General features: G+C 32.4%; 3 protein-coding genes across 4 annotated transcripts in view; 1 reads left to right on the top strand and 2 right to left on the bottom strand.

Annotated features, from left to right (window-relative positions):
- Positions 1–293: 293 nt before the first annotated feature.
- Positions 294–39,964, bottom strand: LOC143050638 (dual specificity testis-specific protein kinase 2-like). Its single transcript, XM_076223837.1, has 10 exons — positions 39,414–39,964; positions 31,096–31,217; positions 21,289–21,337; positions 17,551–17,700; positions 15,264–15,346; positions 14,087–14,171; positions 12,489–12,572; positions 8,705–8,791; positions 4,331–4,442; positions 294–1,966 (listed from the first exon to the last, which is right to left on the bottom strand). Exons 1-10 carry the CDS (start codon positions 39,681–39,683, stop codon positions 1,002–1,004), a joined length of 2,007 nt encoding a protein of 668 aa, XP_076079952.1. The 5' UTR covers positions 39,684–39,964; the 3' UTR covers positions 294–1,001.
- Positions 39,965–51,582: 11,618 nt separating this feature from the next.
- LOC143050654 (uncharacterized) lies at positions 51,583–55,884 on the bottom strand. 2 transcript variants are annotated; one of them, XM_076223839.1, is made up of 3 exons: positions 55,863–55,884; positions 53,734–53,859; positions 51,583–53,106 (listed from the first exon to the last, which is right to left on the bottom strand). In XM_076223839.1, the coding sequence occupies exons 2-3, from the start codon at positions 53,845–53,847 to the stop codon at positions 51,745–51,747; spliced, it is 1,476 nt and encodes a 491-aa protein (XP_076079954.1). In that variant the 5' UTR covers positions 53,848–53,859; positions 55,863–55,884; the 3' UTR covers positions 51,583–51,744. The 2 variants fall into 2 exon arrangements, with proteins under 2 accessions (XP_076079954.1, XP_076079953.1); XM_076223838.1 differs by lacking the exon at positions 55,863–55,884 and adding an exon at positions 55,497–55,584.
- Positions 55,885–57,249: 1,365 nt separating this feature from the next.
- LOC143050680 (uncharacterized) overlaps positions 57,250–58,092 on the top strand; it is a 31,893-nt gene continuing 31,050 nt past the window's right edge. The window contains exon 1 of the mRNA XM_076223841.1: positions 57,250–57,449. Coding sequence (XP_076079956.1) covers positions 57,258–57,449 — 192 coding nt within the window. The 5' untranslated portion in view covers positions 57,250–57,257. The remainder of the gene's footprint in view (positions 57,450–58,092) is intronic.

The raw sequence follows: 58,092 nt of genomic DNA on the forward strand, positions 1-58,092 counted from the left end.
GTATACAAGAAAATGTTATTTCAGCATGATACAGATTCAAATGTGTTGTTGCTTTGTTTTGGTGACACTAAAACTGAATTCAAACATTCTTCTTTCTTCTTAAAACGGAGGTATAATGTGTTACAACTTACAAGTTTCAAGTTTGAATAAAACTGCTACATTGTTGTTCTCATTCTAACATTTGATCAAACCCAGATATATATTTATTTTCTCCTAGCCTAATATTAAGAAGTTCGCCATTTCACGATAGTATCACAAAATTATTATTTGCTGCAAAGATATCTTATAGTTATCATTAATATTATACATCCGTAAATAACATAATCTATAAAAACTGTAAACCTTGAGTAACAGATATAATTAAGTACCATTCTATACAAACTCTTGAGTAACAACAAATATATACATATATGTAATTCTATTCGATGGTTTATACATTATCACAGTGGTTGATATATCAGGTGGAACTATTGTCATGGAAACAGAGGTTGAGACTTTTAAGTTAGTATTTGAAACAAGAGGAGCCATAGTTAATGCTCAATTAAGCCCATATTAAATTATCATGTTAGGAAAAACTGTTTAAACCTCTCTTTAGATAGTAGAATTGGAAAACTCATCCAACAGTCTTCTTTTTATAATTTTTTTTTCTTTTTAAAAGATGATATTGCTGTGGAAATACATGATTCTTCCATTTGTACAAAGTATAAAATTCTGTTTCTTGTAAACTTTTTCAGCAATTGTCTTTTTTCAACAAATTAGTCGATCTGATCAATTGGAATGTTATAAATATTGCACTTTACTTAAACTTTCAAATATATATGTATTATTTATACCCAATCCTTTTCCTAAAAATATGATTTGATATTTACTTTCACTATGAAATAAATAGAAATATTTTACTGAATCTGAACTATTACATGTGTATTACACTAAAAATTTCTGCTATATTTTCTTATAACATTTTAGACTACAGATCCTAAACAAACAGGCATGCTACAATGTTATACTCTAGTTTCCATTATTGTTCTGTTCAATTTGACGACTGTTTCCTTTTTCTTTCCATTTTTCTGTGAATCAGATTTATCTTTACTACTTTGATCTGACTTTTGATTTCCATTAACATCTTTGCCTGATTTAGTTTTCGTACCTGTCATTTTGTCATCAACACATGATGAAACAGATTCCTGATATGAGACATTTAACTTTTTGGCAAATTCTTCCTCTTGAGATGTTCCTTGATTATTCAGGTAACTTGTTTGGGAAGTTCCTAAATCGAAATTAAAACGATTTTCATCTACACAATTATCAGCAGTACTGATAACACTTGTCTGTGAATCTTCACTTAACTGTCTGCACACATATAACTTTCGACAAGTTTTGCGATTATTCCTCCGAGAAGATTTCACATCCCATGTTTTACTATACTTTGACCAATCCTCCTCAGTCAATGCATTGTTTGAATTTTCATCAATTTCATTCTGTAGTCTATGAGCTACTTCCTCGGGGAATATAGTGGACTTTGATCGAGGACATAATGATACTTTCGTATTTGAGTTTTTCCTTGACCCTGATCCATGCAGTGATTCTTGATGGAAACGTTCTGCTGCTTTTCTTAAAAGCATTGGAGACGAAGGTAAAGACTGACTTCGTCTTTCTTGTGTATTTTGTCTTTTACCAAAAATGTCAGGGGTTCTGGGCGTACATGGTGGAGTTAATGCATCTGATGGAGACGGAAGATCAAAACCCATAGAGTCTCTATTACGAGGAGTACCTAATATTTTCCCACCATATCGTTGAAAGGCAACAAAAGGATTTACATCAGCAGGAACATAGAATGGATCATCTTTACTCATTGCTTCTCCTACAACCTGAGGGGTCAAGGGTTCACTATAATCCTCTACCACATCTGTCAGATTTAATATATTGTCCTCAGATTTAGATCTTTTGTGACCAGTTAAAGCATTTCCTGAAAAGAATTGACATATATGTTTGATTAATATCAAGTGAAATCTATATATTTGAATTCAACTTTTTTATGCCCCATTTATTATGCCCCATTTATGGGCATTATGTTTTCTGGTCTGTGCGTCCGTCTGTTTGTTTGTTCGTTCGTTCATTCCTCCCTCCGTCCATCAGTTTGTCCCGCTTCAGGTTAAATTTTTTGGTCAAGGTAGGTTAAAGTTTTTGGTCGAGGTAAAAACTCTAATTTGGCATTAAAATTAAAAAGATCATATCAAAGGGAACATGTGTACTAAGTTTGAAGTCGATTGGACTTAAACTTCATCAAAAACTACCTTGACCAAAAACTTTAACCTGAAGCGGGACAGACGGACGAACGAACTGACACACAGACCAGAAAATATAATGCCCCTCTACTTTCGTAGGTGGGGCATAAAAATAGCAATGTAAGAGTATATATTTGCAGACAGAACTTATTTTAGTAATTTTGCATGATTGTTTCTGAATTACTGTGGAATCATTAATATTTGTTAATCAAAGAGCAGAATGCTCTGAGGGATACGATTGCCATAGTTTTCATTGACACATGTATAGCAGTTCCGCCAACTTTTCATTAAGCAAATCCGTGAGATTTGGCCAACATTGAAAAGATCAAAGAGGAAAAAAATAGATCAAAGGATACTGCCGCAAAAAAAGCATGAACATGCGTGAGTCTCACACATTTTTAGAAGCCCTAGGTGGTACAGCAGGATAGTATTATTTTCAAAACTAATTCAACTGCACATGCAAAATGTAATAATCTGAATAGTCATTCAACTTTGAAAATAGCCAATCCCGGATACAAGTGTATGAGCAATGTACTTATTGTGTTTTATTTTTGTACTATCAATTCCAAGTTTACTTTCCACAGCAGTCACTGAGAGTGAGAGAATGTATTTCACTTCGTATCTTATCACCGTTAATTCTAGAAGGAACCCATCTCTAACTCTTTAAATATTAATTTCCTTTGGGTCAGTGGGCATGACTCCTTTCCGTACACACTCCTCTGTTTAAATCGAGATTGTTCTTAATATATTACGACGTTTATCGACATCTAACGAGTTAATTTTTCTTGACGAGTCGTATTGTATTTCGATTTTGACGGAAAATACTTCCGGAAGGGAGACAACTCGAAACGATAATATGGAAGACTCCATTTCGGCTGAAGGGGTTTTATAGGTATTATTACGATGTGGACTACATTTATTTTAATTAAAATGATGCATATGATTTAAAATTATGCAACAACAATAATCCTCAATAGCAGACAGGCATAGAAAGACTCCCACGAGTTTCAAATTAATCAATGAAGCGGGGAATCCAGAGCAACCACTCAATCTGATACCCCTTGAAATCAAGAAAACTTTACGCATGCGCATTAATATATAAACAAACCTGCGACTTGCGATTTGGAACAAGAACGTTTATTAAATGATATGATGAATGGTTCTCCATTTCTTTATGAGACTACAGTATCAAATATCAGTTTCATAACGGTAAAATATGGAAAAACTCCACTTTAGTTCTTATATGACAGAATTAGAATTATCGGAATTCAGAGAACTCTCGCATTTATCAAAACTGGGGACTTCCCTCTGACGTGTTTCTAAATTTATAAAAACACTAAATATAAATACTGCTTAATTCTGATTTTACTGATGTTAAAAACACGATGTTAAAAACACGCATATAGGTCAAGGGAAATATCAAACATGAAGATTATGAGAAGAACATTACAGGAAAGTTGTTTATGTTCAATCCTTTTTCTTGTTTTTACCTTTTAAAGCAAGACAGTCATAAGAATCTGAGATGTTGCTGAATGTTTAGAATAAAACGGTTGACGTGAGGGAATGCAGCCCCGAGTCAACGGTAAAAGTCTACAGATTGCTTGAAAGCAATCGTATCCCAAAAACCAATTTCCAACAGATGACAATTGATGACAGAACCTAACATGATCAACTAAGATGGACTGACTATCAGTTTCCTAACACCCAGAAGCAAATATTGCTAGAATGAGTTTAAAATGTAAATGTAAAATAAAGATGTCTTACTTGTGCTATATATTCTGACCATTGAGTAAGAGTTTTAATATGCTAGCTTGATAGGTAACTGAAGACGTATTACTATTGATGAACCTCAAGACCTTTTATCCTTAATGCTACATGCTTGGTAGAAAAGAAATGAATACCAAATATAAAGTCTTTGGAATGACCCTTAGCATACTATTAAAACTCATCTAGGTGGTTTGGAAACTGAGGTCAGAAGAAGAATATTAACTAAAAAGAAGTGTTTTTCCAGTTGTTTGCTCACAAAATTATGCTTCTATCTTTACCTTTGATATGTTGTTTTTCTGGAGTATTCAGATTATCATCTAATAATCTCTGTTGAATCTGAATTAATGAGTGAGCTATCTCTGTAAAACTTGGCCTCTTCTTTGGATCAATCTGTAATAATGGAAGAGGTGTTTATCTACACTTTGTACTGACAATATTGCTTTTATGTAAATTTTGAAATGTGACTTACTTCTGTATAAACCCAGTACGCATATTCACTTAAACCAAATGTAGATTATAATGTCAAGTCAGGGACACTCTAATGTTGTACAATAAAGTGAGGATAAAAAGCAACCAATCATGACACTAAATGACTTCATATTTTAAAACCTGATAGCCAGATCTATTTCTTACTTTAGAGTGTTTACCCACAGTTGTACTTAATGGTTCTCTTGTTATCATATCTATTTTGCTTCAAATTAAATTCTATATTATTCAATGTATTATTTTCTAGTTTTGGTTTGGTATTCATGTACCTTTATTAGCAATATGATACTAAATCAGATTTAAATGACAGAGATATTTGAGTTACTCCAGGAAAAAGGTACATAACAATCAAACAGCACAAAATTCTAAAATGTATACAAACATAAAAGGATTACACTAGTAAATACAGTAAAACCTGTATAAACCGGCTGGCTATGGGACTAGGAAAAAGGGCCGGTTTGGACAGTGAGCCAGTTTATTCAGGTTTCCGTTTTGACTGGAAGAAAATGACTTGTGACGTCCGATATATTGTATGTAAAAATTCTGTCTGATTGTAAATTATTAACTGATAAATTACAATACAGAAGGCAACAACGAAATAACGTATGATCTTTGTTTTGAATCTTCATATTCATTGGCTATACTGATTGTTCCTTGAATAAAAATAAAAATCACCGTGTTTTACAAATTGTTGTATATCAAATATACCTCGGTAGCATCAGTCTCCAACTTGTCAATTTCACTTTCACTTGGTTTTTCATTGTTTCATTTGCATGATAATACTCGCGTTATTTGGATTGTGAGACCAGAGTTTCAATTTACTTAAATGATCGTTAATTTGAAACATTGATATGGCCGATTAAAAAGCCAAAATTTCATCATTGTCGAAGAATTGTCGTACGATGTTTAATACATATAGTTTGTTGTTATCCGGATGTTCCATGTTATCAGGGTCATTAGTTAAGGGGTTCACAACAGGGAACCAAGGATTTCGAAAACATGATGTAAATATCTTATTCCACTTAAGTTTGATCCGAGATATAATTGGCGTGCCTTTTCGTTTAATTGACACGTTTATAATGTTTTAATAAATAATACAGTTCACTACTGTACAATTGAAAGTTCACAGATTAAAACCTGGGTAATTGATTACCTTGAAATGCTATATTGTATAAACAAACATGTTTTGATTGCATATCAATCATTTGAAATTATTTAGACAAACCGGTTTTCACAGGTAATAATTGATTTAATTAAGAGTATTGGGACTATATCATAAGACCGGTTTACAAAGGGTATTTTAACAAAGACTTTGAAGGAAAAAAAATGGGACTTTAATTTTCGCCAGAATGAACAGGAATGCGGTTTATTTAGGGTCCGGTTTACTCAGGTTTGACTGTATGACCTCTTTTTTTCACCCGTTTTCTTCAATATTAAGGATTAGTTAGAGTTCATGCTATTGTAGGAGCCTTTTTTCTCTTAACAAGAGGCTCTCAAGAGCCTGAATCGCTCACCTTAATTCTTTTGGTTAAATCTCTCATCAATGATTATTTTGGCTTTTCAATTTATTTAAATGTTTTTTGGATCGTCCTATTTTCTTCAAAAGCCAAAAAAAATAATCATTTTCTCCTATGGTCTATTTTAGCCATAGGAGCTATGTTTCTTGACATACAAGGAAATAAAATATAAAATTTATACTAGATACTCTGAAACTCATTTAGCCTAAGTTTGGCTGAAATTGATACAGCAGTTTCAAAGGAGAAGATTTTTTAAAGTAAGTCAACATGATGAACAAATTGTGAAAAAAGTCTTTAAAGGGCAATAACTCCTTAAGGGGTCAATTGACAATTTTGGTCAAATTGACTTAATTGAAGATCTTACTTTGCTGAACATTATTGCTGTTTACAGTTTATTTCTATCTATAATTATATTCAAGATAATAAACAAAAACAGCAAAATTTCCTTAAAATTATCAATTCAGGGGCAGCAACCCAACAACAGGTTGTCTGATTCATCTGAAAATTTCAGGGCAGATAGATCTTGACCTGATAAACAATATTACCCAACGTCAGATTTGCTCTAAATGCTTTGGTTTTTGAGTTATAAGCCAAAAACTGCATTTGACCCCTATGTTCTATTTTTAGCAATGGCGACCATGTTTGTTGATAGATCATAACTTCCGATACAATTTACAAACTAGATACCCTAAGGAACATTCAGTTATAGTTTGGAAGTATTTGGCCCAGTAGTTTCAGAGGAGAAGATTTTTGTAAAAGATTACTAAGATTTACGAAAAATGGTTAAAAATTGACTATAAAGGGCTAACTCCTAAAGGGGTCAACTGACCATTTCCGTCATGTTGACTTATTTGTAAATCTTACTTTGCTGAACATTATTGCTGTTTACAGTTTATCTCTATCTATAATAATATTCAAGATAATAACCAAAAACAGCAAAATTTCTTTAAAATTACCAATTCAGGGGCAGTAACCCAACAACAGGTTGTCTGATTCATCTGAAAATTTCAGGGCAGATAGATCTTGACCTGATAAACAATATTACCCAACGTCAGATTTGCTCTAAATGCTTTGGTTTTTGAGTTATAAGCCAAAAACTGCATTTGACCCCTATGTTCTATTTTTAGCAATGGCGACCATGTTTGTTGATAGATCACAACTTCTGATACAATTTACAAACTAGATACCCTAAGGAACATTCAGTTAAAGTTTGGAAGTATTTGGCCCAGTAGTTTCAGAGGAGAAGATTTTTGTAAAAGATTACTAAGATTTACGAAAAATGGTTAAAAATTGACTATAAAGGGCAATAACTCCTAAAGGGGTCAACTGACCATTTCCGTCATGTTGACTTATTTGTAAATCTTACTTTGCTGAACATTATTCCTGTTTACAGTTTATCTCTATCTATAATAATATTCAAGATAATAACCAAAAACAGCAAAATTTCCTTAAAATTACCAATTCAGGGGCAGCAACCCAACAACAGGTTGTCTGATTCATCTGAAAATTTCAGGGCAGATAGATCTTGACCTGATAAACAATATTACACAACGTCAGATTTGCTCTAAATGCTTTGGTTTTTGAGTTATAAGCCAAAAACTGCATTTGACCCCTATGTTCTATTTTTAGCAATGGCGACCATGTTTGTTGATAGATCATAACTTCGGATACAATTTACAAACTAGATACCCTAAGGAACATTCAATTAAAGTTTGGAAGTATTTGGCCCAGTAGTTTCAGAGGAGAAGATTTTTGTAAAAGATTACTAAGATTTACGAAAAATGGTTAAAAATTGACTATAAAGGGCAATAACTCCTAAAGGGGTCAACTGACCATTTCCGTCATGTTGACTTATTTGTAAATCTTACTTTGCTGAACATTATTCCTGTTTACAGTTTATCTCTATCTATAATAATATTCAAGATAATAACCAAAAACAGCAAAATTTCCTTAAAATTACCAATTCAGGGGCAGCAACCCAACAACGGGTTGTCTGATTCATCTGAAAATTTCAGGGCAGATAGATCTTGACCTGATAAACAATATTGCCCCTGTCAGATTTGCTCTAAATGCTTTGGTTTTTGAGTTATAAGCCAAAAACTGCATTTGACCCCTATGTTCTATTTTTAGCAATGGCGACCATGTTTGTTGATAGATCAAAACTTCGGATACAATTTATAAATAAGATACCCTAAGGAACATTCAGTTAAAGTTTGAAAGTATTTGGCCCAGTAGTTTCAGAGGAGAAGATTCTTGAAATAGTTTACGACGACGACGGACGACAGACGACGGACAACGACGGACGCCAAGTGATGGCATAAGCTCACTTGTCCCTTCGGGACAGGTGAGCTAAAAAAGCCTGTTAAAGAAAGGTGTGAGTTAAAAGTCTTAATCAGGACAGAAGAATTGTGATATGAATGAAATATTTAAATTTCAAATTCTGTTGTAAGTATAAACACAGTCTTAGATAACAATTCAAAATAAGTCTACTTTCAAATAAAGACAACAATCAAACGAAAAAACCTTTACACAATGTTATTTTTGTACCTTTTCTCACATCAACACACATTACCTGTGATTCACTCAAACAATGTGATGTTTATCTTTCTTTTAAGGAAATACTTTTGTAAAGTTTCCTCACATTCTTACCTGACAACATCTGAAGGTTAACCTGAGATAATCCAAAGGACAGAATGATACCATCTCACAAAACTTGACATAATCTAATCCAAATCTCTGTGAAAAGACAATACATATAATATAATACAAGAGGATAATCAAATTGGATAACATTAAAATATTTCATGTTCTTTTTATGTAACAAACTCAATTTTAACCAGATGCTCCGCAGGGCGTAGCTTTATACGACCGCAGAGGTTGAACCCTGAACGGTTGGGGCAAGTATGGACACAACATTCCAGCTGGATTCAGCTCTAAATTTGGATTGTGATTAAATAGTTGACACAGCATAGGTTTCTGACACAGAATGAATGTGTTCTAATGAACTTAAAATTTTTGTTTTCTCTTAGAGCAATTCACTATGCTGTTGAATATTAATCCTCTCAAAACAAGAATGTGTCCTCAGTACACGAATGCCCCACTCGCACTATCATTTTCTATGTTCAGTGGACCGTGAAATTGGGGTAAAAACTCTAATTTGGCATTAAAATTAGAAAGATCATATCATAGGGGACATGTGTACTAAGTTTGAAGTCGATTGGACTTAAACTTCATCAAAAACTACCTTGACCAAAAACTTTAACCTGAAGCGGGACAGACGGACGGACGAACGGACGGACGAACGAACGGACAGACGGACGGACGGACTGACCAGAAAACATAATGCCCCTCTACTATCGTAGGTGGGGCATAAAAATGTTTGAAGAAATTTTCTTTTTTATTTATGAAATTTCAAATGAGAAAAATTGAACCCAATTTTTTTAATCACATCCCCCTTTCCCTTATTCCAAAACTAATCTCAATTAAAATTTCTAATGGAGTTTGCAACAATAACTACTCATTTAAATACATCATAAAATATTAAGATGTAAAAAAAAAAACTGCTTGTTATCACTGAATGTTATTTATTATAATTTATCAGTTGGTAGTAAAAAGTGAATATACATTGTATATTGTATATAACAAAGATTTAAGTTGATTCTGGACAAAGAAAGATAACTCCAATTAAAAAAAAATCTTGCTATTGCACAATATTTTGCAATTAGATATTTCTTGCTTACTATTCTGGACAAAGAAAGATAACTCTAATTAAAAAAAAATTTGCTATTTCACAATATTGTGCAATTAGATATTTCTTGCCATTGCGCAATACTGTGCAATTGAAAAGACTTGCTATTGCACAACACTTAATATAATAATTTTAGATCCTGATTTGGACCAACTTGAAAACTGGGCCCATAATAAAAAATCTTAAGTACATTTTTGGATTCAGCATATCAAAGAACCCCAAGATTTCAATTTTTGTTGAAATCAGACTAAGTTTAATTTTGGACCCTTTGGACTTTAGTGTAGACCAATTTGAAAACAGGACCAAAAATGAAGAATCTACATACACAGTTAGATTTGGTATATCAAAGAACCCCATTTATTCAATTTTTGATGAAATCAAACAAAGTTTAATTTTGGACCCCGATTTGGACCAACTTGAAAAATGGGCCAATAATCAAGAATCTAAGTACATTTTTAGATTCAGCATATCAAAGAACCTAACTGATTCATTTTTTGTCAAAATCAAACTAAGTTTAATTTTGGACCCTTTGGACCTTAATGTAGACCAATTTGAAAACGGGACCAAAAGTTAAGAATCTACATACACAGTCATGACAGTTAGATTCGGCATATCAAAGAACCCCAATTATTCAATTTTGATGAAATCAAACAAAGTTTAATTTTGGACCCTTTGGGCCCCTTATTCTGTTGGGACCAAAACTCCCAAAATCAATACCAACCTTCCTTTTATGGTCATAAACCTTGTGTTTAAATTTCATAGATTTCTATTTACTTATACTAACGTTATGGTGCGAAAACCAAGAAAAATGCTTATTTGGGTCCCTTTTTGGCCCCTAATTCCTAAACTGTTGGGACCTAAACTCCCAAAATCAATACCAACCTTCCTTTTGTAGTCATTAACATTGTGTTTAAATTTCATTGATTTCTATTTACTTAAACTAAAGTTATTGTGCGAAAACCAAGAATAATGCTTATTTGGGCCCTTTTTTGGCCCCTAATTCCTAAACTGTTGAAACCTAAACTCCCAAAATCAATCCCAACCTTTCTTTTGTGGTCATAAACCTTGTGTCAAAATTTCATAGATTTCTATTAACTTAAACTAAAGTTATAGTGCGAAAACCAAGAAAATGCTTATTTGGGCCCTTTTTGGCCCCTAATTCCTAAAATGTTGGGACCAAAACTCCGAAAATCAATACCAACCTTCCTTTTGTGGTCAAAAACCTTGTGTTAAAATTTCATAGATTTCCATTCACTTTTACTAAAGTTAGAGTGCGAAAACTAAAAGTATTCGGACGCCGGACGACGACGACGACGACGCCGACGCCAACGTGATAGCAATATACGACGAAAAATTTTTCAAATTTTGCGGTCGTATAAAAATAGATCACATTTTTAAAGTTGACTGATTAGCCAACATGTCATCTTAGGTGGTAACATTTCTGACAAACACCCTTTGAAAAAAAATAATGAGTTACGTTGTGCCAGACATTCTGTGATAATCGTAATCATATTGGAATCAACTTAGTGGTAAGTATATCATCGTTTATCTTTCTTCTTGGAAACCAAAAATCAACATGGGGAAAGGCATTATATGGCAATTATTTTATTGAAATCCACTTTGTCTCTAGTATATGTCACAGTTCCTAGGTATCCATTTATTAATATGGCAAATCCATATTTAACTATTAGAAACCCTAACAATCACAAGAACATATTAAAATTAATAAGTAGACATTCTATTAGGTACTAAATATTTTCTAAAAGTTTAAAAGTGATCCATTCATTAGGGTTAGATAGAGTTGCAGATACCAAAAGCACAACTGAAGAATGAATAATGGAAGAAAAACCAAAATAACATTTTATAGTCTGCCTTTCTATGTTGCGATGTTAACACTATTATTTCAGGTAAGGGTGAAGGATGGCCCCTGTTAAAACTTTTAAACCCACTGCATTTGTTTGCACCTGTTCTAAGTCAGGAACCTGATGTTCAGTGGTTGTCTAGTGTTGATGTGGTTCATAAGTGTTTCTCGTTTTTTATATAGATTAGATTGTTGGTTTTTCTGTTAAAGTGGTTTAACACTAATAATGTTAGTGCCCTTTATAGCTTGCTGTTCCCTGTGATCCCTACTTTGACCAATAATGGTTAACTTTTACAAATTGTGACTTAGATAGACAGTTGTCTCATGGCACTCATACAACATCATCTTATATATTTATATCATATACAATAATTAACATATCTCACTAAGACAGGAGTATAACTATTTTTGTATTAAGACAATCAATTATAACATTTTTTTCTGTGATTGTTAACTTCGTTCACAAGCTTTCATGCTCTCTTCAGAACAGATGAACTTGCCAAATTATAGCTCTATTAAATAGCATGTTGCCTAAACAAAAGACAGTTTTGTTTCACATTAAATCAATGAAAAAGTTTAAGGGTGAGATCAAGATTATGTTTATATGATGGTATTTGTTCAAATGTTTAAACCTGCTGCATTGTTTGCACCTGTCGTAAGTCAGGAATCTGGTGTTCAGTAGTTTTCGTATGTTGGTGTGGTTCATATGTGTTTCTTGTTTCTCGCTTTTTACATATATAAGCCACTCATTTTTACATCTTCTTATATCTATATAAAAAAACTGTCATTATTTTAAGTTTTGTAGCCAAAATAAATTAATTTACCGATGTTCTTGGCATGAAATCTGGATCAGCATCTATTCTCGCCGTTATTTCACAGGATATGATACTGTAGGAAAATATATCAGCCTGCAAAGAAAGCAAAATATAAACAGACATTTTTTACATTAATTTACATGACAATAAATGTTAACTATTTAACTTCCAACAGAACCATGAAAACATACACCTAAAACTTGTATCTGACACTTCATGAAATATTCCAACCACTCGAAAGACAACTGCAAATTCTCTAGACAAAAATAAATGGCAAATTTAGGCCTTCAGATTTGCTTTCCAAAACAAATTTTACAGATTTAAGTTTCAGTCTGACTAAGAATCAGGCAGTGATTAAAACATGACAAACAAAAAACCCGCTCAACTTTACATTAATTTATGTTCAGAATGTATAGTGGTGCATGAATATAACATTTGTTTCCTTTGCCTGTTATGGTAATTCAAGATACAATTTGGTTGAAATGCACAACAAAATAATATTAAAGAGGAGATAACTCTGTAATTTGCTATCAATCTTACCAAAATTTATCTAAATATTTCTTGAATCACAAGACACACAGAATGTAAGACCTTCCATTTCTAACTCAAGGTGAGATTACCTTCAACATATGGTGGTTAGGTATGTAGGTTTTTTTTCAGCCATGTTTTGATTTTAATATGTTATTCTATTAGGATGTCCTTATTACGCTTTGTAAACAAAGCCGTGTTCTAATGAGCACAAAATATGTTTGACACATGCGCACAAATTTACTGTTTATATTAAAGTTATTTCCATCGTTATCCTATAAAATATATACTTTCAAGTAGCTTACATAATCTTTTATAATATATGTTATATCAAACAACATATATTTACTCTGCTCGTATTTTTTAAACTATCAAATATGAAATGTAATGTACAGACTGCTCGGGGAGGAAAACAGCTAAACATTTTTACGGTATTTTCGTACGCTTCGACCTATAATTTAAATACTTTATTTGTCCTATTAGAATCAAAATTATTCCTTCATGTCATGCTCTATGCTCATTTTAACATGGGTAGGCATTATATTTGACCACATTTACACCTCGCTAACGCTCATATTAAAATATCAACAAATATAATGCCTACCCATGTTAAAATGAGCATAGAGTATGACATGAAGGAATTATTTCTTAAATTAATTATCAGAAACATGGTGGTTAAGTTGTTACAGGTTAGGTAAGAAAAGACTGTTTTTTCAGCTGTTTATATTTCTTACCTGACCTGATGTATGGAAATTAAAAGGATCAGTTAATCTCAGAAGCTAAGGTGTTCTATACTTCATTAGCTATTACAGCATAAAAGCACATATCATTTGACTTTGTCACCAATATTATTTGATTTGTGTCAACAATATTAAAAGTACTGGTAGTCAAACCTACAGCTTCAGCTTTTAGAAAAAGTTTTAAATTTACAGATGAAATAATGTAAACAATGCCAGTAAAGTCTAAGTTAAACTAACTTTTCAACAGACTTTTATTTACATGTCCATGTATTTCTTTCTTAAAAGAACCTTTTAAAAAATTATTAATCACGACCAGATATGTTAACCCTGAACCAGTACCTGTTCATTATACCATTCTCCATTAAGAACTTCTGGAGCCATCCAATATGGTGAACCTACTATGGACAACCTCTCTGTCTTGTTTCTGTAAAATAGGTTTAAACAAAGTTGCATGTCATTTTCTGTGTATGCTATAAATTAACACTGGAAGACTTTGTTAGATTCATCATAGACAAAAAACAGTCACAAGGAAAAATGTCAAATACAATTTGTTCAACTTGTATCATGAAAGTTATAATAATGTCTAAAAGATATCTTTAAACAATTTATTAAGCCATTTTCTTGAAAGAAAATATTAGAATTGCAATAGCTGAAATTTTGTGTATGGAAAACTTGAAACATGCATCTAAATTATATTAACATTTAAAAAAGGTTTAGCCTTGGTAGCACATTGTTGTATTAAACTCTGGTGTCTTTATTGTTAATTCTTTGAAATTTGTAATTTGTACAACCATGAAATTCAATTATTATAAATATTTACTGTAAATTCAGAAATGATTGTGAGGTTTTTATTAATGCGAATAATGCGACTGAGTAAGAATCGCAATAATAAGAACTCGCATTCTTATATCTGATACGTATACCTGTATGCAGATTTTCTTCACATCGCAATAACTTATCTTGTATATATTTGTCCTTTTTACAAAAATCGTAATAATAAATGCACGCGATAATTTCTGAATTCTACAGTATACAGTTATTGAAATGCTGATGAGCATATTGTTTACAGATTATAAAGAATCTGGAGAAAGGAGAGGTTACCATGTGGTGGGATATCAACTTGATCACTTTCTTTCCATGTGATCTTTGGGGGGTTACTGTCTCATTGGCAATTATGTCACACCTGATTATACTTGTTTTTCAATGTATTTTGTTAATCAAGCATGTTTTTGGCATGTACAATGTATCTGCGATTTATAATAAATAATGACTATTACAGACAATAACTATCCTTATGACAGATTATAAATCATATCTTACTCTATTAATTAAACTGAGAATCACAAAATGATTGCCAATAGTCTGGTATTTTATTAATTTTCTTGTGCTTTTTTTGTAGCATTCTGCCATGTCTTATTTTTCATGACTGATCAGGCTTTTGATATCTTCTGATACAACCCAAATTTCTGTTTTTGCTGTAGATCATTTACAATATGTAAATCTTTTTTGTACTTACAGTTGATCTGGAATTTTTGCTGCCAGTCCTAAGTCTGCCACTACAGCTTGTAAATTGCCTTCTGTAATTCTCACTAATACATTCTATAAAATAAAATATGTAATGGACCAATTAGCATTTTAGGTGATGTTTTAATGACTACTGTATAAATATTTCAACTATCTTAGATGGATCAGTTCAATGTCTGCCGGTCAATAACTTTTTCACTTCTGAACCAATACTAATAGTCATTGAAGTTACAACAAATATAAAATTCAGAGATATTTTCAAATGGTTATGTCAGCAAGTAAACAAGATATTTCCATTTCTTTCTTTTGTTTGGCTGACCCTGGACACTTTTTACAAATATCAATACTTTTATTTTAAGTTCTGAAATAAAAACATGATCAAGTTGTAACTGCACAATCCATTAAATTAAAAAAAAAAACTTCACTTTATCATAGTTTTGTAGCAGTATGAAGAGAGAGATATTTTATTGCATTACATAAATCTACTTCTGCTGCACAGTGTGCACTTCCTTTGATGTTAAGTGCATCTGTATGTTATATATTGACTCCAGAGATTTATAATTGATGATCAGTACACTACAGGTAATCTACTGTTGAGAGTTATTTACAGGTAATTATCACAAGGTGGGCTACAAAGACAAACTACCTATAGTTATAAATGTCAGGATTTATTGAAAAGTTGAGTGAATTCATCTGACATTATCTAGTTATTCTCAATCGATTACAGTACCAGAGTGATGAAATAAAAGGCCTGAAAGATATTATTTTCTGTTTTTTGTTTTGCTTTTAAATTTGATAAAACTGATCAAAAAACTTACTTAAAATAGAGTTTTTATTATTTTTTATTACCATTCCCTCAACAATTCTGATACCAATTTTTGTTTACATTGACCTTAAGATATATTTTATGGTTGATCATGTAGGATAGTAAACAACAATAATTACATGAAAAGTCAATAACAAATGTAAACATAGTATACAACAAAACCTGACATTTCAAGGATACAAACTTTATCTTTTAAGTGTTATAACAGCAAATAAAGTAGCTAAGCACAATTTGCATAATAATTCTGTGCATGTTTTAGAAATCAAAGTGTTTGCTTTACAATGATGGTCATTTACTTTAATAACACCTCAATTTAAAAAAAAATTGCAATTCATTTGATAAGGTTTCTCAATCTAACCACTTATTTGGAGTTACATAATACATTTTCATTTAATTCAATGCATTTATCACCATCAAAATATTTAAAATACCTATGTTAATCCGTACTATCTGACTAGTTTGGATTAACATGCTACTTAAAGGCGCCGTCCTTAAATAAAATACTTCAATGAAAGATAAAAGGGAAGTAACTTTGACCTGTTTAAATCTACAAAAGTAAACAATAAGGGTGTCAAGCTGAGTCATATACAACTTTTGGTCTCTACTGACCAAATTAACCGATTTCAATGGATTACTCAAATACACTTGGCAAACAAACAAATCCTTTGAGAACTTCCTTTTAATTCACAAACATAAAACTTCCCAGGATAAGTAATATTTCTTTTAACAGGAAACAAAATACAAGATAACAGGATTGCTTCACTTCCTTGATAACTATGTATTACCTATATCTTAATTCAGGGTATATAATTAAATCACAAGTTAATTCATCATCCAACAAAATTTGATGGGAAATGCAAAATTTGCACATGTATAATCGTGACTAAGTAAAACCACCTAAGGTAATGTATAATTCGGCACCTGTTTAATATTTGATAACTCGCAGCTAATACAAGTTGTGACAATATTTTCCTGTGAATGAAATTTCCGACTGAAATGCTAATTTAATCATGTATTATCTAGAGAGTGGTAAAATTGTCCTGTAAGCAATAGTACCCTCATCTGATAGTATTTCAATTAGCTGCTGATATATCTTACATTGTTGATTTCCTCTTTACAAATCTATATCTAAACTGAATTGTTTCATCTTCAGCAAAACCCAGTGTAAAGATCCAATTCCTTTCATGCTATGAAAAAAGATGCGAGAGTGGAGACTAATATTTTTGCAAGGCGAGTTGGTGACCAAAACCATGTTTTATTTTTTTGGGTCAAATGGGTTCTTGTGTATTGTTGTTTTTTCCCCCTTCTCAAAACTTCTGCTATAGTGACAAATTACCCACTTAACACAGCCACTTTGAGACAGTCTGAATATTTTAGGGTGACAAGTCTTGGGTAATTCTCTGTGGAACTTAGTACAGATATAGATTTTCCATCCATTTTGGCAAAGACTTACTTTAGATGTCAGATCTCTATGGAACCAGCCTCTTGAATGTAAATATTCCATCCCCTTGGCTATATCTAATGACAGACTTAATTTGGCTGTCCATGGAAGTTCAAAGTCGTTATCAGCCACCACTTGATCTAAACTTCCACCATTAATATACTACAATATAGAAAACATTCTATCTATGTGTTTTATTTAATATAAAGGGTATATGTTTTATTAAATGTAAAACTACAAGTATTTTATCACATTTAACACTTTCTATGTAGTTACTGATAGACAGAGACGATTTTTTAATATCTTATACATGAAGTGTGTTAATAAAATCTTAATTAATATTAAACCCATTTCACATCATAATTATATGTCAAGAAAAGTTGTCATTTGGAATATTAATAATGTACTTTATTAGCTGACAAACATAGAAAAATCCAGGGTTTTCAATGACAAATTTGTTGATTGGTAAAATATGACAAATATTTCACTAGGTTTCCCCAAGTGGTATACCAATTGACAACAGGACATGTTGACTTGTTGGTGAATTGGGTCATAATCATGTAAACAAAATCTTAGTATTAACAAATTGAATTTGATGCAGTATCTGTACTATGACATCAATCAAACTTATCTATACTATTGATACTTTGGTTTACACCAAATACTACATAACCTCTTCAGTGGCGGATCCAGAAATTTTCATAAGTGGGGGCCCACTGACTGACCTAAGAGGGGGCCCGCTCCAGTCACGCTTCAGTGATACCCTATATAAGCAACCAAATTTTTTCCCAAAAAGGGGGCCCCCTGGGCCCCCTCTAAATCCGCCTCTGCTCTTAATTTGAAGTGTAATGGTTACAAATTGTATATAGAATGTAGAAAATGGTTAATATCTACTTCCACATAAACAATATGTTGGAAATCTGAGTTATTGTCAATTCTCAAAGTAGATTTTAGACTGATCAATTGAAGCTTCATCTCCTTCATAATCAGGCACATACCAGTTCAGAAACCAGAAATATTAAAGCCTACTAGCTTAACTGGATGAAATGAACAGATAGATCCAAGTTAATCACAATATTTTCAATTACACTTTATTGTTTACAGCTAATATAACAAGTTTATATATATTGGGTGTTAGAGATAGAACTGTAACAATTATGGATGATGGATTGGTTAGCTGATTAGGAAATCTTAGGATCAATACAACAGACTTAGAGATCATTGTAGCCTTATGTTACCTTAAACCTCCAGTGTCATATATATTTCCTTTTACTTAATGGGATGAAAGAGTTAATTATTCATACTTATCTGGTATTCATTAGTAGCATTGATGCTATTGTTAACATCTAAAGTAACATTAAAATGCACACAATTGTTTTCCCTTAGTGTTGACCAACATTTACTTTATATGTGTTTTTTACAATTGTTTTTTTTTTTAATTTTGTCATTATTTTCCATATATAGCATATACATTTCACAATTAAAAGCATTGTTGTTACTTTTTCAGCTTTTTATTCTAACTTCACACATCTTTAAATATTAAGTATTTGAAAATTTTAAAGAAAAATGTAACATTATTAGATTCTGGATGTGAAAATGTTAAAATCATGTGAATAACTGTTCTGTCTTGGGATGGTGGAAGAGGAATTACAGCAATGTTTTGTACCTTTTCTCCCAAACTCTTGGTACACCTCCACAAATCTGATAACTACATGACTGGCCTAATTATTCACAATTAATTAACATCAAACACAATCTACTTTAGCATATGCAGTAACTGTCAGTCTGCAATTTAGTATTTGTCTTAATCCACCCATACCAATGTCTGTATAGACATACTACATAGTCCTCTTCAAACAAACCAACTGCCAGATATTTATTTGTCATGGATGAATTGTTATATTATACATGCTTAAATATATAATTCGTTGATATAGTTCATTTTTTTAATAAGTGTTTGTATTACTGTATGCATAAGAGGGAAATCAGAGATGTTTGTGAACAAAATATGTTTAAGTTTCTGTACTAAAATGTACCATATGTTTTTTTCATCCTAAGTTGACCCACATCAAAACAATCAGAATCAATAACAAGTTACTATAACATTGTAACAATGTACATCAAGTGTAAATCATTATTTGTATTACTCCTCTTCATATCACACTGCTTTTGTTCTAGTGTTTGTAAAACCCACTACCACTTACATAAAGTTGCAGTCATTTTTTTGCTCAGTACTGTACACTCCTCTTGTTGTTAAGCATTGGCAAAACATTCCATGATCAGAATTTATCATAGCAAGCATTGTCAAACAAGAAGTGATTGCCCAACAGATTTTATAATAGGGAACACAGTATAAACCTACAAGGAGTGATTGCCCAACAGATTTTATAATAGGGAACACAGTAAATATCTACAAGAAGTGATTGCCCAACAGATTTTATAATAGGGTACTCAGTATAAACCTACAAGAAGTGATTGCCCAACAGATTTTATAATAGGGAACACAGTATAAATCTACAAGAAGTGATTGCCCAACAGATTTTATAATAGGGAACACAGTATAAATCTACAAGAAGTGATTGCCCAACAGATTTTATAATAGGGAACACAGTATAAATCTACAAGAAGTGATTGCCCAACAGATTTTATAATAGGGAACACAGTATAAATCTACAAGAAGTGATTGCCCAACAGATTTTATAATAGGGAACACAGTATAAACCTACAAGAAGTGATTGCCCAACAGATTTTATAATAGGGAACACAGTATAAACCTACAAGAAGTGATTGCCCAACAGATTTTATAATAGGGAACACAGTATAAACCTACAAAAAGTGATTGCCCAACAGATTTTATAATAGGGAACACTGTATAAATCTACAAGAAGTGATTGCCAAACAGATTTTATAATAGGGAACACAGTATAAATCTACAAGAAGTGATTGCCCAACAGATTTTACAATAGGGAACACAGTATAAATCTACAAGAAGTGATTGCCCAACAGATTTTATAATAGGGAACACAGTATAAATCTACAAGAAGTGATTGCCCAACAGATTTTATAATAGGGAACACAGTATAAATCTACAAAAAGTGATTGCCCAACAGATTTTATAATAGGGAACAGATTATAAATCTACAAGAAGTGATTGCCCAACAGATTTTATAATAGGGAACACTGTATAAATCTACAAGAAGTGATTGCCCAACAGATTTTATAATAGGGAACACAGTATAAACCTACAAGGAGTGATTGCCCAACAGATTTTATAATAGGGAACACAGTATAAATCTACAAGAAGTGATTGCCCAACAGATTTTATAATAGGGAACACAGTATAAATCTACAAGAAGTGATTGCCCAACAGATTTTATAATAGGGAACACAGTATAAATCAACAAGTAGTGATTGCCCAACAGATTTTATAATAGGGAACACAGTATAAATCAACTTCTAATGTCTAAGTCTAGACAAAAATACTAAATCATTCTTTCATACAGAAGCTGACAAACAACAAGCAAAATCTTTCCATGTTAGAGGTTATTATAAAACTAACTTTAAGAAGGAAGTGACGATGCAGCAGTAATGAAAAGATCTACAACATATAACTTAACATAACTAAGTAGGGAAAGTAATAGATTGACAGATGAACATGACCATTGCAGTTTCTCCTTGACTTGGGCTATATATGTATAGTATTGCTTCTTTCCTTGTTTCGATCAAGGATAAATGTATTACTAAACTTACCTCTGTCAAAGCATGGAGTTGTCCTTCATGAACACAGACACCAATAAACCTGTAATAAAAAAACTACATGCATCAGATAAGGTTTATATAAGATTTGTCAACCCTATACTGTTAACCAACTTATTTTTGCAAGCGGTTTATTTTTGCGACTTTCACGGGTAGAAAAATAATGTGAATATAAATAGTCGCGAATATGTAAATCTAGGATCTTTCAATGTTAAACTACAGCATCTTAATGAGAAAATCGCAAAATTAAAAAGCCGCGAAGTTGACTAGTAAGAATAAAACGTGAAAATAAGTTGGTTTACAGTATTTTAAACACATAACTGAACCAGTAATATATAGATATAAGATGTGCCTGATGTGGTATAAGTGCCAATGAGACAACTCTCCATCCTAGTCACAATTTATAACAGTAAACCTATATCTGTAGGTCAAAGTACTGTCTTCAACACAGAGCATTGGCTCACACACAACAGCAAGCTATAAAGGGCCCCAAAAATTACTAGTGTAAGTTAAACCATTCAAACAGGAAAACCAATGGTCTAATCTATATAAAAACATGAAACACTTATGAACCATATCAACAAACAACAACTACTGAACATCAATTCCTGACTTAGTACAGGTGCAAACATAATACATAAAGGATTTTTTTTAAATAAAAACCATTTACATAATCTGGAGATATTCATGCAAATTGCATTCTATCATGTGGCTTTGAAAAATTTGTTATTTGAATAAATCTGGCCGAGCAATTTAGGTTCCTACATCTAATAATTCTTAAGAAAACTTGTGAACATGTGAATCTTTTTTTGGAGGGGAGACTAATGTAATAGAAAGTTCTGTTTTTATTTTAAGTGATGGCCATATATGTTGAACACATGTATGTAACAATGTATCAAGTGTCTATAGAATTTATAAAGAGATATTACCGGTACAATGTTTCAAAATCTCTAATCAATAAACTATGATAGACAACTTTAAATCAAGAATTATTATAGGAAACTTGTTGAGTTCCAGGATATGCCTGGTAAACTAACTATTACAAAATGAATGAAAATGACTACATTATTACCGTAAGTCCCTCTCAAAAGTTTATATTTAGGTTTCTTCAATACTTTTGCCAATGTTAAACTTAAATCTTATTTAATTATAACTCTATTTCTTAAGTTATATAATTTTTTGAAGAGCAGGTTATAAACAATTTACCATGTGATATACAACTTAATGTTCAGTTTTCAACAATATAAATGAGGTGGAAATTTATGTAGTATTTCTCTGTGTGGGATGGTACAAAATGATAAATAACAAATACTGATGATTTCATCATTTATTTCATGGTACTTGGAACTAATGCATTTCACCAAAGCTATCCATTCTGTTATCTTTAATGGAAGATGAAATGCAAATAATTATTTTACCTAACGGTCTCTTGTACTTTTAAATGTCTTGCACTGATACTTGAGAAGATCTGACAGACTTTAAGGGGGAAAAAAAGCTTTGAATACTGGAAATGAATTTTTACTGATAGTTTTGACAGACAACCAGATATGTTTCTTAAATTACAGTTTGCATATATAGCTATCAGCAAAGATGAGGTCTCAAAATCATTTCAATAAAGCAAAGATAAACTTTGAAGATCTCATATATCAAAATATGTAAGAACTATATGTATATATTGATTGTCAGTGGCATTTATAAGTTGTGGCATGAACTCAACTTGCAGAGACTGAGACTGGCATATTGAACTTCCTCACCAATGATTGGGGAGGGGGAGGCTACTCTCTGTGAACCAGAAGAGACAATTAATGAGATACATATGCATGTGGCATATTTTACAAGTTTAAGAGTCGTAAATGTATCTGCTTGACCAAGAAACCTAGTAACAGAGATTCAGATGATTTGACAAATTATATAATTTGTTTCTTTTTATCTTCAAGTGTAAGTCGTACTGTCAAGTGTGTTTATTCAAATGATATTTATATGTAATAATACAATAGCTGTACAAGTATAGTATTTATGGGTTATATAAGTCATCAGTTTCCTGAAGTACATCATGCTTATCATCAGTGAATAAAACAAGTCCCAGAAGTCTTGAGGAATTCCCAATATCATGAGAAATGCCATCATAGGCGGATCCAGTGGGGCCGCAGGGTTGGCAAAAACCCAGGTTTCATGAGTATTGCCCAGCACAGTGGGAAATACTGGGAAAACATGAGTTCTACTGGGTTTGAGTGGGTAATACTGGGCAATACTGGGTAATATAAAATACTGGTCTGAATTTTGTAGAGGATTCAGTGATCAAACACAAATGTTATACATTTAAGATACGTTTAACCTATTTTGTTTATCTACATTGGTTAAACTGTAAAAATAAAAATGAATAAAGGGCAAAAAATCATTTTTTCAAAAACATAAAACTCATATTAAAAATTAACAATTACATGTAAGAACAAGAATGTGTCCATAGTACACGGATGCCCCACTCGCACTATCATTTTACATGTTCACTGGACCGTGAAATTGGGGTCAATACTTTAATTTGGCATTAAAATTAGAAAGATCATATCATAGTTAACATGTGTACTAAGTTTCAAGTTGATTGGACTTCAACTTCATCAAAAACTACCTTGACCAAAAACTTTAACCTGAGCTTCACACTATCTTCTTCTTTGTTCAGTGGACCATGAAATTGGGGTCAATACTTTAATTTGACATCAAAATTAGAAAGATCATATCATAGGGAACATGTGTACTAAGTTTCAAATTGATTGGACTTCAACTTCATCAAAAACTACCTGGACCAAAAACTTTAATCTGAAGCGGGACGAACGAACGGACGAACGGACAACGGAGGCACAGACCAGAAAACATAATGCCCCTCTACTATCGTAGGTGGAGCATAAAAATACATTTAAATAATGTATATCATGTATATGGTATACTGTCACTAATTAATAAGTTATTATTCAGATTACAACATTGATTTGTTTATGTAGCAATAATCAGCCCTTTCAATTCTATAAGTGTTAATGGCATGATCCCTTAGGGTGTTTATATAGCAATATGAATGTATAACAATTAAAATTGCAATTCACTTCAACACTGCAATTAATGCATTTTTTTCAAAGTTTAGATTCTTGAAACAATGCTTTGTAATTAACAAGGTATCCATATAGATTTTAAATGTGCAAGTCTTGTATTCTGTCTACATAAAGAATTGATTGAAGAAGAGAATGAAAATGAATTTTAAATCTTAAAGAAATGACTGTCAATGGTTATATGTATAAAATGTTTATATCAAGCTATAACACTATGAAACTATAACAAGTTTATACTAAATTTAGTTAAAATAAACTTAAAAAATCATATTGCCCAGTAAAGCCCAGTATTACCCATTTCTGGGAGTATTGCCCAGCCCGGGAATTCCTGGGCAGGTAATACTTTGACAACCCTGAGTGGGGGGGGTCCCTAGAGGGCCCTGGATCTGACACTGGCCATCTCACTGTTTCCTCAAATGAAATTTATAAGTAATAATACCAGTATTGTAAATGTATCTAAGAACTAAGAACATAAACCAGTTAACCAGTGATTTTTGTGTCTGATCTTGGTTACTATGGTTAATGCAACATGTGATACAGCTTTTACCATGTTTTATTCTCTATATATAATACCAATGTTGTATAGTACCTAGATATATTGTACAAGTCCAAAGTGTCCACTAGTATTAAATTTGATATGACATCTAGGTGCACTTTCACATTTTCCCATTTTTAGGACAAAAACAAGATGCAGTCTAAGCAATGGTCCATGTTCATGTTCTCTGGTTTAAATATATTATCCTACTCATGACTAATGTACATATCTTCATTTAGAATTGGACTGTTTTTGTTTTATTTACAGGCCAGAACATCATATATGATTGTGGAAACTTTTTTTGTTAAGGTTAATTTGAATTGAACCAAAAATAATTATACTCATATTTCATCTTTTGATTTTAGATTTAGATTTAATGACAGTATAATAACATTTACTGCTAAGACAAGTTAACATTATGATCTCTGAGATTATAAGTTTAACCTTCTAAACATATCCTTAATCTGTTTTCAGTCTGGTAGTTTATATGTATACAGAGACATTATACTTTAATCTGTTATCTTAGGACATGAATCAAGGAAAACTAGGCGTTGAATAACCAAATCTTCCTTACAATTTCAAACTATTTGAGTATATGTACAGTGGTGGATCCAGGGGGGGGTTCCAGGGGTTGGAAACCTTTTTTTTGACATCAATGCATTTGAATGGGGAAATATAGTTGGAAACCTCCTCCCTTTGTCCCCTCCTTTTTAAAATTGATGGATCTGCGCCTGATGTATATATGTGATGCACCTTTGAAATATTGATACATGTACTGACTATTGACCCATCAATCTTTACGGCAGTAAACATAATATGAATGAGTTTTTCTATAGTTTCACCATCTATTGAAGGTAAAGTCACTCAAAGTGTTCAATATTATAGCTGTCTACATAAAAACTATCCTAGTTCATTGGATCTGGCTAGTAACGTCTTTCCTGTATTTCTAGGATGTGGCTTTAAGAAATATGATAATACACCTAATCTCACCTATATATATCGTTTTCATTAACCAAATAGTAACCATCACCAACTATATATATATATATATGTCGTGTACATTTTATTATTTTGTACAGGTTATTACTTCAGTGGCATAGCTAGGCGGAAGCTCGGAAGTCAAGGCTTCAACATCATTTTGTCAAAAACAAAAAATCATAATAAAAATAATAAAAAATAAAAACGAGCTAGAGGTATGAGAGAGAGGGAGGAGACTCCGAGTGAAAGAAAGTGAAGGGGAAAATAAATGAGCACTGTGCGGTTAAATAAACAAAAAGTTGTAGAAGTCAACGAGTCGATATCACTTCTCAGACTCTCGGCGTTCGTTCCCATCACCAGCGCTTTATTTCCCCTCTTTTTATAGCAGACGAATATTGTGTCTGCAGGGTGTTCTGCTATTTACAATGCAATGCAGAATTGACAATGCCTGTGACCAATTTCACCGCTGAATCAACGCAGTTTCAGTGTCATGTGCCGGGTTAAAACATATCTGCGTTATACGATGACAACCGAACGACTTTCGGGGCTATAGATGTATCCTTCACGCGTACAAGGAGACGTCCATTGATAAAGTAATTGACATTAGGCTTGCTTTTTTGTTGGTGAGAGAGATTGACTCTGACCAGGGACAGTCTATACTAGTTAGTATAGAAAGTCCCTGCTTTGACTCTTTTAATAATTCATATCCACACAAACAATTCAAAAGAGAAAACTAACGGCCTGATTCATGTACAAAATAATGAAAGAAAAACAAATATGATACAGCAACAAACGACAACCATTACACTGAATTACATGCTCCTGACTTGGGACAGGCACATACCGAATGTGGCGGGGCTAAACTAATTTGAAGGCACCATCCTGCCCTAACCTGGGTACCCATTATATTAACCTGAATATATTGTTTAAATCTCATCACCAAACAATTTTTAATGGTGTGGTTTTTGTCGAGCCTGCGACTTTTGACACAAACGCGATCTTTACATTCCGTCGGCGGCGGCGGCGGCGGCGTCCAGAAATATTCACTGTGTGGTTAAAGTTTTTGAAATTTTAATAACTTTCTTAAACAACCCTGGATTTCTACCAAAATTGGACAGAAGCTTGAATATGATCAAAAGCTAGTATCTAGAAGGAAATTAAAAAAATATATATTTCCTGTTTTTCCGTATATTACTTATATATGGACTTAGTTTTTTATCCAGTTACATACAGTCTGCAGTTAAAGTTCTTAAAACATTTATTAGATTCTTAAGCAGGCGAGACACTGGTCTTAGCAAATATAACCTTTTTATCCCACTGGAATCTCCTGGTTTTTACAGTTTCTTTGAGGAACAATATATATTTTTTCACAAAATTATCTGACTTGTATCAAACAAAAATGCTTTTGACTACACCTTAACATTCAATATTTTCAGTTAATATTTGTGGGTCTAAAACCCTAAAATCCAGGAGCTTACTTATACAAGTAATAACCTGTATGATGGCATCATACAGGTTATTACTTGTATAAATATTATTGTACAGGTAATAACCTGTACAAATTTTTTGGAGAAAAAGATAATAACTTGTACAACTCACTATATCTTTCGTATTTTTTTAAATATATATTGTGTTTGTTTTTCTGTTCTTATTTTCAAGTGTTTATCAGTATTATTTTTAAAATATTAGAAGTTTACAGATGAACGAAGGACGCAAAGTAATAATATAAGCTAACGTGACACCTTGTGCAAATTTAGCTAAACAGCTAGATGCCATGTAAATACGGACATCTGGTACAAAGCGACATGGTCGTTAAAAGCAAAAATAAATTGGTACCCTCCATTCATTTATTTTCAAACATACATCATGACAAAAAATTGCATACATAATATCATACATTGGAAATATAAGTCAAGCCTAATGGATTAAAAAACCTATTTGTTTGCACAAGACAAGGAAGCATGGCATCTTGAATTACACAATAAGTTCATTTTTTTGCATTTACATTTGCCTGTTTTACAGCCACCCGACAGCTGCAGTGAACATGACCTTGGCCACCACTTAAAGAAAGCAATTGTACTGCTTTTCTGACGTTAACCTCTGTGTTCTCTGGTATGTCCAATATTGTCAATTCCTTTCTCTGAATCTTTTCAATTTGATTTCGACTCATGAAACCGATCATGATTCCAATTTTTGTACCTATTTGATATCCATTTTCTGCAATATCAAGCACAACACCTTTGATGTTTTTACAGTCCCATCGGCCCACGGTCTACTCTTAGTACTGGTATTATGACATTGTCTCCAATTTCTAAATCTTTTAATCTTTTGTTTGGAAGAAGACAACATCTCATCGGCCTGTATTTGTTGGCCTGACAGGGCTCGTTTTCTTGCACGTATTATTTTGAAATTTGTGTCCAAGAAATCATCACAGTCTTTATGTCAGTGTTTGCTCTTTCGACAGACCCCTGACTTTGAGGGTGACGTGGTCTACCATGCACTAATTTAAGCTCTTGCCAAAGGAGTTTAAGTTCTGTAATTACATTAGCCGTAAATTCCCTTCCATTATCACTTTTCAGTATATGTGGAGCTCCCAAAAGCAGAAAAATGTCAATGAGTTAGTAAGCTACTTCAGCTGCTCTTTTTGTCTTTAAAGGGCGCAGTACACTGAATTTGGTTAAGTGGTCCTGGTAGTGCATGCTCAACTTGTATTCTCCATCTGGACATGACTGATAGTCAACAAGGTCTACTTGACAACGGGAATTAAAGACTGTAGAAGTGATAGGACGAACAACTAATTTTGTGGTATCAGTACGACTTTTATTCAAAATACACTGTTCACACATCTGAATGAAAATTCTGATAATTTCTGTGCTGATATTGGCAAATTAAACTCCTTATATGTCTTGTGGATGCCTCCATGGCCAACTCCAGAATGTGCAGTTCTAATCAACGGATAAAGTTCATCTACTGTACAATAGTAGAAAATTTCGTCACCTTTGCGAATGAGTTTTTCATTGCCTGCTACACTCAAAACATCATATTGCATTAAGAAATATCTTTGAAGAGCAGTCTTTTTGGAACTTAATTTTGCTTCCTTTACATTCCCAATAGTCTCTCTGTATCTTTCATGTGTAAATATTGAATTATTACAAGATTTATTGTCATCACACAATTTAATTATTTCATCATGAAATTTCTTTTCTTTACTGTTTTCCATCTAACACTTTAGTTTTGACTACTTAAATGGACAGTTTTGTTCATATATTTGATATATTAAATGTACTCACAAATTGAGAGTTAATACCTTTAGGCAAAGTAATGAATTATATGTTAAAAGGGAAACGATGTGTTGTGAACTTCAAATAGGCCAAGGTAAAATAATGATTTGTACAAGTTATTATCTTTTTCTCCACAAAATTTGTACAGGTTATTACTTGTACAATTATATTTATACAAGTAATAACCTGTATGATGGCATCATACAAGTAATTACTTGTATGAAAATTTTGTACAAGTAATAACCTGTACAAAATAATAGCATGTACAAGACATATATATATAATATAATCATTTTACTGAAACCATTTTTACCTAATTTCGATTATCTTTCTCTGTTTTTTGTTTTTGTTTTGCCCAACATGATGATATGGTGGTCATTTGAAATTGTCACAATTTTTAAGTAACATGAATGGGAAAGGAACAAAGATTATGCAATTTCAGGTTAAACCTGCAGCTGTAGAAGCCAGTTACTTTAGAAAAATGGCAGGCTATATAGGTAAAAAATCAGCTCTTGAAGAGTCATGATTGAAGAAGGTGAGTTGAAGTAGGACTTGTTCAACAGTCAATGCATAGTGACCAAAAAACAATACTACACCTACTAATAAACTTACAATCTATTAGTGAACAGATGTATCCTGCTTATTAGATATCAATTACATAATCTACTGGTTGTCACAAGTTAATTGATAAATTAGTAAATAAAAGGTACAACATATGTAAGATTTGTCAGGTTAATCAATGAAATATATTGTTATTAAATCAAAATATTGAATAATTGGAACAGATTTTATCAGAAATTTGACTAAAACAATAAATAGACAGGAAATATTGAAGTGTTTATCAAAAAAAATAACATTTATTCAATAAAATATGCTATAATGGATAAATCTTTTCAATTACAGCATTGAATTCATCCAAGTAAAGTACAATTCACTAGGTAATCCATTTTGATTTCAGATGGACACATGTTTATCATGTTTATCTGTATTTGAATCTCAAATTTTTGCATCTGTTTGATGCAAAAATTGTGGCAGTTATGTTTAAAGTGTAAGTAAACAGTTTTCATTACACAGTATATATTGGATAAATCAGACCCTATATATGCATGAACAAAAGTGGACACAACCAAAATACATAGATTATCATTTGTATAATTAGGTCCAGTATTATAAAACATTGTGCATACAGAATCAATTATACATGTAACACATCATAGCCCTGAAGGTGTAGGAACAAGGAGTTTACAACTTCAACAATCCCTCTTTACAGCACAAGGGGTCCACAAATCTTACAACTTTTAAATCTAATTGACTCCCTGCTCCTACGAGACAGATGTTGAATTTTAATGGGTTAATCTTTTTATTCCAGGATTGAACACAGTAGCCCCTGCCTTATAAATATGGAATTAACCTCTATCAATTGCCAATGCCTTAGGCTTTGTAATTCATGTTTTAACCCAAGAAGAAAGAAATTTAGACATGTGGTCTCATGTCCAAGTTTACATCAAGATCTAGAGAGTAATTTGCAGCCAATAACAAAAGTTTTGGATGAAAGTAATATTTATGTCTTTTGTTTCATTAAAAAAAAGGCTACAAATTTCTGTTGTATCTAATTCTATGAGTAATATTGTGTAATTATTAATTTTTCAAATTTGAAATCCTGTGATTCCACTACTACGTTGACATAAACCAAACCAGTAAAACTGGCTAATGGATAGTACCTCGTTAATAATCATCTCCCCTGAAAATCTTGACTTACCACAAAGTCAACTCAATTCAGGTCTTCAGTAGCCAAACATGTTAGTTGCTACTAATGCTCCACAAGTCAGTTCCTCTTTTTAATTACTTCAAAAAAACTAATTCTATTGCAGAGGTAAATTTACAATTCAGTTCCCCCAAATGAGCTTACCGTAGAATGTTAGGATGTGATAGTCTGTTCATTAGTTGTACTTCACGTAACATATTAGGACGATTTTCTGAGTTTGTATTCATCTTCAGCACCATAACTTGACCAGAGACTTTGTGAGTTACCTACAATACAGCAACAAAACACATCAGAATAGAAATGGTCAAATCTATGATAACTCTTACCTTCAAATAAATTTTAGTGATATCATCACACAATGTGTTAACAAAAACTCAATCAAATTGGTGCCATAAAAAAGTTTCTCTTATATATTGAGGACTCCAGTTAAACATAATCCTACACTTACTGGTAGACTGTAGCACTATGAAAAAGGATTCTATCTAAGACTAAAACTAGATCTTGAACAAATTAATGATGCAAAAAAATAGTAAACTAACTTTAGTTTCCCTGAATTCCCTTATCTGTCCAATATTCTATTCAACATTTCTGATAACTTCAATTATTAATTTTCTTGTACATATATATAAATAAATGGGGAATGTGTCCATAGGACACAGATGATGCCCCTGCTTGCATATATATCATAGTTATAAAGGGACATAACTGAAGAACAATAAAGGTGATGCTTCACAAACGTGTACTTGGTCTGATTTTTGTGGTAATAAGTATTGTGTATGAGTTTCATAACATTTGGTTGAGTCAAACTTAAGTTAGAGAAGGGAAACGAGAAATTAAGCAATTTTTCCATTTGTAAAGGGGCAAAACTCTAGAATGGTAAAAGTGATGCCCCGAAATTCAATCTTTATCTGTGTTTACTGGTAATATGCACATTGTATAAGTTTCATAACATTTGGTTCAGGCAAACTAAAGTTACAGAACGGAAACCTACTTTGGGACGTACAGACAGATTTGCGAAAAAGGGTAAAACTTAATGCCCCCTCTGCTAGGTCAATTTTAAAAATTCTATAAATTAACATGCTGGCATTTGTTTTAACCGATTTCCATTTTGGTCAAACATCCCCATTTTGGTCAAACTGGGATGTTGGGCTGCAGTGCCCCATATTTTCTTCAATACATACATGTACATAAATATATATACATGTACATGTATTGAACTTTCAAATATCTACAATTAGTTTTGATGTGGTTGATTCAGGTTTGAACATTAAAGTATAAATTATGTTCCAGATACTTATCAGTACAGTTTAGTGTAGATAAAGTCTATTCACACCTTTTTAACAACTGAAGATAAGATTTGTATTATGTAAATCCTAGTTTCTTTACATATCATTAACATATATTTCACCACATAGAATTTTAAATCCGACCCTTCATGTCATTTAAAAATTTATATTCTAAACATGTAAATGTGTTTGGACTAAAAATACCATTCATAAAATTATCTGAAAAATTTACAATAAAAATCTTTCACAAGTGATAACATAAAAGTGATTGTCATCTTCTTATATTATGTTAAGTCACTGCCTATACAGTCAACATGGTCAACAAACTTTCAAAAATATGTGTAAAACAAGGATTTTTCCTCTTTCCAGAAAGAAAAGAAGAACAGAGTTGATACAAATCATACAATGTATGTATATCATATGACAGTGTACTGTCAACTTCTGACAACTCTAATTAAGCATCTGTGTATGCTAATTTTTAAATACGAACTAACTGCCTTTCATTAGATCTAAATTAGGAAAAGCTCAGAATGTTTATTAAATCAGAATTTTCTGCAACAGTGCAACATTGAATACTGTAGATTTTTGTTAATATTACAACAAATGTAGCTTAAGCTTTAAAAGTGTCTTATTAGTCAGTCGTTAACCATGACTTTTAGGCAGAACCTTGATAATTTATCATTCACAAATGTATCAAAAAGTATTAGCCCATATCGGAAGACTGGCATATCCCTCTTCCAGTACAGTTGAACTTGCCTCTTGTTCCAATTTCGGATTTTATATGACAGTCATACTATCATGAAAATTAAATCCAGACTTGCTAAAAATTACAAAAATAAAATATAGCCTTTATGTGTTTTAGTACCTTTAAAGATAAAAAGTAAGTTATAAATACGTGTACAATCTACAAACTGTATACTTTCAGTGAAAGAGGCTTTTTATTTATCAGTAAAAACTGATTTATATACATGTGCAGTATTAATGTAAAATATAGGTGGCCAGTTGGCTTGAAGATTTGACCACAGTGAACCAAATTCCCTGTCCTTTTCGTTCCTACATTCTATTATGTGAGAATCAATAATGTTATTAATAATTGCTGGTAAATAACAGAACAAAACAACAAATAATAATTGAGGGAGGAAGGATTAATGAAGGGCTACTATTTTGTGAACTTTCTTCACCTTTGGGTCAATAATGAGTAATTTATTAGGTAGAAGGTAAACATAAATATCAGTACATTATTTACACATTCCTATATAACATAGTTACATAGGTACTGTCCTTGATTCAGGTGTACCTCCACTAATGTAAAACACTAGCGTGGGTAGTCGTAATGTCATCTTCTAAATCTGAACAATTTAGTGCAAGATTGATATATCTATATACTGATCTACTCTGCACATGTTGTTTTTTTATTTAGGTTTCAAACTGTTTCTAATTAATAGAAATGACCAAATATATAAATTTTACATTAGTTCCTGGTCACTTATAATTAATTCTACTAAAGCATCCACGACAATTTTTAAAATTCAATAAAATCTCTGTTAATATTTTCAAGCATACATTTTGCAAATGTAAATGCAAGTACCCCTACAAGTACAATATTGGTCAACAAATAACTGCATGTGCAGTGTAATGTACATTTTGTACATTGAAAGTGATGGTTTGACCTTAAAGGACTCACTTTATTTTTTTGTCAGCCACTGAACTGCAGATAAGTATGTTGGTATAATATACAACAATTACTCTTACATAAAGTGTTAATGTTATTATATATAATGTAAGAATAGCATTCTTTGGCAGTTGGTGTAGGTGTAAAGAGAATGCTGCCAACATCAAACAAAATGCTGATTCTTTCCTCCAAACTTTTTACTAATTATCGTTTGTATCACAATAACATGAATAAAGCAAACTCATCAAAAATTACATTTCTAAATTATATTCTTTGCACTGAAAAATTGTGAAAAATGTATTGAGCGCTTGCTATCATATTTTATTCCTCCACATTCTGTATCTGTCTGTACAAAGTTAGGAACCTGTAATCCAGTAGTTGTTGTTTGTTACATCTTCGCAAATTTGTTTATCGCTTTACTTTTTTTACAAACATAAATTAGGCCATTATTTTTTCCCGTTTGAATTTGGTTTTTTACATCGAATCTGTCAGGGTCTTTTTTAAGCTGACTATGTGTAATGAACTTTGCTCAATGATGAAGGCCTTACAGTAACCTTGAGTTGTTAATTTCTGTGCCATTTTGTCTCTTTACATAAGGTGACAACAAATTGCAATCTTCAGTGTTATTGTCTCTATCAATTTTAGATATCCTTTTTCTTGTAATTTTCATTTTCAGATCTATCTTTCTTTTCTCAAACCCCTAAACTGCCCTTTCCAGACTAACCTATAGTTGTTAATGTCGGTGTCATTTTGGTCTCTTGTGGACAGTTGTCTCATTTGCAATCATACCACATCTTCTTTTTTATATAAAGCAATCATTCAATTTATTTAAAATATGCAATCTAACTAATCAAATTTGATAACTACCAACAGGGGAGGGTTTTTCTTTTTGATCTACTTATCATGTTTATAGAACTATTGTCTCTTAGATACCTTTTTAAATAAATATAGTTGTACACGTCACATACAGTTATAGTAAATTAAAGAAATTAATATTATTATGTAAGAAGTAAAAAAATATATATATCTTATCTACAATAAGAAATGTTTTATTAGCTTAATTACATGTGTCTTTGTTATTTGACAGATACAAATGTAATCAACTACATGTAATTACATGTATTCAAGCTTTTTAAAAGGTGATAAAAACAATTTCACAAGTTTACCCTAATCCGGAATCCAGATTTATTAAGAGAACAATGCCTAATTATGACATTGTTGAAACTTGTAATATTTGTAACAAGTTAATATTATGTACATTTGTAATATATTATACTAGTACAAACTTTTGAATAAAATTGAGAAAGGAAATGGGGAATGTGTCAAAGCGACAACAACCTGACCATAGAGCAGACAACAGCTGAAGGCCACCAATCGGTCTTCAATGTAGCAAGAATTCCCGCACCCGTAGGTGTCCTTCAGCTGGCCCCTAAAAATATGTATACTAGTACAGTGATAATGGACATCATACTAAACTCCGAATTATACACAAGAAACTAAAATTAAAAATCATACAAGACTAACAAAGGCCAGAGGCTCCTGACTTGGGACAGGCACAAAATTGCGGCGGGGTTAAACATGTTTATGAGATCTATTTTATCTCAAGTCTGAAATTTGGGAAAATACAGATTTAAACCAGATGCTCCGCAGGGCGCAGCTATATACGACCACAGAGATTGAACCCTGAACAGTGTGCAAGTATGGACACAACATTTAAGCTGGATTCAGCTCTAAATTTGGATTGTGATTAAATAGTTGACACAGCATAGGTTTCTGACACAGAATGAATGTGGTCTAATGAACTTAAAATATTTTTTTTGCCTTTGAGCAATTCACTATGCTGTTGAATATTAATCCTCTCAAAAAAATGTTTGAAGAAATTTTCTTTTTATTTATGAAATCTGAAATGAGAAAAATTTAACCCCCCCCCCTCCCCCCATTTTTTTTTCACATCCCCCTTTCCCTTTTTCCAAAACTGATCTCAATTCAAATTCCTAATGGAGTTTGCAACAATAACTACTCATTTAAATACATCATAAAATATTAAAATGTAAAATAAAGTGCTTGTTATCACTGAATGGTAAAGATTGTTTTAATTTATCAGTTGGTAGTAAAAGTGAATATACATTGTATATTGTATAAAACAATAATTTAAGTTGATTCAACTACTATTCTGGACAAAGAAAGATAACTCCAATTGAAAATTTCTTGCTATTGCACAATATTGTGCAATAAGATATTTCTTGCTATTGCACAATACTGTGCAATTGAAAATATATGCTATTGCACAATACTGTGCAATTGAAGATTTCTTGCTATTGTGCAATACTGTGCAATTGAAAATTGCTTGCTATTGCACAATACTGTGCAATTGAAGATTTCTTGCTATTGCTGAATACTGTGCAATTGAAAATTTCTTGCTATTGCACAATACTTAATATAATAATTTTGGATCCTGATTTGAACCAACTTGAAAACTGGGCCCATAATCAAAAATCTAAGTATATTTTTAGATTCAGCATATCAAAAAAGCCCAAGAATTCAATTTTTGTTAAATTCAAACTTACTTTAATTTTGGACCCTTTGGACTTTAATGTTGATCAATTTGAAAACTGGACCAAAAATTAAGAATCTACATACACAGTTAGATTTGGCATATCAAAGAACCCCTATTATTCAATTTTTGATGAAATCAAACAAAGTTTAATTTTGGACCCCGATTTGGACCAACTTAAAAACTGGGCCAATAATCAAAAATCTATGTACATTTTCAGATTCAGCATATCAAAGAACCCCATGGATTCAATTTTTGTTAAAATCAAACTAAGTTTAATTTTGGACCCTTTGGACCTTAATGTAGACCAATTTGAAAATGGGACCAAAAATTAAGAATCTACATACACAGTTAAATTCGGCATATCAAAGAACCCCAATTATTCAATTTTTGATGAAATCAAACAAAGTTCAATTTTGGACCCTTTGGGTCCCTTATTCCTAAACTGTTGGGACCAAACCTCCCAAAATCAAACCCAACCTTCCTTTTATGGTCATAAACCTTGTGTTTAAATTTCATAGATTTCTATTTACTTATACTAAAGTTATGGTGCGAAAACCAAGAATAATGCTTATTTGGGCCCCTTTTTGGCCCCTTATTCCTAAACTGTTGGGACCATAACTCCCAAATCAATCCCAACCTTCCTTTTGTGTTCATAAACCTTGTGTTTAAATTTCATTGATTTCTATTTACTTATACTAAAGTTATTGTACGAAAACCAAGAATAATGCTTATTTGGGCCCTTTTTTGGCCCCTAATTCCTAAACTGTTGGAACCAAAACTCCCAAAATCAATACCAACCTTCCTTTTGTGGTCATAAACCTTGTGTTAAAATTTCATAGATTTCTATTCACTTTTACTAAAGTTAGAGTGCGAAAACTAAAAGTATTCGGACGACGACGACGCAAGACGACAATGATGCCAACGTGATAGCAATATACGACGAAAAATTAAATTTTTTGCGGTCGTATAAAAACATATGCATGTTAAATGCAAATTACTGACAATGAAAAAACAACATATTTGATTGGTGATATGTTTACCCCAGTAAAGATGGTAAAGGAGTGATGGGCACGTGTCTGATCCCCCTTATCCTTACATCTATTACCTGAACATACATTTGTACAATGTACATGTACACAGAGGAAGATTGAAGGGGTCGGGTACCCAGCCCCCTCCCCCTCCTAAAAATTTCTGGTCATGAATGTAAAATTGTTATCTTCATGGTATTGTCATAACAAATATCTATTCCATTTTTGTGAATAAGTGGGAACAAAATATGTGTATACATAGTTATTTTTTTGTAAATGCTTAGTTGTCCCTATAGATCTAACATGTACATTGTATGTCTTAATCATACACAACATTCCTAAGAATCTAGACAGTGTAAGGCTGAAAATTTTTCTCTAAAAATAACATTAGTACTTATCATGCTTATTCACAGGTCCAATATTCTACTACATTGTAAGTATGTCACAACTGAAAAAGATTCAGGTGGAAAGGAGTAAGTCTCTGGGAGTTTCATGTATCTTTTATACATACATGTACATGTACATGTATATCAAAAAAAGAAAAGTCAAACTGACAACTGAAATATTTCAAATTTCATAAAGTTTCACAAAAGTTGAACCAGCTGCCTGCTAAATATCTAAAATGTTAATGCATGTCAGAACAAAAAACAGTTTGCTATTCTGCTATTGGGGTACTGTACATTTTTTTTTTCATAAAATCATGCTTCAGGCCTGTAGATTTAAAAGTTTATTGTAAATAAACATGTACACTAGTAGTACTATTAGAAGAGATTGATATTAATCCTGATAATGACTTTTTCAGGTCACTGTCAGGACTAATGTTCCTCCCTGTAACCAGCAATGTACATGTATGTGTTAAAATGTTAGTTTTATAGTTATAAATTTAAATATGATTTTAAATAAATACATGTAACATGTATCTTTAGAAATGTTAACTTAGAAAACACAATAGCATACATTTGTAGAAAAAAGGAATCAAGAACATGTCAATAATTAAGGTTCATCATAACAAATGGACAAATATGGCCGTATTTTCAACTCAAAAACTACTCTGTGTACAGACTTACCTGTGCTGTTTGGAAAGTTTTTATGCCTAGCATCCACTAAATATATAAAAGTTAAATGCATTTTGTGTTTAAGAAAGATAAAATCTTTCTTAGATTTTGATGGGCATTTTTTTTTCCTTTCTGCAGAAGGTGTAAAAATAAACAAACACCTGAATTACTTTGATACTGTCCACTCACTGACTCAGATAAACTCTTTAACTCACCTATAGTTGTGAAGATAACTCTTGTCCATGTCAATTAATGACAATCAAAACAATACAAACCGTTTTTTTACCTGAGGGAGCATCTCATAGTTGTACCACAACTTAGTTAATTTTCACACCTTTTGCATGAAGGAAAAAAAATGCCCATCAAAATCCAAAAGAGATTTTATCTTTCTGAAACACAAAATGCATTTAACTTTATTATATCTAGTGGATGCCAGGCATTAAAACTTTTCCAACTCTACAGGTAAGTCTGTACTCAGAGTAATTTTTGGCATGTAAATACAGCCATATTTGTCCGTTTGTTATGATGAACCTTAAGACATAAGAATTATGGTACCTAGAATGTTATGTCTGTTATTCAGACATAATATATCTGTTTTTACGCACATGTCAGAATAGAATATATATTTAAAATGAATTTTAAGATCTAACGTATTAAAAATTGACTATAGTAGGGACCATCATGACTGTACAAATTGATACAGGGTGGAAGAAGAGCAAGGATTGAAAGTATGTGACAAGACATTATTATAATCAAATTTTGTTTACCCTTTATACATTTTCAATGTTATTAATGCATAAAGATTAAGAATCAAAAACATGACCGTGTAGGAAACAAAATACACATGCATAGTTTTACATGTACCTTGAAAACTTCTGCAAAAAATCCATGTCCTATTTTTTCATGATTAAAATCATCTAGTCTAGTAAGTGAGGAGACAGCATGTCGTAGAGCTCGACAAGATGCTCCAGGAGCACGGGATTTTAAGAGTGGAGATTCTTCCTCTACCTCTGGGAGGCTGGAGTTCAGAAGAGATTCTGACGGAGACATATCACCAAAACTACTAATAGCAATCGTTCTCGATCGTTTCATGTGGCTTCTACAATTTGTCATACTTTGACTTATATCCTTCATCACCGAATTATCTACATCTTCGTATGTTTAATATCCCTGTATGAATATAAATTTGATAGGGGAAGTTGCAGTGTGAAAACTTCCAAGGTGATTTTCCTCATTTCTTTTTCCCTGTGATAAACACTGTATTTATTTATGTGAAAATGAAATCATTTTGTTATTCTAAGAATTTACAATTCACTTCAAGACAGTGTCATTGTACACAGAACGTAATCCTTTACAAAACACAACCATTTGTGTGCAGATCCTTTTCTCTTCTGACTTCATTTTTGATTGTAAACTTTCTGTTGCATTATGGGTAGGAAGTGCTTTTATTATTTGCGCGGTAAAATATGAAATGGTAACCTTCTTCTTTACTGTAACTTCCTCCTAACTCCCTTTAAAGTACATTTGCTAAATTTAATCTCAACATATTTGGATGTACCAATCTTCCTAAAGACAGGGATTCTAACACAAATCTTAAAGAAAGAAAAAGACAAAACATTACCATCTAGCTATAGAGGAATAACTGTAACTAAAACCTTTGCAAAAATATTACAAAGTATATTGAAGGATAGAGTTGACTCTGTATTTAACAACATACAAAACTCCCTGCAAAGAGGCTTTACAGAAGGAGTATCATCACTATGCGCAGCATTCATCATATCAGAAGCAATCGAAGAAATTAAAGATACTGCTGATCCTAATAACTATTGATGCAGAAAAAGCATTTGATTAGCTAAACCATGAAATCCTATTCAACAAGCTGTACCATTATAGAATAAAAGGAAAACTCTGGATACTACTGAGAAACTTGTATAAAGGAATGAGTATTAAGGTTAAATGGGAAGGGCAATGTACAGAAGATGTAATGGTGCTACAAGGAATTCAACAAGGTGCAAAACTATCTACGACGCTATATGAATTCTATAACAACGCTGAGACTACTATAACACATAGTAGTCTCAGAACAACGTCATACTGGATAGCATATTAAAAAGTGGACTTGGAGCATGTATTGGTGATACACAAGTCCCTGTACCAACATGTGCCGATGACATTGCTGTGCTGGCAAATAGTATTGCAGATGCACAAGGAATATAAGACATAGTACAATACCATACAAGCAGAAATCTAGTCAAAATCAATCCTACTAAAATCTGAAGCTGTTCTATACAATGCAAAAGGCTCAAACATATCAACATTGCAATTTGAAGACAATGACATCAATATAACCAATGAAACCAATCATCTAGGTATCAAAAGAAACGAGCAAAACCGTGCAAATATCTCAGAAAGAATAAGAACTGGTAGGGCAACAATATACAGCCTTCTTGGAGCTGGGTTACATGTCAGAAGGGGATTCTCACCCATGGTCGCATACAAGCTATGGAGAACATATGCAGTACCAAGAAGCATCTACGGACTTGAGGTGATGTACTTACTTGCAAAAGAAAAGGATATGCTAGAACTGGCAGAGAGAAAAATCCTCCGACAAATTCAAGGGCTTCCAAATAATACAGCAAATATGGCTGTCTATACCCTGGTAGGAGTAGAACCTATTGCCATCACATTAGACAAAAATGTACTTACCTTCTTCATGAATATTGTTCGAAATTCAGGAACTATAGAATGTGAAATTCTGCGCCGACAAATAGTATTTTCAGACCAAAGAGGAAAAGACTTTATCAACAGAGTAGAAAAAACTCTTTCAAAATACAATTTGAAATCTAATAGTTACTATACATAGAAAATCCACTGAATAAAATCGAATGGAAAAGACTAGTAGGAATAAAGATCAAGGAATACTGGAAAAATGAATGTCATAATGAAAAAATGGAAAAAAACATCACCTAAATACATAGAGATACAGAACAATCCATTAATTGAAGCTCACAATATATGGAAAAGTGTGAAAAACAATAGTAAAGATGTAAAGGCAGGAGAAATAAAAGCAAGAATAAGTACTCAAACGTACATATTCCAAGCCAAAAGAGCTAAGTTCGATCCGAAAGATAACCCGATGTGTACAATCTGTGAACAGGGAAATGAAGATCTAGAACATTTTATTCTACACTGCAAAGAATTAGAGCAAATAAGATCTAAATATTGCTCAAAAATCGAAAAGACAATGGATGAAATTGATACCTCAACATACAAAAAGATCATACAACAAGGGAATTTACTGCAGCTCATAATGGACTGTACTAGCAAGGACATAAACTGTTACTCAACTGTGTATGAAAACATTGAAACTCCGGCTAGAAATATTTGTTATGAGATGTACTTGCTGCGCACAAAAAGGATAAAAAACTTGATCACAAGTACAGTATAAGTAAACTTTTTAAAAATAAAATAGTTCCTTACTAATAGTATATCATCTTACTATTTTATGACTTATAAGACTTTAAAATAAATCTGCTCTTTTTAAAAGTTTTAAGATATCAGTTACTCGACTGTCAGTTATAATTTAAAGAATAATGACAAGATCTCCTTATAGTAAATTAAACTGTGAAGAAAATGTATGTATACTAGTATATTATAGCTTAATTTTTTTTCCAAACCCCAACCCTTTTACATATGTCTTATAAAATAACCTTTTCATTATAGATCCCGATGTATGTATAGCACTCTTAACTAATAATTATAAGTAAGTTTGATTTGAGACCATTTTAATTCTTATTTGTAAATATATGCAGTAGTTACCTAACGTTTCCTTCAACCACAGCACATATGAATTATTAATTTTTTTTTTTAAACTTTATGATGACAATCCTATGAATTAATTATGATATTTATTATGTAGTGATTATTATAACCAAATTCAGTCATCTGTATATAATTAAATGTTTCCTTGTGTTTTAAGGTCTACATAGTTGCTAAAACTATACCCGAAAGACTATACCTGAAAGACTATATATACCTGAAAGACGACGCAATCATAGACTAATTCATTATCACAAAATTTTGAATAATAAAACTCCAAAATATTAAAGAGACTTATTGCCTGATTCAGTAGGAAGTAGGCATACTCATAATACAAGACAAAGAAATAATATTACACAAGTCAACACACGGACCCGTTTATATTCTGAATATTTCATCCCTGCAACAACAAAACTATGGAACACTCTTAACTTAAGGTAGATTCATGGTATACCGCCATCTTGGATTGTGCAATCACAGTACAAAATCAGTCTAGTTATTTGCCCAAATCAGCAAATTTGGAAACAGATTTTGCAATTTTATGGTTAAACTGTTTATTTATATAAAGAAAACTTGTTAATTTATTGTATTATGCAAAATGTTTTAACAAATATCAACCTTTTTGGTTTTTAAAATCATTTTTTGCAAATGAGCCATTTAAGAGGAGATAACTCTTTTAGTACAAAATTTATACTAGGCTAATAGGGAAATTTTTTATTTTTACTTGAGGTAAGAAAACAAGTTCGGTGACACCACATTTTCTTTTTATTATCTTTATACATATTACGAAACCTATCTTCTCACAATTTATTTCAAAATTCTATCTCATAGAATTTTTTTTATGCACTCTTATGTGTTTTTCCATGAACAAACTAACCAAATTTAGGCAATTTTCAACGACTCATAGCTTGAAAAATAGCACGGTGACCCATACTTATTATTATATTTTTGAAAAAAGCATAGTAAAATCTTCATTTTGGTAAATTATAAGAAAATTCTGTCTCAAAAAAAATTTACTTATGATCTACCTTAAACATAAGAAAATGTGAATCTCTATCAATATTAAAATTTTTTTAAAAAACAAATTAGTACCCAAAATAGTAAGGTTCCAACGTATTATTATATAGGACATCGTTTTGGTCAAATTCTTCATTGAATTCTCACCTTTTCGTTCGTAATTTAGTAGACTCTCATTGTCGTTGTGGTGATGTAGAAACAAATACTCATTTTCTGTTATCCTGTCCTATACACTAATTTAAGACATGAACTATTAGATTCTATTTCAGTTCTTCCTTTCCAAGTAAACACAAAAACTTTGCTTTTTGGATCAACGGTACTCTCAGATGAGCAAAATAGTATTTTATTTAGTTTGGTGCAAAAATATATTATTAAAAGTAAACGTTTTAACCCTTGATGTTAATGCCTCATCACTTAATAGGAACCCAAGCATTTCACATTGTATACATTACAATAATTCACGTTTATTAGGTCTTTCCACTTTTCGTGGAAAGACCTTTTGTTTTTTTTCTGATTTTTTTTTTCTTCTGCCGTTTGAGATGCTTTTTTGTCTTACAACATATCGAATGGATTTTTTGGCCAATGATGTTGTACAGTAATGGACACCCTGTGTGACCGAACACTTATTCTTATAGGAGTAATCTCCCCGCGTCCCTTTTTTCTTGTTATCGCTATATCTCTAAAACCGTAAAAGATTTTAGCAAACTGTTTTCACCAAATTGTTCGTCTACTCTTGAGAATTATTTGGTTTAGTTTAACTTGAGTGATCGGAAGACATCTTATGGGAGTTATTTCCCTTTGAAAATTTAAGATAGGCGATTTGTTGGATAAATTCATACGTTATAAGTCGTAGAGGCCTACAGTCTTTCGATATGAAATCCTTGGTCCATTTGCAGAAAATTGAGGTCAAGGTCAAAGGTCAAGGTCATGTTCTAAATTTTGAATTTTGCTTGTTATCGTTATTCCACAGAAACTGTGACAGTAAATGATATGATGTGTTTGCCAAATAACTGTTTACAATAAGGCGCAACTTCAACCTATTTCAGTCAAAGTGTTTTGGTTAACCCTTATAGGAGTTTTCTCCCCTTATGTATTTCAAATCAGTATTTCTCCACAACCATACAAGTGATTGACCTCCGGTCTTCCCTTTTGAGTTCACTGACCTATGACCTTGAAATTGAGATCAAGGTCGAAGGTCAAGGTCATGTAATAAATTTTGAATTTTGCTTGTTATCGTTATTCAAAAGAAACTGTTACAGTTAATGATATGATTTGTTTGCCAAATTACTGTTTACAAAAAGGCGCAACTTCAACCTATTTCAGTCGAAGTGTTTTGGTTAACCCTTATAGGAATTTTCTCCCCTTATGTATTTGAAATCAGTATTTCTCCACAACCATACAAATGATTGACCTGGGGTCTTTTGATTTGAGATCACTGACCTATGACCTTGAAATTGAGGTCAAGGTCAAAGGTCAATTTGACGTTCTAGATTTTGACCTTTGCTAAAAATTATTTTCTGTTCATACTAACACAATTAAGTCTTCTGCATATACCTATTAATCTTATTTTTTTTGTATCAATTCGAAGAACCAAATTACATCAACAAGGAATGACATTTTCTAACATCGTTTTTTAAATTTTATTCTTATCATCGAGGTGGAAAGACCTTCAATTGTTCTCTGAAGAATTGGTTTTTAATTTATTATTATTTTTATTTTATTTTTCTCATTAATTTTTTCTTTTTCTTCTCTTTTTTTTTCTCACCTTTTTTATATTCATATATTTATTACAGAGCATGCCAGTATTTATATTTATGTATTGTTCAATAAGTGTATTATTTTTGTAAAAGAAGACAGATTTGTAAACGCAAATTACTTGTTTCTGAATCCTTAATATTATTTCATTGTATAATATGTTTAATGTTGATTTATCTGAATAAATATTGTTTAAACTAAAACTATACCCTTTGGGTAGTGCTCCACAATTAATGAAGGAATATACAAGAAACCAAACTGAACCTAAGAATGAGGAAAGCCGTTTCACTATTTATGATAAGCAGGAACCTCGTGTGGGGGCCAGAAACATATAGATTAGATATCTGTTCCCAGTTCTAACTCAAAAACTTTATAAGATATCTTATATAGTGTATGACGATATCTTCAGAGATATCTTTTAAAACTGATACTGAGTAAGTTGATATGAGATATCTTATCAGTATGACTTATATAGTTTGTGAGATATCTCATATCTGGGACTATGAGAGGCGTATTTAGGGGGGTGGGGGGCCGGGCCCCCCTTTTTGGGAAAAAAATTGGTTGCTTATATAGGGAATCACTGAAGCGTGACTCGAGCGAGCCCCACTTATGAAAATTTCTGGATCCGCCACTGACTATTATACTAGTTAGTATAATCAGGGACTTTCTATACTAGTATAGTATAGACAGTCCCTGGTATAATAGTCCCAGCTTATATCTTGTTATATAGTTTATGAGAAAATTATAAAGTTTATAAGACATTTCCTTACATTTTCTTTATAAGCCGAGTATCTTATAAACTATATGAGATACTCTTAAAATCATTATATAAGATATCTCATAAACTGTATGAGATATCTCAAGTTACAAACTTGCACTATTGATAAACAAAATCGGTAATTTACAATGCCACAGGTCGTTGTTTATCATGTAAAACGGCGAATATGTGCCCCCCCCCCCCTCTTTGACAAAGCATCAGGAAATTTTAAATAGCCTTTAATCTAACTTTTCAGATGATTTGTTTTAAAAGAAACACTTTTTCAAGCTAAGAATATTTTATGTTTGATGTTATCTTCATATAGAAATATCAGTATACTTCAAAAACATAAAGACCTGAACATAAACTGCAGAAAACATGGAAAGTAATGGCGAAACTGACGAGCACCCAACTCTAGATCAATTCATGTTTGATTTTTAAAGGGAAGTTGCAGTGACAACATTCCATTTTGAGTTTCCTTCATATTTATTTTTGTCTATAATAAATTTGCGTTTGATTTTATGAAAATGAAATAATTTCTTAATTGTTTCAATCTCTAGGGTCTTATTATCAACACTGGAAGTTTTCGTAGTTCTAAATGTTAATTGTTTTAAACCAAAACTTCATCCTCGTTCTTAATATTGCCATGAATCAATCATAAAATGATAAATTCATGCATTTTATACAATTTTTCTAATGAATTTGTTAAATTGCTTTGACGGTTACAGAGAATTCACAGTATAGTCTATATTAGTATAATCTTAAACCTTATCAGTAGCGGATCCAGTAATTTAAGGGGGTTGAGTGGATTGGATTCGTCATTAATGTTGACCGTATCAATCGGCATTTGTCGTTTTTTCTTAATAATCTTCCTTTGGTTTTTAATTTTGTTTACTATTCTTACTACCTTAGGGTATAAATACACAATTTGATAGACAGAAATAAGGGAATATTGCTTAAAAGTAAACGAGACAAAACGATAATATTACCAGAATAGACATATATTGACTATATTTGGGATCTGATTGAGATACAGTCCACAGATATGCTTGATAAACCGTTCCGGACAATTGATTAAAGTGCATAGCTTGTGTCTAACCTTAAACATTGGACTGAAAGAAAATATACCGTTTTGTGCACATGTTTTTATATATTTTTTAGCATATCATTTGAATAGTTACTTTTTTCCCCACAGAACTAGACTAAACATTTCAGTTAAGATAGATATAAGAGGATGTGGTATGAAAAATGCAGGATTAAAAAGTAAAATCACAAAAATACTGAACTTCAAGGAAAATTCAAAATGGAAAGTCCTTAATCAAATGGCAAAATCACAACCTCAAACACATCAAATGAATGGATAACAACTGTCATATTCCTGACTTGGTACAGGCATTTACTTGTACATGTAGAAAATGGTAGATTAAATCTGGTTATAAAGCTAGCCAAACCTCTCACTTGTATGACATTTTGTATGCCAGACTCTCGTTTCGTCTACAAAATACTCATTAGTTTTGCTCGATTCAAAAATTGAAAAAAAACAAACAAAATAAAGTGCGAATTTTAAGAGCATTTGAACATTTTGGGTGCATAAATAACAGCACACAAACTACTTGATGACTATATAAGGTATTGACAATTAACCTGAAAACTCAACATATCAAAATGTAAATACAAAGATGTCGAAGTGGATCTTCATTCACTGTACTGAATATAAAATTTATTAGTACTTAAGACTTCTTTCAAATACCCTCATTTTCCAGTGGCAGTCAAAATTTCCCCGACCATCATCCCGAATGGCCTCTATATGACAAGACCTACCTATAGTATTTATTGTCAACTTTTTCTCGTCCTGAACATGCATGAAATACTTGCCACTGGACGTTAAGCAACCAACAATCAATCAATTAATCTTTCAAATACTGTTTATATTATATTACTGGGTTTTCAAAATGTTCCACGAAACCTCTTTCCAAACTACCATAGTAAACATCAATTTTGGAAACAATCAAACCCGGGCTTCAGAGTTACTGCAAAACTATATATATACACACTCTTGGAAAGGTACATATGAATCCGTTGTGGCTGCTAAGACTCAGAAGATCCGTTGGAGAACAGGTAGTCTAAGTCTCTTTTTTTTTGCAAAAGTATGACATTCCGACGTCTTTACCTTGTATACCAGTATTCTACATTCTACGCTTAAAGAAAGGTTAAAAATTATTAATCCTACTTAATTTTATTAAAAAGAATGTTCAACGTGGAAAAAAAAATATTTTTTTTTACAAAGGACAAGTCATGCTTTGTAAAAAAATACTGATTTAAAAAAAAAAAAAAAGCTCCGACACTGAAGGTTTGTTTTATTGACAATTTAGTCGTGACGCACTATTGGAGGACTTGTCTTAAAAAAAAATCGGCAATATTATGGGAACAAACTGTGCTCCTCTTCTCGCCGACTTTAGTTCCTTTATTAATCATATCAGGCATACTTCATGCACGAGTATCCTTATATACATATATATAACTAGAAAAATGATAAGAAGCTATCATTGCCCTTCAAACTTAATGTCCCTCTATGTAGAAGAGAGACGAAAGATACCAGAGGGACAGTCAAACTAATAAATCGAAAATAAACTGACAACGCCATCGCTAAAAATGAAAAAGACAAACAGACAAACAATAGTACACATGACACAACATAGAAAACTAAAAAATAAGCAACACGAACCCCACCAAAAACTAGGTGTGATCTCAGGTGCTCCGGAAGGGTAAGCAGATCCTGCTTCATATGTGGCACCCGTCGTGTTGCTTATGTGATAACAAATCCGGTAAATAGTCTTATTCGGTAGGTCACATTCATGAAAGGGAAGGGGATTGTAGTTACGACGTAAGGAACATATCCGATATAATTTGTGAAACGGTTATTCCATAACGGTCGACCAACTCGTGATGGCGTCCGTAAAATTTACGAAGGGATGATTTCAACTTCACCATTTGGAACTCTTGGTTAAATAGCTTCCTTGTGAGCAGCAACTCTCTATCAAGAAAATCATGATAGGAAATGCATGCACGGGAATATCGTATCAATTGGGAGATATATACCCCGTATGCAGGTGCTGCTGGAATGTTGCTACTTAGAAATGGAAAGTTCACAATTGGAAAGCTGAAATCATCTCTTTTGTCGTAAAGTTTTGTTTTCAACCGACCCTCATTGTCAATTTTTAGATGTAAGTCAAGATATGAGGCCGACTTAACTGTATCTGTAGTATCCTTTATCTCTAGTTCGACGGCGTTCAACATAGGTGATGTCCTATCACTAAATAGAGCCAAGTTTGTTGAATTTGTAGAACGCATCTTTTCCATCGAAATTGAAATAAAGGAAACAACAGGAACAGTTAATATAAAAAAAGGAGAAAGTCTGTCTCAAATTTAGACTTAAATCCAGAAATTGACAATAGGGGTCGGTTGATAACAAAACTTTATATGAAAAGGGAGGATTTCAATTTTCGAAATTGAGAAATTTCTATTTCTATGTAGCAAAATTCTAACAACGCTTGCATATTAAAGAAGTATACATTTCTAAGTTGAAACGATATTTCAGTAAACTTCCATGATAGAGGGTTTAAGTGAACAAGGAAGCTCTAAAACCGAGGCTTTCCAAGGGGATAAAGTTGATCATCCCTTTGAAAGTTTTACGAACTCCATCACGAGTTGGTTGACCGTTGTGGAATATATATATATGTCGCACATGACCACGGATACCATAATTCCACCCTCTTTGCCTCCATTGCAACATCACCGATTGGGACTTATCACTGATATTTTTTACCATAAATAACACAACTAGTATCAATAGAGGAACAGGAGCATACACTGTCTAGTACAAGCAGGGTTCATATGTTTCAAATTTGAATATTTTGTGTTATAATCTTTCATAAGAGGGAAAAACATACTGAATATTTTATGGAGTGAACAAGCCTTTTGTAGTTTTATTTTGTCCCTTGTAATTTATATCAATCATCGTAAAGGATATGCTCTTTTACGAAGGTGACTACTGGTGATCGATTCCAAAGTTATGCTTTCCATAGAGTGTAAGAAGTACTCTTTGGTTTAACAGTATTTTTTACAACCGTGTTTAAAAACGTGTTTAAAAATGGTTTGTATTGTTACGAGTTACAATTTATGACAAAAATAAGCAAAGACCCATCAAAACAACATCTGATAAACAAATTTAATAATACTTTTAGATATTTGGATGATATTTTGGCTCTCAATAATGACGACTTCAGTATGTATATTAATGAAATTTATCCTGGTGAACTTACTTTAAATAAAGCTAATACTAACAATGACCACTGCCCTTTCCTCGATCTTGATATCTATATCACTAACGGAAAGCTGAATACTAAAATTTATGATAAAAGGGATGATTTTTCATTTCCTAGCGTTAATTATCCGTTTTTAGATGGTGACGTTCCATTGTCACCATCTTACGGTGTTTATATATCTCAACTTGTACGATTCGCTCGTGTATGTAACAATGTTTTAGATTTTAACGAGAGAAATTTATGTATTACTGAAAAATTATTACACCAGGGTTTTCGATATCACAAACTAGTCAAAACATTTACTAAATTTTATCATCGGTATAAAGACATCATTCGTAAATATAGCTCAACATGCAGACTTTTTATACGTTCAGGTATTTCACATCCAATTTTTTATGGAAATATTCTTTATAAAGCACAAAGGTGTCAGTATTCACCTCATAAACTTACAAAACCTTTGAATAGACTTATTAAGAAGGGATATAATTACGATACTGTTGTCAAGTCATTAAAGATTGCATATTTTGGCGTTAATATTGAGTCACTGATAAGGTCTTTGCGTCGGACCTAAACACATTTATTCTAAAAACAGTTGTTGGCATGACACGGGTTATGTTCTTCTCATATATGTTATGATGGTATGATACTAAACCCCTTACGGGAAGGATTGTGCCTGATGTTCATATGATGAAATCATAATCTTTCAGTCAGTTTAATTGAAGTCTGGAGCTGGCATGTCAGTTAACTGCTAGTAGTCTGTTGTTATTTATGTATTATTGTCATTTTGTTTATTTTCTTTGGTTACATCTTCTGACATCAGACTCGGACTTCTCTTGAACTGAATTTTAATGTGCGTATTGTTATATATGCTTTTACTTTTCTACACTGGTTAGAGGTATAGGGGGAGGGTTGAGATCTCACAAACATGTTTAACCCCGCCGCATTTTTTGCGCCTGTCCCAAATCAGGAGCCTCTGGCCTTTGTTAGTCTTGTATTATTTAAATTTTAGTTTCTTGTGTACAATTTGGAAATTAGTATGGCGTTCATTATCACTGAACTAGTATATATTTGTTTAGGGGCCAGCTGAAGGACGCCTCCGGGTGCGGGAATTTCTCGCTACATTGAAGACCTGTTGGTGACCTTCTGCTGTTGTGTTTTTTTTATTTTGGTCGGGTTGTTGTCTCTTTGACACATTCCCCATTTCCATTCTCAATTTTACACTTGTGGAAACTTATCGCTGGATTGCACGTTGTCTTGTTTGTTGTGCAAGCCGAGTTAACTTCATTTCTATTGACAATTTAACAATTCTGGTCGGGGGTATATTATATACAAGTATATTAAGATATGAGAGAGAAAAAGAAACAGTTTAGTCTTGTTTTCTACCCCAAAATGCCCGATGCAATGTTTAAATGCAATTATAATGTATGAAGATAACAAAGCAATGTCAGCATAGTATGTCGCAGTTGTATTTTAAATAACTTTACTGTAGCTGTTTCTCCATTTATCAAATAAGATTTGAATTTCATAGATATTTTTTCTGTATTCCACACAACGGATATACATTACGCATTTCTCTCTCTCCATCCCAAAGCATAACTGGTGCGCGATCAGTCCCTAGAGCAGTTTTTGGTCCACTACATGGAAGATCGAACCAATAACCCGAGGGTCCTATTACAACACAGTCCTCAATTCCATCATGGTCATTCGGTTGTCCACTAGTAGGATCCCAGTTACTAAATAATCCTTTGTTCTCGTCCCAATATATGTCTGTGTCTTGTGGGTTTGTAGCATTTAGCCAATGAGGTACTTTTGTTTTGGATATTATCTTTGTTGCAATGTCATTCCAGTCTTTTGTATATATTTTAGCCAGGTCTGAATACTTGTTTATATTCTTGCACCTATTTCGGGCTGTTGTTTGGTTATCGTAATAACCTATCCGAGGATAGTATACGGACCCTTTCAGGGAAAATAAACAATATTCGTCTTCAAACGGTGGAAAGGAACTACATTCGTACTGGATATTGGTTGATTTGCTTGGTATAATTTCTCCTATTACTGTTGATCTATGTATAAGACGAAGTCCGGATATTTCCGATGGAGTCTGGGTACCCGGTCCTGCTATATGTGCAACTGAAGGATTGTGTATCAACAGAAAGTCCCCAGGGTCATAGTTTACAGAATAAATCAAATTAGAAGCTAATATTTTAGCATGAAAAAGATCTTGAATGTATTTTGTTTCTTCTACAGATAACTGGTTATACGGGTTGTCATTGCTATCAGAATTAAGCTGTAAATATTGACCAGATAACTTTCCCAATGCTATCATAATGGTGTCATCATTTCTAAAGGGATGTTTATAAAGAAGAGGTATTTGAACAGAGGAATTAAATGCACTAACGAACAAAATGTTCTCCAGATATTCTCTCTCTTTGGTTGAAAACATGTCGACTATTTCTTTAAGCGGCACAATGAGAGTTGGTCCATTTGAATTGGCATGAACACAGTAAATCAGAGTGAATAAATGTGGCATCTCAAATATGTTTCCGTCTACATGCCAACCTTCTATTCCAATGCCAACAAGTCCAGCCTTGTGGTCATTAGAAAATATTCCTAGACGTGGATCTGGATTTTTATCATATTTCTTTCTGTTTATAGAAGATGTTTCTTGAAACGGTGTGCCAAACAAAGAGGTAACGTGAATTTGTTTTTGCCAAGGCAGAGTCTGATTTTTAAACAATAAAAATCTGTACATATATGCTTCTTCTCTAAGATTCCTGGCACATTCATTAGAAATTGTTTTAAGATCGATTCCTTGAATGTTGGCTCCAAATGTTTTAGTTAGTGGAATGACGTCATAGTTGCAGTTTTTTGTAGTTGATAGAGACTGAAAAGATAAAAAAAAAAATATATGGTAAAACCTTTCAGATATTTGGATCCTCGGTAACCATTAACCTCATTATTTCTTTTTCATAACGTTTTTGATTCGACCGTCATGAATGAGTCTTTTGTAGACCGAACAAACGAGCGTCTAGCGTACAAACTTTGCTACAACAACTGGGTCGATGCCTCAGCTGTGGAGTTTTCCTCTCCGATGGTATCACCAGCCGAATAGTCAGCATTTCTGAGAAAAGAATTATCATTGTAGGTTCTAACTATAAGTTATAACCGTTTACAAAACTTTGAATTTCGCAAATTACTAAATTTTCTTTGCCAAAAATAGATTAGCTGTAGCTGTTTTTGGTAAAACCTTTTGGAATGTTGGTTCTTATATATGTGCTTTCTTACGTTAACATGCACATATGGAACTCAAAATGATTTCCTAGATTATATTTGTTTAATATCGTTTTAGATGAACAAGTGAAGGTATAAGAGTATCGAACAACAGATTATTTTACAACGCTCTAGTTTAATGCTGTTACTTTTCTTTTTTCTTTGTTTTCAGAGTCAAGAATATTGCAAATAAACAGTCTTGTAATATGCTGCACAAAATAAAAATAAAAAGCCTACTTACTTCATAACAATTGTCACTATTGTCTTTGTTGCACGTATCATGATTTACATCATTCCCATGACCAGTCGGTATAATACAAAGGCATATCAAAAGTAAAGGATTGATATAATCCATTATAATTTACAACTGAAAAAAACAATGACAATCATAAATTAAAGAAAGGAGATTAACTTAAAAAAATTATCGAAACGATTCTATTTTTTTTTTTATATCAAAACAATATTTGATTCACTATTCAACTGTTTTAATTTTAGAGTCATTAATGAGTCCTTATGAGTCTTACCGCTCACCCAAAACCGGGTACAACATATTGAGCAGCGTCTGCTTACCCTTCCGCATTACCGTAGATCACCCTTATTTTTTGCTTAAAAAAAAACAAATGTATACCCTGCGCAATGCAAATTTTGATCTTTTGCTTCTTATCTAAAAATGCAAGATTTATTGATTGATTGGTTATTGGTGTTTTAAAGCCACTTTTTGCGCTACTTTTGGGCTATTTCATTTTTTATTGGTGGAAGAAGCCTGAGTGTGCGGAGAAAAACAACCGACCTTCGATAGGAAAACTGACAATCCTAGTCAATTAAGATTGGAGTTGAGTGTGCCCACACGAGCGGGGTTCGAATTCACAACTTCATATCCTAGTGATTACAATAGTTGAACTACTTCGACCACTTGGCCATCGAGGTCCCTCAAAACGCAAGGTGAGTGTCACCTTTGAACACAGTTTCATATAAAACTTTATGTGAAAGACAACGAAATAGCGAAAAAGCATCAGGTGGGGCACAACCAATACATAAACTCAGTGATAATAACACAGTCAAACAGTTATTACGGGCATACGATACAGTTTTGAACCTGTATTTACAAGTTGATGAAAATTTGCATATAGGCTATTTTTTACCTAATTAAATCAAATATGTAATAAAAATATACCTTCATGTGTTACTTTTTGAGTAAAATGAGGTCGAAATTTTGTATATTTGCTCAAAATTCAACTTTGTGTCCGTATTTTCTTTTTCGAAAGAACAACATAACTTTTTTGTTTTAAAAAAAACACAAATTGTTTTTTGTTAAATAATCGATAATTTCTGTATTTTAAAAGTGTCATTAAAAATTATGCATTTTTTAATCAGAAATAACACATATTTATCAAATGTTCATGAATAGAGGAAAAAACGTCATTTTTGCTGCATGTTTATCAAAATTAAAAAAATTGCGCTATTTACAGTTTTATAAAATTTGGGTCACATAATCTCCTTGCAAAATGAAACAAATTGCCGTTTTAAAAAAATAGGGGTCCATGCACTCGTTTTCAAATTAAATCAGTTTGAATGAGAAAAATCAATCGAAAAATGCATCTTTTCCCGATATGTCATAGTTTGACGTCGCGAAAATAACATTTTACGTTAGCAACGTCATTACCTCCCCTGTAACTGTATCGTATGCCCTTAACACACTGATCTGTGTCCACACTATGTAGTTTTAAAATGTGATTTGGTTTTCACTTCAAACTGTTAGTAAGTTAGTGAAAAATGTCCTGTATTTATGGATACCAACAGATGAATATCTTTATTTTTTGAAATGTCTATGAATGACAAAAAAGAAAAGCTTTTGTGAAAATTTTGTCATATCTAATGACCTTTTTTGCAACTTCATCCGTAGACTTTTGAGCGCGTATCTTTTTGTTTTATATCTTGTAAAAAATCAAATACTCTGGTATTGTTTCTGCTTCTCGGTTGTTGAAATAACGGCATGAAACTTACCTTGGCCAGATTTATTAGTTACTGTGTTATGTATATAATGACTATGGCAGGTACATTATCTGGAGTCAACAAGTGTGCTGTATTATCGTTAAACGAGTTTAAGGTAAATAAGACCTATTAAACTACATATATAATCTTGTCACTAGTTCATAAAAACATACAGATGTACATTTCATTTACCAGAATTATACCATGACTTATTACTTTGGTATAAGTTCTTTTTTTTAAGTAATTAAAAATCAAGTGTTGACTAGGGGTACAGAAATAAGATAACCTCTTGAAGATGAAAAGATGTGGTATGATTTCTAATGAGACGATAATTCAACATGCAGAGACAATAGTATGAGGTTGTAAACAGCTATATACCGGCATAGAACTACCTCTAACAATACCATATACAGGCCCAGTAAAACACATTCAAAATATATAAAAGAGTAGTTTGTTTGGCTGTGCAGCCATGATGTATGTATAAATAAACATATGATAGCCACGTCCGTCCGGACACGTTAAATCCGGCGTAGGGCGTTTATGGCTGACAATGAAGAAAGTAAATATGAAAATATTAAAAATTCTGTAGTCAACCAACTAGCAATTTTCAGCCATTTTTTGTTATTGATAGTGTTAAGAGACTGTCTAAAATATCCTGAAGAGAGGGTTGGGATGGATTTTAAGGAGAAAGGTTGTTGGAAAAAAAGAAGGGGGATTTTAATTGTTAAACTTTTTTACACTATTTCATCCCCAACCATTGTTGTAAAGAAACGCTCAACCAGGACCAAGAGCAGGATTTATAGATATTCAAAATATTCGTTTAGTTCTCAACTAACCCTCATTGTCAATTACTAGATATAAGTAAACATACGAGACCAGCGGCTTAACTGTATTTGTTGTATTTTTTATTTCAAGTTCTCTCTAATAGAAACGTTCAACATAGTCAACAAACTTTTTAGTGAAGGGACAGTATCTATGTAGCAGAACGTGAAGTTAAAGGACAATTCTAACTTCGTTTCATTCTTCGGAAGCTCATGATTGAAAAGCGGAAAATTTGGACTGCCATTGTTAAATGATGCTATGTTGGATAGGGGCAGACCGATTTTGCCTTTTGATAAAGTGTAAAGAGAGCACGGACCTCATCCTACACGAGGCCATATTATAAGCACAGTCGCCTGAAGATTTCATAATTATAGCGAAAAAATGGGGGAAATAATTTTTTTTTAGTAGTCATGATTACGCCTGAAGATTTCTTATTATAGCGAAAAATATTCCCCCATTTTTTCGCTATGATTATGAAATATATAATACTACTAAAAATATTTTATTTCCCCAATTTTTTCGCTATAATCAGTATGAAATCTTCAGGCGACTGTGGTTATAAGCACAGTCGCTTGAATTTTAGTGATATATGTATGGAAAAAAAGATAACAGTATTTTTTTTTCGTACATATATCACTAAAATTCAAGCGACTGTGTTATAAGTTAACGTGCAACCAATACCTGGAACTAAAATAAAATTAGTATATAATAGTCCCAGAGATTATCCCAGTTTCAGTTATATTTAGCACTTTAGAAAACACTTTTTTATAAAATAATTTGAATTGTCGGTGCCTTACAATCGTAGAAACTCTAAACATCACTATAGTATGCAAAAGTAATAGTATTGTCGTATGTTTTGCTTTTTTAAAGTCAAATAACATGAGTTACAAACCCGGATCCTAATCGGATTTATCCGTCATCGGTTTGACCATTAGAACGCTAAATTTGAAAATGGCGACGTCCATGTCGCACTCCCGCTCTTCGACAACGAGTGAAAAGAATACAAATGCAGTAAGCTCTGGTGAAATAAATGGACATAAACAACCCAGCCATGCTGACCAGAAAGGATCTGAATTTGCTGCAAAACAGTTCTACTCAAATAATCAAATCACCCTGAAAAATGTCAATACCGTCCTCACCGAGGTGATAAATTATTTTGTTCAGCCTGGGACGTATATTATTTGAGGTTCTAGCGTCTGCTTAGCACTGATAAATAGAACAGTTGTTTTTCTAATGTTGCCAGTATTATTTCATGTCTCGTGAATGACCTACATTTATCATCTAAGTTACTAAGTTAGTCACTTCATTTAGCTCGGCCATCACTGCAGCAATCACATGCACCCTACATGTTTGCACCTCGCACGTTCGTACCCCAGGTCCGTTCACACTCTACACGTTCATGCCCATGATTGTTGTTAATATGAGGCAGGCATAACCTGTGAATGGGGACGAAGTCTGTGTATTATTTTTTTTTTTACCTCAAACATGATAACACTTTGCCACGCATTTATTTTTTGATGTTTTTTACTTACCAGGCAACCGTAACGTCACGTTACAGTCGTTTTCCCGCAAAGCATAAATACGCGACGTTGTTCACTTGGAAATGAACTAGCACGTATGTAAATGTGTGTGTATGGGCCGAAACTGACAATTAAAGCTTTGCTTAAATATTGATTTGTTAATTTGAAACTGTACCTTTTCATATTATAATGATGCTGTCCACCCATCAAAGGATTTAATCGTGTATTTTTGTTTAATCAAATATTAATTGCACCAAAGTTGATGT

This window comes from Mytilus galloprovincialis, chromosome 1 (genome assembly GCF_965363235.1).
Source record: "Mytilus galloprovincialis chromosome 1, xbMytGall1.hap1.1, whole genome shotgun sequence".
Classification (NCBI taxonomy): Eukaryota; Metazoa; Mollusca; class Bivalvia; order Mytilida; family Mytilidae; genus Mytilus; species Mytilus galloprovincialis.

What these genes read in the sequence shown, in the direction of transcription:
- LOC143050638 (XM_076223837.1), bottom strand. Translation starts at nt 39,683, where the DNA reads ATGAAGGATATAAGTCAAAGTATGACAAATTGTAGAAGCCACATGAAA. An exon ending in AACTCCATGCTTTGACAGAG is followed by an intron (nt 17,701 to 21,288) that starts GTAAGTTTAGTA and finishes TCTATATTGTAG; the next exon opens with TATATTAATGGTGGAAGTTT. An exon ending in AGAAAAACAACATATCAAAG is followed by an intron (nt 1,967 to 4,330) that starts GTAAAGATAGAA and finishes AATTCTTTTCAG; the next exon opens with GAAATGCTTTAACTGGTCAC.
- LOC143050654 (XM_076223839.1), bottom strand. Translation starts at nt 53,847, where the DNA reads ATGGATTATATCAATCCTTTACTTTTGATATGCCTTTGTATTATACCG. An exon ending in ATAGTGACAATTGTTATGAA is followed by an intron (nt 53,107 to 53,733) that starts GTAAGTAGGCTT and finishes TTATCTTTTCAG; the next exon opens with TCTCTATCAACTACAAAAAA.